Raw genomic sequence first — 71,210 nt, 5'->3', positions numbered from 1 at the left:
AGGTTAAATTTATTATATTCTTTTATAGTTGAACTCTATGGTTTTGACTTGAGGTGACAGCTGAAATGCACCAGAAACCTTTGGAATTTCAGTACTATATATTACTATGAGGAAGAAAATAAAGTTCTGCCATTAGAAGGTAGGTCCTTGCCTTAAAATGTTTGAGGGAAAAAAAATGTTATTTTTTTTTCTTTCTTGGAGTTTTTAATGTATGAAGTGCATTACTGGGCAGAACAGCCAGCTAAACAAAACATAAACAAGGCTGTGAAGCCTCTATCCTGCTCTGTTAGAAATTTTCAAATTGCCACAGTGTAATAGGGAAGGACCATTGTTCATATTTTTAAGTGAAAATGCATAATTTGCTTAATGTGTAGCTTTATCCTTCAGAAGACTATTTTCTGGGCATGATTTTGAGCCAGGTATATTTGTGCTGAGCTCTACTGACCATTGGTAAAGTCCACCAGGACTGAGCATGAATCTTTTTATGCAAGGCTGCCAAGGGCTGTCCCAAGTTCAATTCCAAATGCAATGTAACAGGGACAACTTTTTCCAGAAAAATTCCTCCATGTTGAGAGCCATCGGTTCATACAGTTCCTTTTTTAGTTTTCCTATTAAACTCACCTCTGACTTTAGAAAATAGATTAAATATGGAATCCATTCTGGAAATAGTGTCTGTGCCCAGCAGCAGATGTCTTGCTCTGTGTCAGGTGTTCGTAACCCTCCTTACCTTCCAGCAATCACAATAAAGAGTGCCCCTTAAAGCCCTGCCCAGGCCCTTTGCAAATGCCCAAATTACTTTTGAGTGGGCCTGGGCTGAGAAGTGCTCTCTGCTGTATTGTCACTGTTGTCATGTCCTGGAAATATGCCTTGTGGCTGCTGTCACTCTGCAGGTCAGAGGTACTATTCTCTGTGCCATTTCAGGAGTTTTGCCTTCCAAAGAGTCTGTCAGCTTCTGGCCAAACTGCCTGTGTGGTTTGAGGGTAAAGCAGTTTATTTGCACACCAATAGAGACATGGCAACACAAGCTGAAACAAACAAATGAACAAAATACAACCAACAAAAACTAAATGCAAGGCTTAATAAACGAAAGCCACATGTCCATGTGCTCCCTAGTTCGTATTTAATGGAAATCTGGCAGAAGTTTTCAAAATCCAGAGGCAGGGTCTTGAAGGGCAGATGTCTAGAGCTGCAATATGTACATACGTAAATGCAAAATATTAATTTCCTATTCCTGGGAAAGGCATGATAACAGGTGCTGTGTTTTTTTTTTTCCTACTCTCAGAGTACATTTGGCACAAAGTGCTGAAGAAAAGGAGACAGTCTCAAATTCTACCCTAACCATGGAGCCACAGAACCTTCCAGCTGTACGCACAGCCCATGGGCTGTCCTCCACCAGGACAGTTCAGGAATCTGCTCTTTAGATTGCATGGTGCATTTTTCAAATCATGCAAATGCTTCGAAAAGAAGCAAAACACCTTTGCTGTTTTATTATTGTGCTATGTTTGCCTCCTCCCTTCATCTGCATTCCAGGAGCTAAAGAACTGGGGTTGTCGGCTCCAGATGAGGTTGTGTATTTCACTGTGACCAGAAAATACACCCTGATGATATCGGTGAGGGATAAATCCTCCCGTGGTTGTGCTGCTGTTTTATTTCTATTTTGTACTTGACTCCAGCCTCTCGTGCAATAGTGCCAGGGCAACCGAGAGTCACTGGGGTTTGATTTTCCTTGCGTTTGTCATCCTGGGGTTGGAACTCCAGCTCAGCTCACTCCTTTAACCAGACCCTTTAGGGCTGCAGCAGGGCTGGAGAGTCTTTCCTTGGAGGGGAGTCTGCAGATCTACAGCACACGCCACTCTTGGACACTCAGTTGGATTTTGCAGAATCCCTTCTTTAGATTGGTCAGATTTTGCCTTTATTTTATATGCTAAATTTGCAACAGAAAAAAAAAAGACATCATTTAAATGACTACATTTCTGACAAGACATAAGACCCAAAGAGGGACACAGTTTTCCTATTTTAGGTCTTCAAAAGAGTTTAAAAAAAGGCGGGGGGGAAATAACATGGATAATATATGTCCTGAAGCTTTTTTTCTCATGTCACCTAAATCACTCACATTTATTAGGTGTGAATCCTGTAGTGGTGCTTCCAAGCATAGCACCCAGAAATGAGTGAGTGGTGGTGGGGTTACAGGTAAGTATTGTCCAGTGTCCAGGATGGGAGGTCAGGGCTGACTGCCATGCAAGCTGGATTATGCTGATGTGTTGTGGGTGACATCCCCAGTTAACCAGCCACTTGAGCAACCTGTCCAGGTCCAGGAACCACTGCCAGCTCTGCCAATGCTATGGTGACAGGTGGTGGCCTTTTTAATGTTATTCACAGTGCATCCTCTATTTCTTTTAAAACAGCACCGACAGCTGTGGTCAGTGATTACATGTCTTTGTTCCAAAGGTTTTCTAAAGAGCACATCAACAGGGTGAGCATGAATTTGCTGAGTGTTTTTCTTCCAGTCTACACAGGTAAGTCACACAACCGGAGAAGCCCTCTTGGTCTGCAAGCACTTCTCCTTCCCCAGGATGTTCAAAACCTGTACTTGTGAAGAGGAAAGAGCAGGGCACGGGGGCAGCTGGACTCTGAGCAGCATTTGAATACCTTAAGTAGAGAGGGGCTGTGAGCAAAATGAAAACATGTCATGTGCCCAGGTGACATTTTGTAGCAAACAAGGAAATCGCAATCCAGGAAGTGGTGTATTTTATGCCAACAACAACCTGACAGTTTTCTCTGTAAAGAAAACATGACACTTTTCCAAATATCAGAGGAGGCGTCCACTGCTCCTGGGATCCCTGTCCTGTCACTGAACTGGAAGGTCGCAGTCTGGCTTCATGATTTCTGTGGCTGCACAGTGCAGTGGAGGAGGGTTTGCACGCTAAATGCTGTAGGCTAAGGGAAATCTTTCCCTTCATCTCTGAAAAAAGTGACAGGAGGAAAAAGGTCCTGTGTTGACAGCAGTAACCTCTAGGTTTAAAGGCTCTGCCCTAAGCACCAGCAAGGAAAATCGTCCATGTTAATGCATTGCCGGGTTGTCTCCAATATGCAAGGGACGGGGGTGCCAAGCATGCCCACCCAACCCTGGGGTTCCACTGTGAACCAGGACAGGAGGGAGTCTTATTATGATTGAAAAAACATGCTTCATAACAGCCTGGGTCCCTGTGTATCTCCACCTGCACTTGGTGCTGGGGTGGTAATGCTCTCTCTATGCTGTGTCGTCCCCGTGGGGGGAATAAGCCTAAAAGGGGCATATGCTGACATTCAAGGGAACTTGATTTCAGGAAACCTTCTCTGTAGAATGGCTTTGAGGTGTCCTGAAGCGCTCGTGGTCATTTTGTCGTTTCCAAAATATGCACACCAGGACACAAACTCCTAGGCACACGCGAGTGGCACACGCCTCCGGACGGGGCAGGTGTGCTTGTCGCCTCGAGAACCTCACGCGTCCTAGGAGGACGTGGAGAACAAGGGAGGCAGCATTAATAAGGATATGAGCAGACGACGAGGACGCAGTGTGCTTCCCGTTCACAGTGAGGAGATGTGACTTTGAACCCTGATAAATGTTGATGCCTGTTTTTATCTGGTCTCAGCTGTGCTGCTGCAATAAAAAATTCTTTCAACCAATTTCTTTTAAGAGTGGGGTTCCATTTTAATTAGTAGAAAGGCAAAAATGTCACTTGCCATGTCAATACATAATTCTTTGAGCTAAAGTAAAACAGTCTGCTTCCTACAACAAGGAAAAAATAATAAAATCCCAGCTTGAAAGCAGAAAGCAGGATTGAAACGGATTTGCTCCCCACACCCCCCGACACACCCCTTCCCGGGGTCCCAGGTCCTCCACAGCCTTCCCACACCTTGGACTGCAGCTTATATACTTCCTGTTGCCCCTTTTATAAGCAATAAGAATTTAATAACTGAGGGCAACTCTATAGCAATATTTATATGGGTCAAGTGGCTTAAAAGTATGCAATAAATGTAAAGTTATGAACCACATTGCCCCTTTTTAAATAATGCAATGAGCATGGAGATATTATGTTTCATATTCTGGAAAAAGGTGTTTCGGGCTAAGCGTTTGTGTGCAGCAGACATGAAAAGTTATACCGAGCCTGTAACCAAGTCACTGCTTGCTCAATACGGTGTATTATGTTGAGCTCCTTGTCCTAATCTCAGCCCACAGCAAGAGGGTCCCAGATGGTATCAACAGAACCTTAGCGTTCTCATTAGCAATCAGCAAATTCTCCTGGTGTCTGCTAGTTTCAAATCAAGGCAAGTGCCTCCACTCCTAGTGTGAAGCCCAGTAGGATAATAGAAATAATGTTGCCTAATCAGTGGCGAACACTTGAGATCCCACATCCACTCGGGCTGGAGTAAATTTGGTGAATTTGCAGCTTTAACAAGTACCAGGGGCCCTCGGAACCCCGGGGGCAGGATGGTGGCAAGAGGTAAAAGCTGAGGCCACACGTCCGTGACACAGGAGGCCCTCTAGGGCAATCAGGGGAGGTGGTTTCTTCAGTGTGGGGAAACTGTGGGAAGCTGGTTTCCTGAGCAAGTCTGAGCATAGCCGGGTGCCTGGTGGGGCGTCCTTGTGGGCTCAAGTGGCGGCAGTGGTGGCTTTGTGTTGGCTCTGTGTGGAGTTGGAGATGTGCCCGAGGTCACCAGCTGGATGGTACTGCCCATGCTCTGGGAGGGAGCCGCTGGCGTCCAGGGCGGTCAGCCCTGGAAGCAGCCTGCTCTCCCATTTCAAGGGCAGCTCCAGCACGGGCTCCCGTCTTCCTCCTCACTCTGCCTGTCCTGCGGCCTGCAGAGCCCTATCCCCACTCTCTCACCCACGAGTGGACGCTGTCTGACGTGGGCCACACACCTACGCACAGGCCCTGCAGGAGGGATGCCCAGGACTCCCACATTGAGGTGCACTCACTACCAAGAAGTGGGTGTCGTCCCTTGGTTCTCAGCCACTTCTGTCAGTCGCTGCAGGTCACCTGACCCACCCCTGCACTGTACCCCAAACGTACTCCACGTACCTGGGTCTTTTCTCAAGTTGACACCTCGGGAACCAAGATCTCAGGAGCCTCGCACCCCAGCTCAATGAGGGCAGTGTCTGCAATGAAGGAAAGTGTTCCTTTCCCTGAAGGAGAAAAGACGTGTGACAGGCAGCTTTACAAGGACTGGCTCACAACAGGCAGCTCCAGTGTGCACAGGCCTTTCCAGAACTGGCCGATAGGCCACCCCAACCAGCAGGCTCCAGGCCCAAGAGGCCTTTCCCAGCACCGCACACCAGCCAGGGAGCAAGTCTGAGAAGAGGCCCAGGAGGGAGGTGAGTTCTCTGAGGGCCATTCCTGCCCCCAGGGGTAAGCAGGTGGCCAACAAGGAGCATGTGCCTGGCGCCACCTCAATGGGGCCTCAGTGTCCTTGCTGCAAAAGGACAACCCAGGTTGCAGGCTTGGGTTTTGAAATGGATGTTGACCCCCAGCCTGAGGCCATACTGTGCGTCATCTCCGTGGCAACAAAGGGGACTGTCTATGAGCAGACCAGACACTTGGTAAATGATAAGTGAAGACACTGTTAACTCCCCATCCGACCCCTTCTAATAGTCAGCCCTCGGGCAGCCACCCGACCTCTGTGCCAGAGGAAAAAGCACTGATTTGAGAAGCAGTCTGAGCCTGGCTGAGTCACGGGCTGAGTGTCCAGGTTACCCTCCTTGTTGCTGGGTCACCTGAGGCCAGTACTTCTCCCAGGCAAAGAGGGGTCTCCACTCTGCACAGCATATGCTCTGTCTTATTGCCGACTTCTTAACCTGGGCAGAGGGCAGGAGGGCAGGAGGGCAGGAGGGCAGGAGGGCAGGAGGGAGGGCTGAACAAAAAGAGGGAAGAGGGAATTTAGCTCTTTATCAAAGTTTTTTTTTTTTTTCCAAGTAGTTTGGATTTGTTTGTTCTGAAGCCACAGCCCTGTCTCAGACTATTATTTTTTATGAGAGTTTTCAATACAGTCTGATGGTTAATTTTTAAAAGTTTCATATTTTCTTTTAGTAGGAAAGGCAGGAAATGCTTTATTTGAACTCAACCTACTTCTTCAGGCAGAAACGCCCTGCGAGCTGCTTGTCCATCTGCCGGCAGAGCTGAGAGGGTTGTAATTAGATGATGGGCCCCGGGTACCTCCCCTCGCCTCCCTCATGGCCCTTGCTAGTGAGGGTCCCTGAGTGTGGGGGACTTCTGCAGTGTTCCAGACTGCACTTCTGAAACACCACCCTTCCAGGAGCACGGCCAGCCGGGCCTGCTCTGGCCCTCCACCCTTGCCATGTGAGAGGCTTTCAGGGACAGCGCCCCCACCCCCACTTCTGTTAACTGCAATAAATTCCTCCCCCACTTTGCTGGGAGCTCCTTCAAGGCAGGGGTCACAGCACCTCGCCAGCCAATCTGTGTTCAGCAAACGGTGTGCGAGTCAGCAGAGGCCCACAATGTACTGCCAACCACAGCGTGGATTTTCTGGGTGTCAGGAGTGACGCTTTCTGTCTTGCTGTTGTCTCCTGGAGCCTCCAGTGTGATTCCTCCATGGAGTATGGGACTGCGAGGTCCAGCCATCATACTTGACTCTGGAGGGTGATTGGTGGAGGCCAGCTGGAGGAGCGTGGGTGCTTCCCGCTGCAGGTGCGGCTAAGCTGGGGGGCCCTGCAGGAGTAGGGCTCCTGACCTCAGCATTGCCCTCCAGCTACAACGACAGGGCTGGGGAAGCACTCCACCTGGGCCCCTCTCCTGCTCTGCTGCCCACTCTCCAGTGGAACCTGGGCAAGTCATGCCTTTTCTCAGAACCTCAGTATCCCGTGTAGGGTGTGGACCAGGACCCTGAAGGGTTACTAGAAAGATGGACTGAGCCAAGATGTGCAGAGGACTCACCCGGATCGTGGCTGGTGGCCGTGTGAATGCTGCTTCTGGTTTGTCACTCCTTGCCAGTGTCAGCAGTCTCTCCTTAGAGGGCTGACGGTGAGTGTTTTCATCTTTGCGCTCCATTTGTCTCTGCTGCAACCACTCACCTCTGCCACTGTAGCCACAGACAATAAGCAAATGAAGGTTTATAGCTGTGTTTCAATAAAACTTTATTTACAAAAGCAGGCGGTGGGCTGGAGTTGGCCAGTGGGCTGCTGTTTGCTGAGCCCTGGTTCAGTAAGCTCTCGCTGCTATTGTCCCCACCCCTCGACAGAAATCTGCAAGCTCTTTTGCCAGTGATCCTCTCCTGGTTCTGGCCAGCATAAATCCTGCTGCCGGGGGATTTTAATTGTCCCCAGAGACCAGGGTCCCATTGATCTTAAACATTTTCACTTTTTATCTTCCTCAATCCACTCTCATAAGCACCATTGTGAAAGCAGAGAGTCTTGTTACTTCTGATGATATTACTAGTGATACAATAATGTCACTGCCATTCAAGGAGCTAAGCCAAGCTCTTTGCAGGATCTCATTTAAGTCCTTTTTGACCCTGCTTGTCATGCATACAATGAAGGAAAAAGCCATGTTTAAAGAAGGAATTGATACAGCTGATAATTTTCAGGTCATTCTCAGAGTATAATCTGCCTAACAGCTATCACGTATTTTGTTTGTTCTTTTAAGATGTCCTTAATAGAGCAAGCCCTGTGCCTTCAGGGTGGACGGGCAGGCACCAAGGGAAGCTTGCTGCGTCCTGACGTGTGTCGTTGCACACATCTCCAACCCAGAGGTTTCAGTGAACTGGTTGTGGTTGCTTTATTTTTAAGCAAACACAACGCAAGAAGGTCAATGTTCAGGGAAGCCTACACTGAGGGTAACAGATGACAACATGCTGTCCTGTCCTCAGGGGAGAGCCTGCCATGAGACAGGGCTGCCACAGGGGGCAGCCCAGAGTCCCAGAGAGGGCTCAGAAGCAGCAGTTTGATTTGAGAGAAGCTGGGGACTCTGGGTGGACAGTATGGTGGACAAGTACGACTTCCAGGGACCACACCTGGTTTGGGCAGTGGCTGTGGTGTGGGGTGTGCTGAAGGTTACCGGGACAAGAGGGGCACCCCATCCTGTCTAACACTTTTAACATCTGTACACAGCCACAGTCTGGGTAAGGAGCTGGATAAGCATGTGAGCCCTTCTAGGAGGAAGAAGGAGGTAAGGAGGTCGGGGTTGAAGGAATGGCTTATGCAAAGCCAGGGGAATTCGGTTCTTTGGTGTGTTCGTAAACTCACCCCTGTGGAGAATGCAAAGCGAGGGGCCTCAGAGGAAGAGAAACGCTGAGATGGGGAGACCACCAAAGGGACTGGCTTCACACTAGAGGCAGTGGTCCTCCAGATGGGGAGTGGGGGACTGCGGGGCAGGAAAACTGGCCACAACTCAGGGCTGGCCCAAGAGGGCGGCTTAGGCAACAGCACTAGCATGAAGGTGGCCAGAACCTGTACATTTCCCTCTCAGCCCCAGGCTGCCTGCACGAGTCCATTCTTGCAATAGTTGCCGCTGCGTCAGTGTCATGCACTGAGTGGGTGCTAGTCCTCGAGGACATGGAGTTGGACCATGCCCGGCCACGAGGGGTTCAGAGCCTAGAGAGGAGGGGAGATGCATGGCTGCTTGTTCATTCAACAGCACATCTTCACTGCACACCCACCACCAGGTGCCTGTAGGTACAGGGAAGCCAGCTGCAGAAGCCCAGGTCCGATATCTGCACACCCTGCTTCTTACCTGGCACACTGGGTCAATCTTCAATGTGATCAGTGGGTTTCACAGCTCTCCCTGAACCTCCAGCCATCACTGTGCCGGGGGCCTGGGCTCCTGTCCCTGTGGCTTTGGCAGACTGCTGCCCCTGCTCGCCCACCACATGGGCTCCAGGGCTTCTACGCCTGCTGGCCGGGATTGCTCCCCATTGCTCTAGAACCCTGGAGGGTCCTTCGGCAAACCCAGCATGGCTTACTCCTCCACATCCCTTCAGCCTCTCCCCCACCACAGCCCAGCTCCCTAAGGCCCTGGCCTGGTTTCTCCCAGTTCTCTTGGTGGAGGAACCACAGTCAGAAGGGTTGAAATTACCCCAAACTGAGGGCATGAAGCCCTGGATCCAGTTTTTCAGATGACTCTGGAGTCTGCCGCCCACTCCGCCAAGCCTCTGCATCTTGGAGCAACCCTCGCCAGCAAATGAGGGCTGAGCACTGCCACGCCCCAGGCAGCACCCACTGCCTCTCTTCTTCCTGTGGAGACCGAGAGTCGGCCACTTGGCCCAAGATGGGAGGCGTGTCCTCAGGGCTGGCTCCTTGCTCTGAACAGCACAGGAGATCCACTCGCACCCAGAAACGGGCATATAGCGGGCATCTGGAGACCTGTCTCTGCTGGGTCGCACTAGATATGGGTGACTGTGCTCTGTTCACGTGGTCATCCAGGACTGACCTCATGCAGCAGACGCTGGAGGAAACCCAGAGTCAGAAGTAGACACGGAGGCAAAGTCACATTTCCTGCCTCAGGTCACATGTGGCTGAGCTCAGGCTCAAAACTAGTGTTGTGACTTCAGAGCTCACCCAAAACTACCTCAACACGTGCTTTGCTGAGTCATCACAGAACACTGCCATCCTGTCCGCAGTACCACCTCTGGTTCTGGGAAGACCTGACTTCTCCCAGATCTTTTGCACGTCTTCGAGCTGTGGCCAGACTTCCCCCCTCAGCTGGGAAGAGGCATCCACTCTGACTGTCCACCCAGGACAGAACTGCTGAGGTGGGTGGACGGGGCTCTTCATGCAGGTGACAGGGTGTGCAGGCAATAAGGACAAGTGACTGGTAAGGATCCTGGTGACGCTGTGAGGGACGGTTTGGAGTGCTGTCCTCACGATGGCCCTCCCCTTCTTAACCACCAGGGATTTGCTCGTGGGTAGGCTGTTGGAGCTCAGCAGAGCCCTGGGCAGCAGCACTCCTCCTTCGCCCAAGGAGCATGCAGAGCAGAGCCTGGTTGGTGAATGAGCCTTACCCTGAAGGCCAGGCTCATGCACTTTGAAATGGTTTCCATTCTGGTCCTAGAAAACACCTAATGCTGCCTTTTACTATCTGTGACTTTTCCACCCGTCTGTTATTATGATTTTTTGTCCTAATGATGGACAATGAAATTGGCTCATCTTCTTCAAATAATAAAAATGGCGTTTCCTCCAGGCCGTCCTTGAAGCTGTGCTGCCTTTTGCCCCAAGGTGCAAAGGGCCAAGGGCACGAAGCTGGCCCTTCCCCCTGGCTTACTTCATGCCATCATCAGCTGACCAATGTGGGCCTGGCGCCTCCTGAGCAACAGAGGAATGGACTGACCACACCTCACCTCCCTGAGCCTCCGTCATGTCTCCCCAAACACAGAAAATGCCATCTGTCTAGAGGTAGCTAGGGGATTGTCCCCAAAGGTTTGGGGACACTTTTCTAGCTGTGATTCTACATGTGCAGTACCTGGCAGACCCTCCCTTAATCAAATCTAGTGAACTCATTCAACTTTCTCCTCTTAAAATCACGGTTATGGTTCCCATGGAAGAAAAGCTGTGTATTCGGTCTCTCTCTTAAAGGGTCGCACGGATGCCAGGGTAAGTTGAGAGCAAATCTTGAGGAGGAGCATCTGGACTGTTGAGGATTTGTGCCCTGGAGAGAAGGGGAGCAGTCACTGGTCGTGACAGGGCAGGTGTGGTCGCGAGCGTGGCAGGTGGCACGGGCTCCTGTGCCCTGCAGGACCCTGGAGGGCCTGGACTGCCTGGCCAGAGGTTCCTTCAGAACCATGTCAACCAGAGGAGACCATCAGGAAGAGTGGGCCCAAGACCAAGGTGACCTCAGCCGTGGTTTCCTTTCCTCTTTGAGGAAAGAAAGATGGGTGGGAAGAGGTCAGCAAGACGGAGAGCTACCCCAGCCACAGGGGTGCCTTTGCTCTCCGGGTCCGTGGGAATACAAGTGGGTGAAGATGGAGCCCAAACCCACTGAGGGTTCACATCCACCAACTGCACCACTCCTGAGCTGGTACGGACAATTTGACAAAATAGTAATGCAGCTCAAGGTTAAGATGTTGAAGTTACGCTCCTGCTGCCTCCGATCCCTACTCCAAAAAGGCCCTTCAGCTGCAACTTGACCTTTAACTTCCCCTCCGAGCCTGAGATCTGGTGCTCCATAGTGCACTGAGGTGCCCTGAACTTGCTCTCCCTCGCAGGACTCCTTCCCAACTCCTCAGGAAAAAACTGCCCCAAAGTTTGTTCTTTACTTGATTTCTTAAGATCTCACTTTTGTCCAAGTGAGAATGGGAGAGCGAAGCCAATCCAGCTTCCATGCTTGCCTTTCTGGCTGGTTCAGGCACCCCTAAGAGCATCACTAGAGTGGGGGCTCCTGGTGGAGAGGGGCTGAGCCCGGACCAGGCATCACCTGGGGCAGCTGCCCAAGCCAGGAGCAGTTACTCTGGTGCCCTATGGGCAACTCTCCCCGTCCTCCTCCTCCAGAGTGCTGTCCTGTCAGCTGGATGGGGGTGACTCCTAGACATCAAGCACAGGCATCAGGCTGCAGGGGATCAGGGTGGGACATGCTCATGCCTCCCAGGAATGGGGGACAGGGACACACCAGCGGAGACCTTTGAAGCCAGTGGAGGCTCACCTTTCAGTCCCTCAAGAGCTCTGAGCAAGTGGAACCATCTCCTGCAGCAGTGGGATGCAGGAGAGGCCTGTCCTTCATTTTGTGCAGTTAGGTGGCCAGAGCTCCGAGGTCTGTACACCCCTCCATTTCTGACCATCACAGATCTCGCAGCAGAAGGACACAGCACCAGGACTGGGCAGCTATGCCAGCTTCCTCCTGCAGTGCTGAGACTCATCAGCGCAGTCTGGGTGACGTGCTCCTGAAGGAAACACACAGTCCTAGGTGCCATGACACGGCAACAAAGTCCCCAAATAAAATTGCAAAGGCGCCTCATTACGTGGGCCTGAAGTGCCAGCTGTCATTCTCTGCCCGGCCTGAGTCTTAAAACCAACCTTCCTGTCACTTCTACCTGTCCCCCTCACTCGTCCTATTATGCAGAACCAAGCTGAGTCATAGTTTCAAGCAGGGGTGACATGTTAATAGCTTAATAATAATATAATCTCACAAATAATAATATGCTGTCACCCCGTCTGAAGCCCAGTGTTTACAGGAGACGTGGTAATGTATGATGACAGTAATTTGAATAAAAATGAATTTACTGCTCTTGTCTCATTTGCAGTAAATTTTCACATCTCTCATGCACAACTGGTGCTCTCTGACCTCCCTCATCCCAGTGCGCGGCGGCTTCAAAGCGAGAGGCAGGCGAATCCAGAGGCCTGAAGCTCACAGTCCATCTCCAGAAAGGAGTTCTCCGGCAGCTTCTGGAAGAATCTCTCCTCACTTGTTTACCAAAATGAGGCAGCACGGGCTGGGCTGCCCAATTACCAGGTGCAGGGGTGTCTGTGGGGATGGCCAGGACTCGGGATGTGGACTGGCCACTACAGAGTCAGGGTCCCTGGAACCTGTGGGGAGTTGCCTGGAGTCGGAGCCACCCTGCTGAGGTGCTGGGTGGGCTGGTGTCAGGCGCCCTCCCCGGAGACCCCCAGGTTAGATCTCTCCGAGCATGCTGGCTCCCAGGGCCTCTCGGCCTCCCTGGAGGCCACGGCTTCCCACAGGCACACTGTGGGTGCTCCCTCCACCCCCAAAACCCAGGGAAGGCCAACCGAGAGTGGTGCCAGGGGTTGTGCCGCAGCTCTGCTCACTGTGGGTTTGCGCTCCAGGACACCTTTGCAAAGACTTCCATGGGAGGCTTCGGGGCTGCTGGGGACCGCTACGTTCTTCGTGGTGAAAAATTAATACGTGAGTAATTGGTCTCCATGAAGCTGTGAGAAAATTAGGTTAAGCGCACGGACGAGGAAGCTTCGACCCAGCCGGCAGACTGGGGCTCCACAGCAGTTGATGGAATGAGGACAACAAATTGGAATTTGCTGGCCCTTTAGCAGTGACAGAAAAGTGTTTCCAAAAACATTCCAAGCTTTAGACACGCACGGGTGGGGAGGTTGGGGGTGGCAAGGACGGGAAGCTGCTGGGCTGGGTGGGCCTGGGGGCCACACCTGGGTGTCCTGGGCTCGCCTAAGGATCACAACTGCCCAGCTCCCAGCAGTGGGAGACCCCGAGGTGCCCCGCAGAGGGCCCTCCCTGAGCCAGTTACCTAAGGAAGGCAGAGAATCCACGCACGTTCCAAAGGGCCGTCGAGGGCCGTGCTCCGTGAGGGTCTGGGCAGAGTGAGTGCACAGAAGGACCCATGTCACATAAAACCTTCAGGGTGTGTGAGCAGCACATCTAAGAGCTGTTTGCAAATCTGAAAAGGTGCAAATTTCTTGCAGTTAAAGCTGAAGAGCAGAGAGACAACTTACTAACAATTTCACCTGACAGGAGCCTGGGAGCTTCTCAGAAGCTACCCGGACGTGCAGCAGTGCTGTGTCCTGTCCCTGGCATCTCCCCACGCCTGGTGACCCCGTCAGAACAGGACTGGCTGCAGGCTTCTCAGACTCTCACTGTGCCCCCACAGTCCCTCCCCTGGTCCTGCTATTCCTCTAAGAACAATGCCCTTGATCAGCAGGGGTGGGGGCGTGGTTTCCAGCGTAAACAGACCCCCTGCTCTGGCGCCCTCCTCTAGGTAAGAGTGGACCCCCTGCTCTGGCGCCCTCCTCTAGAGAAAGTGGGGGCTGCTTACAAGGAAGCATCCAGTGCCGTGAGCTTGCGGATCGTGGGACATTCAGGGCACATTTAGCAGCAGTGGCCTCGACTCTGGGATTGCAGTAGTTTCCAGTTACCTCTTTCCACTGGAAATTTGGTGGACTCAACTGGGACCCTCTTTTTGAAGTAAGAGAAAGATCAACGGAGGAAGCTGTACCCGGCCCCTCGTTGCAGTGGGCGAGGTGCAGGTTCCATCATACAATTTGCAAACCTGGTGCTACAAAGACCATGCACCCCGACCCCTGAAAGACCAAGAACCTCAGAAAACTGCGGGGTCCGCGGCCCCTCGGACTCCCTCCGCTTGACGCTGCTGCGACGTTGGAGAGCGCCCTGTCCTCACTTGTGGGCACTGTCCTCCCTCCTCCTCTCTGGGAGTCTTGCTCTCCTTCCTGTTGGCTCCTCTTGGTGCCAAGGGCACCCGTTCCTGCGGCTGTCTCCTGCGGCCCTGAGCCCCTCCAGCTCTGCCTCCTCGGGCGTCCCTCTCTGTCTACACCCAGGCCTGCACCCTGTCCTGTCACACCTGCTTCTCCTGCCACCTGTGCTAAGGGTGACCTTTGGGTGCAGGCTCTCTAGATCTGCATCCCTGCTTTACTTGCCAGGCAGGGGGCCTCTGCAGGGTTTGAGGAAGGAAGGGTCGAGCTGTTGGAGATCTGGGCACAGGGCAGCGTTCCTCCCTCTTCTCCCTGTCTGACCTCTCATCTTTGCTGCATGGGCATGGCCCTCCATCTAATGTCCCCACTGTCCCTTGAAGGGCACTGTCCTTCCGTCTGTCTCTCATGTGCTCCCCTCACCCATGAACCTCCTCAGGCTTGACCCCGAATGTCAGAAGCTCCCCCTGTACCGAGTGAGTCCGAGTCTTTCCCAGTGCGCCCCGGCCCCACAGATCTGCTCCCACGGAGCTGTCCAGCCGCCGTTCCGCGGGAGCTCCCGGAGGCCCTGGCACAGTGCGGCTGCTCATGCAGGGGGCAGAGGCCTTGCCACCTCTGAGGCTGCCTCCCTGTGCCCTTTTGCTTTTTGTGCTTCCTGACATTATATCCCACAGCTTAATTCCTTTATGAAAAGGGATTTTGTCTTACTTTCTCATTGCAGGGGTAAAATATGTTTTCAGGAAATATAGCAAAATCACTACGATTTTGACTGACAGATGAGAGCATGTTTTCCTTATTCTTTAAAGGCTAAATTAAAGAAATCCAGATAAAATTTTATAGACAGTATGAATTTAGTAAGTTTTAAAATCTGAGGTTGTAATTTTCTTTTTAAGCAAGCATTAGAATTTTCTCACATCATCAACTGTTTGTAAACCTTGGTCTTTGGTGGCTTCCTATCATTTCACTGAGTGGATAACACTGAATTTATGAGTTCATTTCCCATATTCGACCAGTTAGGCTGATTCCGAACTTTCGCTTTTATTAATAACTCTGCTAGGAATATATTTGGACACAATCCTTTTTCTGGATTTCAGATTATTTCCATAGGACAGTTTCCCAGAAATGGAATTATAGGGTCAAAAGGGGGAAAAAAACTATTCTAAGTCTCAAGATGTATCCTGCCAAAGGGCTTCTGAGAAAGGGTGCCGTCACAGCCCCAGTCCCACGGGGCCGCCGGAAGAAAGCCTCTGCCTGGTGTCTCCTGCCTGAGCCGTGCCCGGGCCCTCTGGGTCTGGAAGGGGGTGTGTTTTGCCTGTTTTTGAGGGGTTAGCTAACAATTTACTTTCGTCACCTAGATGCCAAACATTTCACAATTTTTTTTTTTTTGGTTTTTATTTTAAAACAACTTCTAATGTAGAAAACATGCAAGAAGAGCTCTCAGAACTCCGCTGCCTTCCCCCAGACACCCCAGTCCAGCCGCTCCTTCAGTGGGCCCTTCGGGACGCCAGGACCTGGGGCCAGCCCTCTGGGGGCCCCATCAGCCTTGAGCAGGTTCTTGGTCTTCGGTGTCACCGGCAGTCCCGGTGGCAGGGACTCCATGGGGTGTCCTTCAGCGTTTGCTTAGGGACCCGTGTCCTGCATTTCTGAACACCCGGAGGTGGTGCAGTGTCCCTGGGGCACAATGTGAGTGGACCATCTCTGGTGGGTCCCCTGGGGCCGGGGCCGGTCTCTCTTACTGCCAGGTCTCTTCCTTATCCTGGATAAGCAAAGTGGCAGGCCATACTCTGGGGCTGTGTGAGACACCTGTCCTGTGCCACTTCCTACCCACTGGTTCCAGCACTCACTGACTTTCTGGCAGGTGTAATTATTAGCATCAAGTTTGCCAAGTGGCGAATGCCCACACCCATTGTCTCTGGTGATTAAAGGACAGTTTTCTTTGCTCCCTACTAGTTCATGTCAGTGTGTCCCTATTTCATCCCTTGACTCCTAATCCTGTGTCCCTGTGTTCTTTCATAGATTATAATCCATGACTTTTGTTGTTCCTTTTGCTGCTCAGATTGTCCCTGAGCTGGCCTGTGACCTCTGGACAGTCCTCCTCACTCCCGAGTCCTCCCTTGCTCTCCAGCACTAACAGACAGCTCTCCAAGGAGGCCGGCTCCGCTCAGGAGCGAACCGTGTTGGAAACCAAGCTCCTGCTGTGGGTGTGCAGTACTCCTGGGTGCTGCTGCAGCTGGGTCTCCACACACTGGGTGGGCAGCCAGAGGGGGACCCGCAGGACACCAGACTGTGGGGGTGTCTGTGAACCATCTGTGAGGTCGGTGCCCCCCCTACCCCATTGCAACCTGCCTCCAGGTCACTCCAGCTTCCACCTGTCCCTCATCCCTCCCCGTTTACACGGGAAGCCCCGCTCCCGTCCTGTGGCGTGTCCTCTCTCTATGGCAGCAAGGCTCTGGCCTGGCTGTGCTGCTGCACCACGGGACTCCCTCCTGGACAGGGCCAGCTGACCTGCCACTTCACCCCAGGAGGAAAAGACAGCTGGAAGGGAGGGAGGAAGAAAGGAGGAGAGCAGAGGAAGGGGGTTAGGGAGAAGGTGGACTGCAGGAATGTGTCCACAGGTGCCGTGTTATTGCTGTGGGCTCAGGTTCTAGGTCACGGTGCTCTGGGCCTGCTTTTGTGTCTTCATGGGTTCACTTGCAAATACATCATTAGCAGCATCTTAGACACTGGATACCAAGATGAATAAGTCTTTAAGTGCATGTGGCTAAAATTATCCTAATTCCTTACCTTTAGTGATAGGGAAGAGTGTCAAGGAATGAAGAGCTTGCCTTGGACCCCAGTCCTCTAGCTACAAAGCCCTGCTGCTTACAGCTGTGTGACTCTGAGCAAGTCACTTCACTTCTCTGTGCCACCATTTCATTTGTGAAATGGGAACAATGATACTACTGTCCTCAGTCAGTGGTTGACTCACTAAATCAATCAATGTAATCAAAGCACTTAGAACAATGCCCAGCACAGAGCACACTCAATAAATATTTCTTGTCCATGGTGAGCTTTGCTGACAGTATAAGGGTTGTGCCATCTCACTCTTGGTCAAAGGCAGAACAGGGCTGAGTCTGCACAAGGGCTTTGGAGCTCCCCTTGAAGAGCAGTTCAGATGGGCTTCCCGGTGCCTGTGCCCTCTCTCCAGCAGCACTAAATCCCTGTGTGACCACATCTCCAGTCACATAGGGCAAGTGTCACCTGGGGCTCGGTCCTGAAGACACCTGAGCTCACCAGCTTCCTCCAGATTAGAGCCGCTGTTTTTGACAGAGAAGCCTTGTGAGCACGTGGGGTCCTTCTGGGCATCTGTAAAGGACAGGCAACAGAACACAGGGTGGGTGTCCCCAGGTCCTGGCTGTGGGCTCTCAGGAGGTGACTGTATTTGGAGAGGCCTCGGAGAGCTCACTGTGGTTCCAGGAGGTCATTAGGTGGTCCTGGCCTATGTGACTGGTGTCCTGATAGGAAAAGGAGAGGAGGACAGTGACACACCCCCAGGGAGACAGTGTGAGGACCCAGGACGTGGCCAGCTGCATGCACACAGGGCGGCCTCAGGGGAACTGAGCCAAGTCCACAGCCTGACCTTGGGAACCAAGCCTCCAGAACCCCAGGAAGGACACAGGTCGCTCAAGTGGCCTCCTGAGGTACTTGGCCATGGCCGCCTGAGATAGCTGACACACCTTCCCACCATGGTGTGAACCTGACCCCCCACTCCACACCTCCGAGCCCAGAAGCTTTGTCTGTACAGCAAGGCACCCAGGTCCTTCTGACTGTCACACCTCAGGTCTCTGCAGCGCCATCCCACACAGCACGTGACATCCTTTCCTACCCAGGGTGTGCACACGCTACAGCAGTGCTCTACCCAGAGCACACCCAGGCCTGAAGTCCCTTTCTAATAATGATCCCAGGGAAATAAGAGAGTGGCTGACCTCAGGCCAAAGGCACCCAGAGCCCGTGGCTGTGCCGCATGCATCCCTAAGCTGAGTTGCAGGGTGACTCCCAGCAGTGGAAGACTGCAGCAAGGTGGCACAGCCGTGAGCTCTCATCAACACACGTCCGTCCACATCCAGTTCTAAAACCCTGGCGCTCCCACTCCAGGTATCACTGCCCATTCTTTCATTTCCAGCTGGTGATGGCCTAGGCAGTCTACACAGCATGGACACTTTGGGCACAGGACCATGATGGGGTGCTGTTGGAGTCGTGGGGTGACTGGGTACTCGGGGCTAGTTAGTGCTCACTCTGATCTCCTTGTTCTCTAAAGGAAGTAGACAGTGAGCAAGAACCATCTGGTAATGCATTCTGTACCTCTTAATTACAATGTTTTGAGTGGCACCTAAATAAATTTCATTTACAAGCACATGACTGCTTGTCAAAACTCTGTTGATAATTTTATTATTGTAATATACTTTCTTCCTTAATTATTTAGTTCCAGTAAAGTCAGGAATATTAATTTTTATGGAAATTACCTGCACCAACAGACCTAAGCCACAAGTCTGCTGTTTATTAGGTATGTATGTATTTTGAAATGAATTTTAATAAACCTACCTAGGAACACTCAGAGTGACCACACAGGCCATTCAAAACTTCTGCACATCTCGATTTTGATTTTTTTTTTCTTTTTGTTGTTGGTGGTGGGGATTGAACCCAGGGCCTTGTGCACCATCTTGATTTTTTAAGCATAAAGCAGAATGGACTTGAGTGCTTCTAAATAATTCCAGAGTTTGCCAGAGCAGACCTGTCTCACTGGCCTCCGTGGACTTGAGGTCTTCACAGGAACCTCTTTGGCAGGTGGGGTGGCCATGTAGCATGGAGTCGCACCCACGTGCATTCTGGTTGTGCTGAGGACAGTGGCATTGAGCGTGGACTCACGGATGGATGGAGCTCTTGGGTCGAGCAGCCAGTGGTTTAGATCTCTGTGCCAGCATCACCTCTGACGGCTCCTGCTTATTCAGTCTATTTGATCATAAACAAATGTGAGTGCTGTGGTTGCAGCCTGGCCTTGGGGGATATTTATCCAGGCTATCAAATGCCACAAAATTAATACTGCTGCTCTCCTGAAGAGGCATCCAGTCCGAGATGCTCTGGGCAGCCTGGAGCAGCCCTGGTCTCCCCCACACCGGTGGCACCTGGCTCTGGGGGGAGATGTCGTCCACTCTGGTGGTAGCTGCATGTTACCGAAGCCTGATGGAGTGGGGCTCGTCTGCAAGCAAAGTAGAGCCTGTCTTCTGGCCCCGCAGAAGCCAGGCTGGGAGCAAGTGCGGCAGCAGGCTCCTCCTGGGAGTGCCTTGGAGCCCGAGTGTGCCCTTACCTCACCTCCTGTCATTCTTGTGGTTCTGGGACCCTCCTGCATGCTGAGGCTGGATAGACAGAAGGACAATGAGGGACGACACCTGAGCTATGCAGCAAAGGGGAAGAAAATCACCTGAGCTGCCCAGGGCATGGAGAGACTGTGCCTATCACCTGGCCACCTGGTGGGGCATCAGCCCCTGCCACCTCCTCAATCCCTCTCCCTACCTTCCAGGACCGTATAGGCTGCTTCCAGGATGGGGCCACGGAAAAATGGAGAGAGCTGGCTGGAAGCCTGGCCCAGAGGGATCTTGTGTGGAATTGCACAGTGAAGCTGGGCAGCTGCTGGAGGCCCTGGGGACCCCAGTCCATCAGAGCGATCCCTTGGGGCTCTGTGCTGGGGTGTCCGGGCACTGCTGGCCAGAAATGCCAGAGCAGTGAGAACTGCCGCGCGCCCTTGCAGGCGAGACTTGCCCAGGGCCCGGCTTTGCCTTCAAGATTAAAGGCAAATTCCTACTTTAAAAATAAAGCCAAGCTGTGTTTTGCACCTTTTGACACTTATTAACTCAGGTCATTAAAAAGGAGGCTAATTAAAAATGAAGTAAAACAAAAGAGCCATTTGTCTAGTGTGAAGCTGGCTCTTCCCGGCTTGCTCCCCGCCCTGGGGATGGAGCAGCCCTCCCCTGCCCGCTCCTGAGGCGTGGGCTGCCTCATTATGCACCTCGTAAAGGAGAGAAATCATCGTCCTCAAAATTAGCCCAAGCTGGAATTTACATTCCCTGGAAATTTTGGTTTCCTCCTTGTCCTTGGAGACTTTTACCGGCTGCAGTTAAAGTAAGTGAAGTTCGATAAATGCTTAGTACTTCATTAAGTCGTTTCTCAGCAAACCCGGACCCTCTGAGTGATATTTTGCAGTCACTGCTGCAGGTCACCCAGGCCTGCTTTGCAACAGCCCCACCCTGAGAAAGGCCAGAGGGGCAGAATGGCCTGTAGGAGGACAGCACCCACCCTGAGCCGAGGATGGGTCCGTGTGGATGCCCCTCCTCCTCTCAGGCTCCGGCAGCTGGGCCATGTTCTGAGACAGGGAGAGATGGTATTTCTGGGCCTCTCGGAAATTCTGAGAGCCTGTCCACTTGCTGTCCCAAGAAGCCACCAGTCCTGTGATGACTGTGTTGCGGGTGGCCCACATGCTCCCCAGGCTCTGGAGGGGTAGCCCTTGCCCCCACGTCGTGCCATGCCCTCTGAAGGCTTCAGTCTGGCCTCTCTCTGGCCCTACTGGCATCTTTCTAGCAAGTGCTGCCAGGTTGGGAGGGTTCCAGGCCTGGCTGGTGTCCCCCACTCCCACATTTGGAGGTGTGTCCGATGCAATTTGTAGGTCTGGGGAGGCGCCTCCTGACTACACTTGGCACTTTTCTAACTGTGCTCCTGGCTAACAGGGGAGAGAGGCTGATTTTGATAAAGACTCCCTGGGAAGTAAAATATTAGATGTATTACGAAATCCACTTGAAGCATGTGTTGCTACATTAAAAATAAACCGTAGTGACCCAACAGTGCCAGGGAGCAACACGGTAGGTGAGAAGGGGAGCCCAGGCCTGGCCAGAGAAGGAGCCACGGCCTTCAGCCAGGAGCTGGGCATCGTGTGCCCCGGTGCCCACAAGCTCAGGGCTTGCGGATGGCTTGAGAGGGGCAGATGGAGCAGCCAGGCTGTCCCCCAGCTTGCCGCCTCTACCCCGAGAGCACTGTGTGTGTGGAGGGAAGAGTTAATGCTGGCTGCCCACGGTGCCGCTGTGGTTGGAGTCTTTCATTTTGTGCTGGAATCTGGCAGCTACCAGTGTCCTGCAGGAATCGACCACGTCCAACAGCACATCATTTCTGGGTTCAGGAATATAATGAACACATCAGGTCAGGCTCTGTCCTGCCGGGGGCATGTTTATGACATCGTCACTTCCCAGGCTGCGGTGGCCCATGCAGGAGATCGGTGTCAAGGACGTCCTTGCCAAAGCAGCTCTTTTAGACCGTGGCACTTTATACCTGTTTGCGAAGACTCCTGTCCGTGGCGGATAATAACGGTATTATTGTCGTTGGACTCTTCGGGGACAGGGGCTGCCAGCCAGCGACGACTTACAAAGGACCCGCTGTGCCCCTTCCTCCAGGACTGTGCTCTGGAAGAGCTCCGCAGATGTCGAGGCCACGTTTTGTTTTCTCCGCATGTGTGTTTTCTCTGAAGCCATAAATGCGCGACAATGAAACCTTCCTTGCAGAGATCCCCATTATGCGTCGGTCCCCTGAAGCTGTGAGATGACGCCACCTCTTACAGGTGGCACAGAGAACGCAGCAAAGCCCCGAAGTCTCAAGTCACAGCAATCATCTTCAACTCCCAAATTGTCCTGGAAGGAGAATGGCATCGGATTTGTCTTAGGCTGTTTGGCCAAACTGGGGCACAGATGGGATAATGACTTTTACAAACAGCATTTTGATGAGAGGAGAGGAGAAGGAATCATATGTAAAATGCACAAAGGCTGCATAAACACACTGATGCCTGCAGCTGGAACAAACTAAAAAGATGTTTAATAATTTAGAACCAAGCAGGCAGCGCCTGTGCAGCTGTTGTGTGCAGGGGACCATGAAAGTCTTCCATTTGACAGCTGGCCCCATCTTTCCCCAGTTGCTACGTGAAGAAGAGAATGCAGATCTGGGATTAGCCAATCCCTGTTACCCTTGCCCATCTGCCACCAAGACCCCCAGCTCTGCCTCCCTCGCAGAGAGGCGCACACATAAAGAAGGCCAGCCTTCCCAAGCATATGCGTGCGTCGCTATTAGCCGTCAGGGCCGCCGCTCCCAGGATCTGTTGACATGCCGCCAGTACATGGCTGCTGTCGTTTTTGCTGGAGGGCACATTTTGCATTTCACACATTTGCAGAAATACAAAATGCTGTTGGATGCAAACAATTCAGGGCCTAATTGGCTGAATTACCTCAATGCTACCTTGTGTCCCCCACCTGATTACCATAGCTCAGCTGGGAGGGCTGGGGAAGGAGGAGGAGAGAGGGATTTGGAGGGCAGGTGAAGCTGTGTTTGCCCAGGAAAGCGAGATCCTTAGTGAAGTCCCAGCTGAGCATGGCCCGTGCCAAGCAGATAGCTGAGTGCGGGCGGGGTGCGTGGCTGCATTCTTGCACAGGAAGCCTGGGGAGGGCACTTGCTCCAGGAACAAAGATACTTCAGGGCACAGAGGAGGCAGACTGTTGGGGAGGAGCTGGGGGCAGTGTCCCTTTTGTGAGATGTCCAGGGTTGTGCCACTTCACTGTCCCCCAGGTAGGCACAGCACAAGGAAGCCAGCCGGGCCTGCTGGCGCCGGTGCCAGGCGAGTGTTGCAGGCACAAAGCCGCGGCTGACAAAGCCGCCCGCCTGGCTTCGCCGCCCACCTTTTCTCCTTCCCGTCTCCCCTGCAGTCTGAATACCTTGCTTCGATTGAAAAGAAATTTTCCTCATACTTATTTGGCTTATTTAAAAATTGAAAACCCTGCTAATCCCAATCCCACATTCATATCAGTGGGACAAAACACACAGAAGAGTTAATGAACATTATTAGAGAATATTCTGCAATTGCAACTAACTGATTATTATTAATGAGGCAGATTAACATTTTTTTCTTTTGTATTTAAGAGAATTTGGGGAGTTTGGGAAAGATGTAAAAATAATGAAGCCGAAATAGATCTTTTTTTTGCCAAAGATAAACATTCTAAACGGAATAATTGTGTTTGCATTCTTTTCAATAAATTATCTTATATCTTGGAATTTTCCCAGCCACGTAATTGTGGGGAAGTACTGCTGTTGATCAAACTGCCCATTAAGCATGCTCTTTTTGAGGAGAGTGGCTTTGAGGAAATGGAGTGAAGCTATTTTCCATCTATTTTTAAGTCCCCTTTCTATTGAACGTAAGCATCTGAGCCACATTTTACCCACATCCTAACCTGATGCTCCCTGGGAACCACCCAGTTTTTCTGGAAAGAACCCTGTTGTTGCTGCCTTGGCCACTTTCCCTGGACTCAGGGGGCCTGGCCAGAGCTGCACATGCCTGCCTGCCCCTGCCAGGAGCTCTCAGGCAGCCGATGGTGTTCCTTGCTGCCAGTCTGTGCGCTGTTAGCCGCAAGTCTAGACAATCCCCAAGAATTTTACACTTGTGAAGGAGCCCGAAGGATCCACGCTCTCAATGCCTCCTTCGGTCTTCCTGGAGGAATTCCTTCCTTGCAGCTCGGAGCGTGTCCACGTGGAGGTGAATGGTCCACGGCAGGACTGAGCTGCCACCTCAAAGCCAATGACATGGGAGGACAGGTAGGCACCCTGTCAAGGGAAGTCAGCTTGCCTGTGGCAGTTGTACCCCTCCAGCCAAGGCCACCGTTTCAGAAGGCGGGTGGGGGACGCCCAGTGCACCCTGCTGAGCAAAGCCTGTGGGAAGCCGTGCACTGTGTAGATGGGAGACGGGGCACCTGAGGATGTGAGGAGACAAGCCCTCCTCCATTGCAGGGTCCTTCAGAGCAGGAACACATGCCAACCTTATCAAAGAAGGGAAGGAATGGCAGGTCGACACTTCAGAAGCGCTGGTTGTGTGCTCACAAAGGAAGGTCTCAGAACTAGGACGTGCTACTCGCTAGAATGAGTGGCAAAGAATGATCTAGAAGGCTAGCACCAGGCTCGGTCCATTCCTGGGCATGCAGTGATGTGGCTGCGTCTGTTCTATGTGGTTTTGTCATTGGTTGACACTCCTCTCTGTCTCTACTTACCTCCCAGCGACACTTGTGTAGGACTAAGTTAGCTCATCTGTTGGCATGAAAGTCATGTTCTTCATGTAATCCGACGTCAGGGACCTTGGGCACCCCTTCTTCTCTGGGTCAGGTGGTTCGGGATTTCTCTGGGTGTTTCTTTTGCTTGTTCATGGGAAGCATCGTGTTTAGTAGCACACAGGAATATTTGCACCCTCTGGGAGGATCTAAAGGATGGAAATATCCTGCTGCAGCTAGGTAACTGCTCTGGACTGGCCTTGGACTTGTGCTGCGTGGCCCTCGTGGGTTGACAGGTCAAGCTGGAAAGGTCAGTCTGAGGGATGGGTCCCGCCAGCCCCTCTGGAACAGGCGCCTGCCCCCATCCCTGCCTCCTGCCTGCTGGTTGGGTTCTAAGGTTGGTTCCTGCTCTCAGCTGAACCTCCCTGGATTTACAGTAAACTTCCAGAAGCAGCACTCCCTGCGGAGACCAAAGAGGGGGATCTCCAGTGAAGGCCAGGTTCCGCCCATCGCCTGCCAGCTGGAGGCTGTAAACCAAAGAAGGGGCATTACTCCTCGTGCAGGGGTCCCATGACGAAGTGTAGGCTGCTCCCAGCCACCAGGGAGGGTGCCTCCTCCCCGCTGAGGCTCCTCCCTACCTCCAAACCCACAGAGCATCCCTCTGGGAAGAACCCAGCCTGCACTGCTTTCCCTCTGTGAAAACATCACGGGCTTATAATAAAACATCTAGGCAGGTTCCAAGGAGAAGTTTGAGGGAAGAGAAGAAGGAAAGGGAGCAAAGGAGAGTTTGCAGGTGTCATGGGTGTAGAAAATTAACGCAAAGTAGGGAAACTCATCTAATCCAGTCTGGCAGTGTTACAGGGATGTGTACATTCATTCACTCAAGAAATGCCTTATATTTATAATATGTGTGTGTACCCATACACACACACAACACGCATATGCATATGTAAATACATACATATATAATCTCTCTCTCTCCCCCTGTCTCTCTCTTACTGCATGTTCAGGATTCTCAGTTTGTAAATGCCATGGTGATGTGCAGACATGGCTTATTTCCCCCATCTATCATTATTGGGCACCCACAGAAGAGTGCCTGTTTGGCATCATTGCCAATAAATCTCAACTTTCTTTTAAGAAGTCCCAAATATCTCACGTGTGATAACCACTGTTCACTGGGCCCTTTTGATGGCTTCAAGTCTGGGGAAGCGGTTTCCTTGTGTGTCTCTCTCTTCCTGCAGGAGGCTCTCGAGAAGGCCAGGGACAGAGCTGCAGACATACCCACCCTTCAGGACTTAGTGCCACCTCAGAGCCACCTTGGAGGCTGGACTGCTCCATGGGGTAGGTGAGGTCCTGCCCGTGGCCCCATGAGTGGTCAGAGCTGCCAAGGGCAGGTGTCCTTCTGCTCTCAGGATGGGGTGGGGCAGCCCCACCATGTAATGGGAGGTGGCATGTGGGGCGGAGGCCAGCAGCATCAATGCAGGTGTGACAGCACGGGAGGGAACCAGCTCCTCTCCTCCTTTGCAGTGGGGTTGATCCCACTGCTTGACCCCTTCCCAGGCCTAGGTGAGTATCCACCTCTAGGTGATGCGCCACCTCTTTCCTGTGTCCATTTCTGTGCTGTTCAACAACAAAGGGGGTGGTGTAGACACTTGCAAATGAAGTGGTTTTCCAGAGAGCTGGCCACTGGTCGAGGCAGACAACGGCCTTTCAGGGTGAGGGTGAGAGCCCAGGTGCTGGCTTACTCCAGCCTGTGGACCCCTGCCCCCCCTCACCTGGGCTTCTGGTCAGGCTTGCTTCTCCTAACTGTGGTCTGAGCATGCAGACAGACAGCCCGGCTGGCACTGGGAAGGGCTCTGTCACAAGAGCTTCCTCTGAGGACATCCCTTGGATTGCCATCTGTCTCTGCAATGGGGCAAGGTCAGGGGTTTGGGGGGCTGCCCCACAGCTGAGCCCAGAGCCCAGGCAGCGCCTGGGCCTGAGTTGTGGCCTGGGCCAGTACTTCGTGGGGGCCTCCTTGTCCCCACCTGAGCTGACAGCAGGGCTGGTGGCTGTACTGGGTCCCCTGGCTTCCCCATCTCAAGAAGACTTGGAGCCTGGGACCCTGCTGGTTACCAGGCCTGTTTCCTTGTAATGGAAACAGGTTTTTTAAGCCATGGTGCAAGAAAGAGGGAGGAAAACAGCAGCATTTTCTAAGGAAATATGAAATGAGAAGGGGAATTAATGAGGTGGAGACACAGGAAGGCGGTTCCAGATGGCTGGAGAGGCGTCTGTGCCTCAGAGGTGAGGGGCAGTGGAGCTGGGCAGCAGCAGGGACAGCGGCCTGGCAGGGCTCTGCTGTGGCCGGAGAAGTCGCTTCCTCCCCGAAGGGCCACAGCTCAGGAAGCAGGGGCTGTGGCTGGCTTGCTGCGTGGGACTCGCTCACTGCATTCCAACACAGGAAAGCCCTCCAGCCAGCAGGCCAACGCACAGACTGGCTGGGCACCATGCCGAGCACCTTGGGGCTTGGGCACAAAGATTCAGGGAACGGCTGCAAGTCCAGGAAAACCCGACACAGATCCAGGCTTTCTCCAGCACTCTGTCTCTAGCTGGGCAAGGAGAATCACTGCTGTGTCTATTACAGCGGCATTCAGAGATACCCGTGGAATCTGTGACAAAGGGGAGAGTGTCATTATCTGGCTGGGCCAATTTTCTCTCCATCTGGGTTTGCATGAGAAATATTGAAATGCAAACAGTAACTGAGGATTCCTGAATGCTGAGTGTCTGAGACTTCCGATGGCAGTTGAGTTGTGTCCCCCTGCAGCCAGGGGACCTCCTGAACCCCTCTGAACCTCAGAACACACATGGCCTTCCCTTGTCTGCTGTCGGAGTCCAGCTGGAGCTCCATCTAAGTCAGCGTGCCTCTCTTTTGGGAGCGTGGTCTCTACAATATTTGGAAGTGGACATTCACAGCAGAGCTCAGGGCTCATGTTCTGGGCAGAGTGCTTATTTCAGAGTGCTTATTTCCCGATCAGAGACGGTGAGGGACTTGCCAGGAGCCTGAGACAGGAGCTTGGGCTTCTGGCAGACTCACCTCCTCACCACTCCCTTGCTTATCGCTGCTAATCATCTTCCCAACAACAGAGGCTCCCCTGGGCTTCATGCATCTACATAAAATGCATGGAGAGAAGCCGGGGAGAGCCAGGGGCTCCTGTTTTAGTTATCCAAGTGAGTTGAATGATGAATTCTTTTCTTGTGCTATGGAAGATTAAAAAGAGAAGAAAAAAGGGAAGAGTCAGTCTTTTAAATTTTCAAAACGAGTTTCTTCCCCCTGTGCAATTATGTTTACTTATAAATAAAATAACACGATTATGAGTATGTGTACTCATATACTGTATGTAAATATATTTTACATGCATGTGCATAAATATATATAAAGAACAAGGAAATGAGCAAGTGCTAGGGGTGTATTAAAAAAAATCCCAAATGCTTCCTGCATGTCATGTATAACAGTTACATTTTTTCCCAGGGTTTGGAGGGGGGAAAAAAGTGAGAGAAAATGAAATCCAGATTTGTAATTCCTAACAGGAGAAACGTGATCCTTTTCAATGTTTAAGTAATATTTCCTGTAAAACATACGAGGCCATCTGCAAAGCCGTTTCCAGACACATTCTGAAGTGGCGGGGGCAACTGCAGGAGACAGAGCCCAGCCCACCTCGGGGCGCGGGTAGCAAAGGCTGTGGAAAGCCAGTGCTGCAATTCGGCAAAATGTCTCAGCTTCTGCGTGGTTCATAATTTGTTTAATTTACCTCTGCTTCACATACAAGGAGGGGGTCTGAAAAATTTAGCGCAAAAACTAAGAAGTGTGTGCAAAGGGTATGAGCGTGGGCACTCCCATAACCAGAATGCGACACCCTATGTGGAAAGTGAGACTGAGCTGCATCCTCAGGAGAAGGCCAGGGACAGGCAGGCAGCTCCTGGAAACTGTACAACCAGAGGTACTCTGCTCAGCTCCACCGGCATGCATGAGGAAGCTTTTTGGCTATTTAAAACTGTTATAAAATTTTGATTTTTTGTTGTTGTTGATCTCCAGGGACACCTTATGAATTCGTGGTGGTAGAATGATCTGGTCCTTGTATAATAATCACTTTGTGAAGGGGTCCTGTTTTTACAAATTCTCATCTTGTCTGAAATCACCAGGAAATACATCTATCCTCTAGGAATTTCCATTCAGTTTTTATATAACCAATAATCAGTCCCAATTTTAATACTAGCATTGATTAATTTTTTTCCTAGAAAGTTAAAATTTCATGTTGGTGCAATATGACTTTAAGTAAATATTATATATTCTACAGAATCATACCCATGCATAAGCAAGTCCGCCCTGCCCCAAGGTCTCATGTAAAGTTTTGCCAGATCTGATGTGGGTACCAATCAGCAGCTGGCTGTGGTTTATTTTTTAATGAACCACAGGGTATTATTTGGATTGCACATTTAAAATTTTAAAATAGAACCTTAGCCATTGTGCTTGAAAATATTCTCCCAAGTGGACACAGCCACGAAAAAACATCTGTATACTTCCTCATTTGAAAATGGCGTTTGTTTTACAAGTGACATGACTCGTCAGGTCAGTAGCTGTTCTTGAGGCCAGCATGGAGCTCTTTTCCTGGGGCACCCACTTCCCTCTTTTATTGCTCTCCTTCCTTTTGGCCTTTTTTCTAGGTCTCCTCTGCTCACTAGAAAAAAGATGAGTCACCGCTAAGTCTAAGTGAAACTTGGGAATAATTTACTCCAGAATCGGGGAGGTGCCCTCCTTCCCAACGCGCTCCTTTGCCCACCCACCGATGCATGCAGGCCATTGGGGCACCCAGGGTTGCATTCCTATGTCTGTATCATAGTTCAGCTTCTGCCACACAGCACAACTTTAACAGCAGAGAAGTGTGAAAACCAGAAGGCTCAGAGCCGATAGTAACCAAGTGCAAATTTCCTGAAAGGCCCACGCTGGCTAGTCAAGCTGTTTGACACTTTCTGGCAAAATAAATATGTGACACTTCACTGCTCAGAGGAGCGCCCTCTGCCATTTTCCCAAGGGGGCTCCCCATTCCGACATCCAGGAGGACAGCCTGCTCTCTCAGGGTCCGGCTCAGCATGTGGTCTGAGAGGGTGGTCGGCAGTATCTGGCCCCAGCTTGCTTTAGAGATGCACAGAGCACAGGAGCTGAGGCGCCCAGGAAGGGAGGGACTGGCAGCCTTTCACCGCCTTGCATTTTCAGGTTGGGTAGAAAATCTCTGGCACCCTCCCACCTCAAAAAAAAAAAAAAAAAAAGAAAAAAGAAAAGGGGCCCTTTCTTGCCCGGAGCAGCTGCTGCTGTTGCACTTTTGCATGGGGGTGGAGGGATGGATCAGCCTTTTTTCAGATGGGAAAACATCCCTGCAGCTCAGGGAGGCTAGAAGCAGGATGCCATCTATTCACAGGGCTATGGTCAGTGTGGCTGGAGATGGTCGATTTCAAAGAGAGGCCTGCTCTAATTGTGAAAGGCAAACCCAGCCAGGGGCCGCTTCTCCCTGAGAGGGTGCAGACTGCGATCTGGATCTGCCTGGAACGACTAATGGAACAGGTACTTTCAGACTGGGCACAGAGAAATCCAAGGTGGTTTGGTTTTGTCATTAAAAGAATGTTTCTTTCAAGACAAGAGGGAGGTTTTACTGCTGCGGATGGGTGGACTTGGCCTCCCTTGTCAGGGAGATGTTCCCTGGCCGTCCAGTGACCTGGTCTTAGGAGACTGGGGCAGGTTTCTGACAGGGTGGAGTGGTGGGTGGACCCTGCGCTCTTGCACAAGGGTGCCTTCCTCTGGACAAAGCTCTCTTGGGGTAGTCTTCGGAGAAACCACCCAGGAGAATTAAAATTCATGGGTTAATTTCTTTAAACAAATTGTGGAGAAGCCTAGAATGCTTGTTCTCATTTGATTTTCTCAATCTTTTTGCTTTGGGTTGCTCTTAGAAAAATAAAGCAGCACTCTGGCTGCGGTTTCCTGGACTTGTTCCCTCGGTCCTTGGGAAAGAAGTCAAAGGTGACATTTGCTCTGACATGCACTAGGAGGACCCTCTCTTCCCTCCCAATCAGACTGCAGGGGGGCCTTGGAGAGTGGGATGGGGCAATCAGCTGGCGTCCTGAGCCTCACTGTGTGAGCCAAGGCCATCACCACATGTGCCAGACAGGGTCAAGCAACAGTTTTAAGTCAGGTGGAGAATAAACAAATGTAAATGTTAAATATGGTGATTTACGGCTGACTTTCATTAAGTTCTTCCTTAGGAGGAGAGCATTTTACGGGGCACCAGGGACCCTTAGAATGGCTCAGATGGAGTTCTAAAACAAGACAGAGTCGTTTTCTCACACATCCAGCTTCACGATACAGAGCCCAATAGAAAAGTCTACTTTGCTGGGAAATTGTCACCTAATTACATAGGCAGCACTTCCCGGGCAGGAGGGGTCAGGTGCTTATAAGACTAAGCAAGGGCATGCAGGTGCTGGGCTGGACGTGGACCCTGGTGGCCTTTGGCACTTGCCTGCTAGACTGTAAATGTGAACTTGATGGAAATTAATTAATTTATTCCGTCTTCCCTGGGAAACTTTCTTCATTTGCTTTCAGAGCCCGTGGTTGGCTGAGCAGAGTTCATTGCATCTCCTTGACAGATTGTAGGACAGAGCCCATTGAACAAGTGCCAAAGGGCCAGGAGCTCTGGAGCCTAGCGTCTTCCAGACCCCAGTGGGTGCAGCCCCTTACCCTAGATCCACACCAGACTTTGCCACCACCACCAGCAATCCTGGAGGTTCCTACTCATGGACTTAGCAAGAGGGAAATGTCTTGGCATTGCCTCTTCTCCACCCCTTTAGAACTCAGTCACCTTCCTCCCCAGCTTGGCTTTTGCAACTGGAAAACTTCAACTGTCTTTCTGCCCCATGCCAGCCCTGGATAGCCCCTTGCTCCAGGGCCCTGTCACCTCCTGCATACTGGCACCCATTTTCTCACCTCAGAGTGGAAGGGCAATCACTCTACTCCCTTCCCTCCATCTCCTCGACAGTCACACTACAGAAGAGGGAAGGGGGTATCAAGACTGTGCTTGGAGGTATCAGATACAGAACTGGGCCTTGGAGGGTGCCCAGGACTGGGGGCAGGGACTACAGAGCTATTCCTCAGTGGGGTCATTTCCTGCTTGAAACAATGGGGAGGTTTTGGAAATAGATAGGTGATGGTTGAACAACATGTGAGTTTAATTAATGACAACTAACCATATGCTTAAAATGTATGCAAATATATATTAACATAATTAATAATTAATAAATATATATATTATACACACATATATATGGTATATATTTTAATAATGAATAAAATAAAAAAAATAGGTTCAGAATGAATTCCAAGGTCCTGGCCATTCAGTCCCTGACTTTGTGGAAGTGCCCCAACCTGAGATTCCCACTCATCCTGGGAAGCTCCTGCTAGGGTCACAAACTCCCCTCCCCCATCCAGATCTCAGAGCAAGCCAGGTCTCCTCCCAGTCCCCCAGTCTATCCATCCAGGGACTTGTCAGGCCTTAGGCCCATCAGCAGGGTGGGTCCAGCTGGTGCCTGCGAGGCCATCAGTGGGCACACATTATTGAACAGCTTTGAAGACAACCCATAGGGCGGGCAAGCCCTGGGCTGCCAGGGGTCTTATCCATGCAGGTGCAGGTGGATGCTGCCTCAAGAGTAAGATGAGATAAGTCCTGGCCCCAAATCAGTGTGCTGGGAATACCTTGGTGTCATCACTGTTTCCTTCAAGTTCGATCTCATTGTCCTGAAGGGTAAGATGGGGAGAATGGCACAGCCCTGGAAGGGCTTGGCTGGATGGCTTCCTCTGGAGCCTCAGGGATTGTGCCTTTGCAGACATGAGCTCTGCAGTGAGTGGGAGCAGCCTCCAAACCGCCAGGGCTCTGGTCACTCATGCTTTGTTCCCTCCATTCTTCTGGCCTGGTGTTTTGCTTCCAGTGTACCCCGCTGCACATTTATTAAAGGCTGCGTTGGTGGGACTGAGGCTGAATCTGTCCCAGGTAGGCTTATGAGTAGCAGATTGCAAAATCCTAAGAAATGCAAATTTTCACTTCTATTTCCCAACAGTGGAGCAAAGTAGGAGGGGGGAAAAAAGGTTACAGAATATTTGAATAAAAAAATCTGACTTAACCAGTAACCAGGCAGACTCAGAAAATGTGGCATGAGATTAGGTCTCCTTAATTAGAATGACTAACAGGTACCAAAATGACTTAAATTTAGCAATAGCTTAAAAAAAATTTTTAATACTTTGCCTTCCAGATTCCTGGTATAGAAGCTTGTTTTAGGAATTGTTTTGGGTCCCACAAGTCAGCTAACCTCTCAAATGAGATTAAAATCTTTGGGTTTGGTAAAGTTTGCATGAATATTTTACATGGATCCATCTTTAATTAGGTTATAACATTAGAAAGTGCCGTGCCGCACTCTCTTTCCACAAATTAGACCCGAGCCCCACAAACAAATTAATTTGCGTCTCAGGGTTTCGACTGGGCCCCTTGGCTCCCCCAGCCTTCTCACAAGTACAACTGACCCTCTGGATTTCAAATGCCTGAGGGTAAAAAGCAATTATAAAAACATGACTCTCCCAGATCAGCTTTCGCCTCTGCCTTGTCTCTGTTTTATTGATGGGAGATTGAAGGAAGATTCAAATCAGCCATCCTTCAATTCTTCACCAGCAGCAAAATGCAGAAATCATTAGCTTTTCCTGTGTAAAAGACTTTGTCCTGCCTTATTATTCAAAACTGCTTGCTTGTATGAGTCAAAAAGGGCATGTTGAATATTTATTTCTAATTTTCAGCACTGGTAAATATTATATCGCTTTGTTCCCAATGTTCTTTTTATTTTGCAAATTTTATAGCAATTAATTAATGCAGCACCGTTATTAGCAATGTCTCCCCAGTTTCCACTGCCTGCATTTAAGATGATGCCGCTCGTAAGGGCTTCTTTGGAGAGATTTCACAGCCAGGCTGTGCTGGAATTATGAGATCAGTTCTAGGTGAATAGGAACTTGTTCTCGGTGGGGAAGCCTTTTACTGCAACGAGATGGCTGTATTGCAAACCTCGCCTTGTGCATCACACAGCTAATTTTATTTAATTACAGTCCCCTCCCAACAAAAAAAGAAGAAGAAGCTTGGTATACAAAGAGCTCGTTGTCTAGGTTGGAATAAAGTGAGAAATGAGGGTCAGCAATGCAGCAAGTTAAAGAGAAGGCTGGGGTCACTCACAGTGACCAGAGTCCACCCCCAAGGAGAGCAGAAGAGTACAGCCTGCTTTCAATATCTGGCAACACATTCCTATTTATTCACAAGGCTAATTTTAAATGCTGCTATTCCAATTTTATTGGTGATATAATTTTCTATCTCGTAGAGTCCTGAATTCTGTTGATCGATAAAAAATAATGAATATGTTGTTGTGAGTGGGAAAATATAATGTTCCTTTGGCCAATGCATCTGATCCATATCTGTAGCTAAACTCCATACTTGAGGCAAAAAAAATATGTCTTGTTTTAAGAAAGGGACTTAAACTCATCTTAATTCTCCTATATCCAACCAGCAGAAAAGGGATTCCTCTGTAAAGCAATTGTGGATGGCTTCTCAGGGCAGAATGCAGGTGACTTCAGGGCATCTGGAGGCAGCGGGTTGTAGGAGGCAGAGGCAACAGAGCACCTCCATGGGGTTTGGGGGTGAAGGAAAGAGAGGAGGCAAGATGGTAGCCTAAGGTTTACCTGGGCCAAAGGCAAGAGTTTGAGACTGGAGGAGACCCTGAAGTCCTCATAGGAGGAGAGGAAGGAGAGAGGAGTGACAGTTGACAGAGCAGGAAAGTCACACCTCTCTGCAGAGGTGACTTCAGGATGTTGGGCAAGGAGGAGGTGCCCAGAGCACTCCGGGAAGGATATGCCTACCTCCTGTCTGTACACGGCCTTCCTCTTTCAGGGCCTAAAGCAGTTTATAATAGTTGGATTACATCTGTGACTCCCTTGCCCCAGGGCTAGCACCTTGATAGGGTTCTCACTGCCACAGCTCCATGCAGTGCAGACTTCTCCAAAGTCTCCCCTGTGCTGAGGGTTGTGAGGCTCAGAGAGAGATAGCAGCCAAATTTCCCCCCAGTCCCCTGGCCAGCAGAGCTGGACCCTGCATTCAACCCCTCCTCTGCAATATACAGGAGCCCAGTCCTGAGGCAGGGGTGCTAAAGGGCCAAAATGCAAGAGGCAGTGAGGCTCTAGTAGGTGGTACACCACCACCATAGGGTCTTAACAGACTTTGATAAAGGTCATTTCAGCTCCTGAGAGCAGCGCGTAGTCCCGGGGATGGCTTGTCCCAGAGAGAGGAAGGGTAGGGACTAGCCCTGCACACGCTGTTCCTGCTGCCCCCAGGGTTTGATCTGGAGCAATTTTGTCAGGATGCAATTTTAAATAGCCAGTGCTTTATTTTTGGAATCCCAGAATGTGAGCCGGGTTTAATGAACCTAAAGCTATAATGTTTTACTTCTCCTTTGATAAAAATTTGTATTTCATATTTTAAAAATTGCACTCATTCTGCCAGTTGGTGTTACCAGCCAAGCGTGACCCATCCAAGCAACATCCACAAACTGTACTTTTTCTTGGTCACAGCGTCTTTGTAATAGTCTAGCCATATGCTACAAAATCGGAGTGAAGTTGGAACCATGTCCAGGAGGCACTCTAGTGAATTAGAGGCAGAGGTCACTTTGAATTCCCGAGCACACCCAGAATCTTTCCTGCTCATTGCGAATTCGCCCACATATTCAGAATGTTGAACCCCAAAGCAGGCAATATTCACCAAAGTCAAAAATTCTTGAACTTGCTTTCTGAGTGATACAGAAAATAAAACGAGTGATGCTCTCTAGGCCTCAAAGCTATTTTCTTTAACACGTTGTCGAGGCTTAGATACTTGTGACCAATCTAGGGAGAAAATATTTGGTGCTCACTGAAACAAAATAAACACATTGCGTTTTTCTAAGATATACTTTCAGATTTTGCAAAGAGGAGATACATTTTGTAGCTTCCATATGACATTTTTCTGATGATAAGTTGGGACTCTGTAAGTAAGTAAGCCCATGTCTTTGCTCATCTAGGTGTCCTCTTGACCACAGTGTTTTTATTGCTAAGTGTATCCTTCTGAGGAATGTCCCAATTTAGCTAAATCCATGTGTGTTTATGCTTTTTTGCTAGGGGTACATTGTCACAATTAGAACAGCATTTGATCTTTCTTACCAAAATGTCTTCCTAAAAGGCTGTATTGGCTTTTGTGCAGGGGACACGTATAAGCATGTTCTTTCCCTGAATCCTCATGCTTACCATCAACCATCTACCTGTTTCTCTATGTGTCTATCATCCCTCCCTCCATCCATCGTGAACAGATAGATGCCAGTCTCTGAGATGACATGGGGGTTTTACTGCCTTTAAATGTGCATTCTTCTTTTAAACAATTTGTGTTTGTCTTGGTGAATGCTCTTTACCTGTGTCTCCAAGGAGGTTTTTATTTCCTGTCAATTTGTGAAAACTCTGCTTTTATATTTTAACATCTGATTTTCTCAATTGGTCATTTGTGTTTTGTTCGATCTCCATTATTTTTTGACCACCAGCAGTGTAACATCTTTTTATGGTACATTTACCAGTCTTTTCCATTATAGCCTTTGCTCTGCACATCACCCTCAGATAAGATCTCCTGTTATCAGATTGTACAGTTATTTTTATTATGCATTTTCTCTTTTTTATGGTTTTATAATAAATTTAAGTCCCTCTGGGATGGATCTGACTTAGATTTAATTTCCAAAATGGGTGGTAATCTCCCCCAATGCAACTCATTCGACATCGACATGAATGGCGTGAATGCCAGGAGGTGCCCTTGGCTCTGGTTGAAGGTGTTGTATTCCTCTGTATGCGTGCGTCTCTCTCCATGCCATCCTTCCTACCTCTGAATCAGTGCTCTTAAATATGTCCTGATATCTACTTAGACAGGTCCTCCCCTTTCCTATTATTTATCCTACTAAAATTATTTTTCAAATGAACTCTAGGATTATTTTATCATTCAAAAGAATTTCTTATGGGAATTTCATTGGAATTATGCTGAATTTGTAGATTAATTAGAAAGGACTGACTACTTTAAAATTCTGGGTCTTTCATTTAAAGACATAGTTTGCACAGGTTTTATGGATTCCTTATTGATTCTTAGTTATTTTATATCTTGGGTAACAGTACCTGTTGACACTTCTCTTCAACCCATAGGATGAAAAATATTTATATCACTTTAGGGTTTTTTTTTCCATTTTTCTACCAATTTAGTTTCAGATTTGTGTATTCCAAGAATTATTCATATTATTGTTATTACATTATTTCACATTATTTAACTAAGATATTTTGAACTTTGTAATGTTTCTTTCTTTTTTGTACTGTGGATTGAACCTGGGGCACTTTACCTCTGAGCTACATATCCAGCCTTTATTATTATTATTATTTATTTTGTTTAGAGACAAGGTCTTGCTAAATTTCCTAGGGCCTCGCTAAGTGGCTGAGGCTGGCTTTGAACTCATGATCCTCCTGCCTCTCAGCCTCCTGAGTTGCTGTGTACAATCATGCCCTGCTGATTATCATGTTAAGCCCACTTAAACTATTAAATTTTTGTAGTTTCTTACTATCCATTTTTTCACACTATGAATTCCCACTTTCTGAAATGTACATTCTGGTTTATTTTTCAGCCTGCTCAAGTTGAATGTTGGTTAGTTTCTTTGATATTGGAAGTGCAGGGTGACAATTCCTAAATCACAAAAGCAGTAGCTTGGTTGCCAGTATAATTTCCCTCAAAACTTTGTTGTTTTTATGTTTTTGATGATGTTCTGTGTTTGTTCTAGAATTCATATATTTGAGAACTAGTTTGAATAGTCTTTCTTCTCCCAGCCTGGATGACAGGACTGAGAATGTGCCCGGCAGAATGTTTCTGTGGATCATGTTGTTGTAGGTGTTAGTATGTGGGGAGTTCATTTTCTGTAAAAACTTACTTTAAAGGGGAAGAGAAATTACTCAGTTAAGAAAAGTTCTTTCACCAATGCTTGCCCCCTGCATGCCCATGGGTTCCTACTGTGTACATGGTGAGTTTCCTGGAACTTCTTCCACCTCTGCCAACTTCTTTCATCACATATGCATCTCTACTCTTTAGCTTTAAAACCTGGGCAAATAAAAACAATGAAAAAGTCAGAGACTGTTTTCTGCATTTTCCAATATGATTTTTGCTGGTGCTTTATTAAAAAATAGCACTCACACCCCCACACACCTGCCGCAGTCTGGCTGGGCACAATTCAGGAGCCACGTGTCAAAAGAAACTAACTTTATTTTAAGAACTACAAACGCCAAACAAAACAGCTCCTCAGGAAAAAACCCTCAGAGCCCAACTGCCACCACTGGCTTCCCACACGCCTCTCACCCCCACACCAGCCTCTTCACCTCCCACAATCCTCCTGCTCTTGAAGCCGATTGGCTGGGTTGTGTGGGCGGAGCCAAAGAAGTCCCCCAATGAGCAGCTCCGTGGAGGAGCCAATCAGCTAGATGTTGCTGGGGCCGCTGTGAGCCAATCATCAGCTGGCAGTCTGAAGGGCAGGGAAACAGCCCAATGAACATCACCGCAGAGGAGCCAATCAGCTAGATGTTGCTGGGGCCGCTGTGAGCCAATCATCAGCTGGCAGTCTGAAGGGCAGGGAAACAGCCCAATGAACATCACCGCAGAGGAGCCAATCAGCTAGATGTTGCTGGGGCCGCTGTGAGCCAATCATCAGCCGGCAGCTGGAAGTTTGCTGGCAGCTGGAAGTTTGCTGGGGCCCCTTTGGCTGTGGCTCTCAACACACACCCCCACACCCCCCCACACACTCACACCCACACACATTCACACCTACTCACACCCATGCATACTCACCCACCACACCCACTCATACCCCACACTCACACTCACTCACACCCACACCCACTCACACCCACTCACATCCATACACATTCACACCCACTCATACCCATACCCACTCATACCCACTCACGCCCACACACATTCACACCCACTCACACCCCACACACTCATACCCACTCACACCCATGCACACTCACCCAGCACACCCACTCACACCCACTCACCCCCCCACACCATCCACTCACACCCACACACGCCATTCTTCTTACTTCCTTTTCCCAGATGGTGCCCTCTGTAGTGCTGAGAGCTGAGAATCTGGCCTGTGGGAAGTGTGGGCCACCTGTGGGCAGCTTTGGGCCATCAGCTAGCAAGAAACTGAAGCACTCAGTTCAGCCACAAGGAAATTGTTTTTGTCAACAACATGAGACTCAGAAACAGATCCTCAGCCCATTGAGCCTACGGAGGGGAACTGTGCCGGACAGCCTCCTGAGCCCCTCAGCAGAGGGCACCTTAAAACTGTGCTCAGACCCTGACCCACAGAAACAGTGGGTTGCAAAGTGTAGGCCACTTTAGGCCACCTAATTGGGGGCAGTTTGTAACACAGCAATAGAAAACGAAGAGGATCCTCAAAGTCCCTGCTGCCTCCTGAGTTTCCTGGGTGAACATTTGTTCTAACTTCTTTTGAAACGTGTGATCTTTCCAAATACCTGGCGTCTGTTCACTGCATGTTATTTCACGGCATGTTCTAGGTACTGGGCCCTGTGAAATAGTCTCGTCCCTGATAAACCATAATGTGCACTTCTTGAGTTCAGTGCAGTTCAACTCTGAAGATCTGAGATCCAGAGGGAGCCTTCGGCCCAGAATCCCCCCCCCCCGTTCCCACGGACCTCCTTTTCCATGTTTCCTGGGCTGCCAAAGTCACAGTGAAAGAACAGTGCCACCCGCTAACAGACAGCATCAGGAGCACCACAGCAGAGCCCAGCATTGACAGAGCCAGGCTCCTGGCTTGGGGGCCTTTCCAGTCTGACCCCAGGGCTCTGTAGTACCAGCAGGCAACAGCAGGGCCACTTGGGACACAGAGGCTCGCCTCCTGCCTGCCCTCGCCTCTGACGGAGCCTGTGTCTCCCTGGCAGGGTCCTTGTCTACGACATCTCCCTGCAGTCCTAGGAAAACCAGTTTAGGATGGGGCCTCTCTTGCCTTGCATTTAAACGAGAATGCTGTCCCCTTCTGTTTCTGTTCATTTTTGGTTTTCTCTTCCAGCAATTTAGCCTTCCAAATTAAAGCCAGGATGAGGGTCACCTGCTCATGGTCCTGAGCACAGAAAAGTGTCTAGCTGCTGCCTTGGCAGAAGTGCAGCCGGCCTCCAGAACAGCGTCTGGGACTGGGGGCAACCTGCAAACACCTGGTTCCGTCCACACAGAGGGGACAGCAGAGCGGAGGGCTGGGTTTGGAAACCTTCGTAACATCTGACTGGTAATTTTTTCTTTTGAATTTAATAAGAAAGCTGGTTCTATACATCTTATTCTCAAATATTTCTAGTAATTCTTTGTTTTTGCATTGTACAAGAACTCCTTCCCCACAAGGAGCAGGAAACAAAAGCTGTCTGCCCACGCTGTGGGGCTGGGGCCTGGCCAATTGCAATCAGGTTTGCTGAGTCTAACACATCAAAATTAACCCAAGCTTGAAACACCACTAAAACATATTCTATCAGCCAGTCGGCCAGGGCTTGAGTTGAAAAGGAGGAGTGGTAGGTGACAATGCCACCTCCCCATAGGGACCATTTCCACCCCCTGGGCAGAGTGGTGGGAGCCGCAGAGCCCTGCTCACCCAGGCCACGGACACTCTGCACCCCCCTGATGGTTTTCCTCAAATTCCTCCTCACCCAAGCAGTGCCACTTACATTCCCACCACGTGTGTCTCTGAATCTTTGAATGATAAGGAACAAAATCAACAAGTACATAACTTGAAAATGCTAATAGGTCTTAGCCAAATCAGATTTTTTTTATAGCTTTAATCTCTAAAACTCTAAGACCACCCTCTCACAGATTATAAGCTTTAAAATTTGTTTTCTTAAGTTATTAATCAAGAAAAAAATCTATAAAAATTGCAGTCTCCTGGTGACTGTTTAGATTCCTGGTATTACTGGCCATTTTCAAGGGAACCCCTTGAGCTGTTTTTCTTCACACATATTTATATTTTTAAATTTGTGCTTTTGGTATTTCAGCTTGGGGCAGGAGAATAATTAGGACAATTAGGAGTATATTGAAAAATTTAAAAGTAACACAAACGTGAAAACCAGTGGACGAAAACAGCAGTGGCTGTAAATGGTAGATTAAAGATACACAAGTGTCAGGCGAGTTTTAAATGTTTTCAGTTTTGCCAATTAACAGTTGATGACTTGACGTTACTGATGCTCTACTATTTTTTTTTTTAAAAAGAAAATCTAGTTGCTACTTTCTTCTTCTCACATTTGCCCCCCATTTCATCATTCACCTGGGTCCATTCCAAAAGGAGGTCATGACCTGAAGGCCTGGGTGGACTCTGCCAGCTGAGAGGAGGTGTGTTGGAGCTTCCTACTGAAGAGTGGTCTTGCTTCACCTTGGCCTTGACCTCGCGGGGTTTCTAGCACGCTGCGCTCATCTCCCTGCACAGGGACGGCGTAACAAGTGATTCCTTTCTAGAGAGTGGGGCGCATCTCCAAGTCCACCCTAGAATCCCAGTCCAGGGGCTCTGCTGGGGTTGGCCCCCTTCACGCTGTAGATAGGAAGAAGACAGCAGGCTGTCTGGGCAGAGCGTGCTCATGACCCCTTGGAGAAAATAAGGAGAACAAGCCAACGCCCTGCTTCAGTTCAGCGTTTGAAATCAGCTCAAATCCAGGGCTTCACTGTCGCGCTTTGCCTGGGAGGAACAAAACTGAGCTTCTCATCACCAAACAGGGTGGGTGATTCTCAAGGGATTTTCCAAACTCCCAGGATCATCAGGAGCCCATGGGTATCTGCCTCTCTCCTGTTCATTAGGAACACTTTTCTGCATCATTCTTATAGCGCTATTGTTGAGCTCCACAGAGAAAAATTCAGCAGGTGTGTTGGTTGCTCAGCTGGTAGCTAGAAGAGGGAGAGGCCTTGGTGGGCCCATGCTGCCAGTCCCTCTCAGCTCACTGACAATGAGGAATGTGGAGACGTAGGCAGGATGGCTTTCATCCAGGAAGTCTCCAGTTAACCCACCAGGTCCACACACCTTGCATCTCCTACAGACACTCATGGGAAGATGTTTTGTGTTGATTGACTTCAGGCTGTGGGCCCAACACCAGACAAACTCTACTCATGGTTAAGTGTGATATCAAATAGTGTGCGATAACAGAAAGAGCTTCCATACCCAGGTATTCATCAGGATAAAGGACTTCACTTTTAGCCGGAGAAGATGACGTTTTCATAGCCTGGACATTCTGGCACATTTACAGAGTCCAGTGATTTCAGATCCACTGAAATTTGCTTTTCCTTTCATGTCTGCTTGGGCAGGAGAGATACCAGTAGAAAGAAATTTTATCAGACTGCAAGTTAGTTACTTTCAGTTCCAATAATTGTGGATTTCAGAGTATCAATTTCTGGTGCTCTAAAGCATGTCCACCTTTTTGCTTCTACAAATTGATTAAGCTTTTTATTTGATATCACAGGAGCCTCCGGAGGGTTCTAACCTATATTTCAACCTTTGAAGAAATTCATGCCCAAGATATTGCTGCCGGACAATCTTCAAGGTCATTAATATAATGCTTAGAAATTTTCAGCTGAAAGTGGATTTAATAAGAGCCTTTTTCTATGTGTCTCCTCATAGCATGATTCAAAAATGTTTCTCCTTTCAAGTGCCTTAGGAAGTCAGCTTTTATTATATTTGCTTTGCACCTTTAAATGCAGGCAGCCAAGGGGATTTTATGACAAAGTCTGATAAAATTGATGCAATAAAATAATAACATAAACTAACCAAAAAGAGTATAAATGCTGATGGGAAAATACTGAAGAATTATTCTTGAAGTTCTTTAGATGTCTCTATTTACAAATATAACACAGAACTTTTTTTTTTAGCCCAGAACTTTTGGTGGGAATTTTAAAAATAGATATAAGGTGATGTACATGCAGCCAGAGTGGGAAGATGGTGTGAGGAGAGAGGACGGCCCCTCATGCTGGGAAGTTAGCCATGAGACTGGTGATGACATCAGGGTCACTGGTATTGTTCAGGCCCTTTAAACAGCTCAGGCTTAGGTAATAAATAAGGTTGCCCACATTCCTGGGTCTGCTCCTTAGTTACAAGTGACATGAGAAACAGAGAAAAATAAGAACTGAAATGAGTTTGGCAAGATGGAGACCATATTTTACCTTTAATGCTTCACATTTTGGAGAACAGAGCCTTGTGCAAGACACTGGCCACCAACTGTGGGGGGTGGCTGGGGACCGTGGGTCTGAGAAGAGTGGCTACTTGGAGCTGCTTATGAATGCTCTCTGGTTCCGCTCAGGGAATCACCCGAGGTGCTGCAGGTACCACCACATGTCTCCCTGATACTTCTTTGGACACCCAGATGGAAACCAGCAAAACCGAGAGGAAAACTGATCAGAAACCACATTACGGATAGGCAAGTTTAGATTTTAACCTCCGAGAATCTGCCAAAACCACAGCTCCTTCAAGTGACATGGCAAAGGCAAGGTCTTATCTTTTGTGTCTTACCAAGAAACCTGTGGTCTGAGCCCAGGAATCAGCTCCTCTTCACTCCTGGTGGCACAGTCACATCTGAAGACGATTCCTGAGAAAACAGTTTATCAGAATGAAGTAAAGGAAACCTGGGTTTAGAGAATGTAAGAAAAGTGGTCCCTTCAAAATAAAAAGTAGGTAAAGGAAATTGGTGAGTCCAATGCTTGCTTTTCTCTGAATAGCAGGAATTCAGTGGCATGTGGTCTCTGATTTGTCTATTTCCCCCTTTGCTTCTGCCGGTTCTACTTATGAATTTTGATTTGTCTTACCTCTTACTAGGCGCCACATAGTTAAGGTGTTTTTGGTTGGTTTGTTGGCTTGTCGTCTTCTAGATGGAGAAAGGAGCATGCTTTTATGCAATGTCCCCCTTTATCTCTTCTAGTGTTCTTTGCCTTGAAATGGACTTAGATTCTAATATAGTCACATCAGTTTCCTTGTGCTTATTATTAACATGATCTATAGTCTTCCTTTTTCTTTTAACTGACTCATCTTTATGTTTAAAATAGATTTCTCATAAAGAATACATGATTGGGTCAGTCTTTTTAAATCCAGTCTGAAAATCTCTTTCTTATAATTACAGGTGTTTAGTTCATTTACTTTTAGTGTAATTATTGATGAAGTTGGATTTGTTGACCATCTTTCCTCATTTTCTATTTATTATTCTCTGGCTCCTTTTTTACCATCTTGTTTTTACAACTCTTATTTCCTTTATTGGTTTCTTAGCTATACTTTTTTGAATATTTTTAGTGTTGCTAAAATAGTGTGCATGCTTACTATTGACTATTATAGAGTCAATGCACTTTCCTTCTTTATGTCACATTTTATCCTTAACATCTGATAGTTTCACATTTTTTACTTTCCACTTTTTTCTTTCCATTAGACATAAGACACTTCTAACTTCACTCTCATACTTTATAGTGCAAAAATGTAATAGCCACACAATAGCACGATTCTATTCCACTCTATATTACATGAAATCTTTGTCTTATCTTTTACTTATACCTATATTATAAGCCCTAACTTAGGTTTTATTCTAGTTACAAACATTCAGATTTCTTTTAAGCAAATTATAATAAATTTTAAAAAGTATAATTTAAAATTACTTACCAGCCTATTTGAATCTTTGGGTCCTCTTAGAGCTAAATTTCCTTCTGGATCCTTTTAGACAAAATAATTTTCTTTAGCATTTATTGTAGATTGCTAATAATGAATTTTCTCAGTTTTTCAGTTTTTATCTGAAAATTTCTTTATTTTCTTCTCATTTTTGAAGGACATTCAATAGATATAGACAGAAGATTGTGGTTTTTTTCTATCAGTGTTTTAAACCACGCTATCCCATTGTCTTTTGATCTTTATCATTTCTTGTAAGAAATCAGTGATATTTCTTATTCTTGCTCTTCTGTGAATAATCTCTTTCCATCTCAGGTCACTTTCATTGTTTTCTTTATCATTAATTGTGAGCAGTGTGACTCTAATTGTCTTGTTATAGTTTTTTCTTTATGGAGGCTGCATCAGATTAACTGAATTTCTTAAAATTATGAATCAATTTTTTTCCACCAAATTTCTGATATGTCCAGTAATTATTTCTTTAAATAAAATGTCCTTCCTGTCTTTATTCTTTTTCTGATATTCTGAGACCATCTGATATTACCTCACAAAACTCCAAAGTTTTGACTGTTTTTCTGTAGTATGCTTTCTTTTTTTCTATTATTAAGGTTAGATAATTTCTACTAATTTGATCAAACATACTTAGATTCTTTTCTCTGCTATGTCCAATATTATTCTTAGGCATAGCCAGTGCCTAAGTGTTTCAATTATGTAATTTTCATGTCTATAATTTCTATATATTCATCTATATTTCTCATTATTTGTGTGTATTTGTTATCTGTTCATTCATGAAGACTGTATTCTTTAATTAGTAGATCTTATTTTTTGATTATTTGAATATATTTATACTGTTTTATAGACTTTGTCCTATAAAATTAGAATCTAGACCATCTCAAGTTTAGTTTCTATTGGTTGGTTCAAATTTTCCTGTTTCTTTTCACACGTAAATGCTGGACATTTAAATTACTTGTTATAGCAACTTTAGGTTCTGTTATCTATCTCTGAAGACATTTGACTCTTGTTCTGGTAGTAAGCTCAGTTATTGGCTTGCTATATTGCCTTGAGCAGCCTTAGGATATGCTTTGTTTGCACAGATATGTGGAAAACATAAGTTCCTCCCAAGTCCATCTAACTCATCGGGATTTAATACCCAAACACCGTCTCCCTGAAGGTGATGCTGGAGCTCGGTCTGCAGATTTGCCAGGGTGATCTGGAATACTTTTTATTCCCGAATGAAGTCTGTGTTCAGAAGCTGAGGTCTTCCTGGTGTCCTAGCTGAGGGTCCACACGTCACAGCTGTGTTTACCTGGTGTCTTCACCCAGGCCCGACCCCCTGTGCCCTCAGGATTGCTCTGCTCCCTCACTGACCTCTGACTCCTCTCTGCTACCTGTAATCCTCTTTCACTGGTCTATGTAAGCCTCAAATGTCTTTATTATGTGGATGCCCAGCCCCAGCCCTGCCCTCAGGCTTGCCGGGCCCCACCTGGATTTTCCATCTTCTTGCACATCTCCTGACACACAGACCTGAGCAAACTGAGCTGCCAGGGACTCTGACCGGCACCCCCTAAACTTGCTGGACTTGCTCTGGGTTGTGGTGGGTGACTGTCCCTTGGCAGGAAGCCAGGGTAATTATGGGGGTGGACTTGTGAGTCTCTGCCTTGAAGGGGTCCTCATCTGATGCTCCCCTCATTCATGTCTGTCAGCCATCGCCTCCGCTCTTCTTCTCAGCATTACTGTGGTTCATGGCTGCAGGGCTACTTCAGTACCGGTCACTCCAAAAGGGAGGGCATTAGCTTCATTATCTTTTAACAAGTTCCTTAAATTATTATAAATGCACACTGAAATTTAAAAAAAATACAACTGTAGATAAATCATGAAAGACAAATATAGTTACAGAAGTTATGATATTGAAAATATTGACAACTTGTACAAAACAATTTAATAAGATTCAAGAGGTTGAGATAAACAGAAATGGGAAAAAATGTAGTTTATTGTAATATCCTGATTTTCCTGGCAATAAAACTCAATAGGTATTATCAAAAGTTAAATATTCAGAGTTCAGATTGTATTGTTGTAGTTATAAATGTGTCTTTTAGAAGAACTAGTGATGGGTAGCAAGAAGGGGCAGGTGGAGGTAAGGAGAGTAAACTCTGTCCTGATTTTACATAAGCCAGCAGATACTACATAATGGGAAAATCTAGAAATAAGAGTATAACTACATTATTTGGAGTGAAAGTGGCCACTTCCAGAAGAACATAAATCATTGAAACTATTCAATGGGATGCTTCTGGGGAATGAGAGTAGGTTTAGACAAGAAAGATTTTTATCTTCATTCTGATCTTTTTCTATGCATTGAAATTTCACCTACGTCCTTACTATTTACCTCGTATTTATTAATATGCAGTGCTGTGTATTTACCCCTTTCCTTATGTACTTTACTATAGAGCATACAGCTTTATAGGTTCATGTTGTATACATTTTACTTTAAAACACAATCAGAACAATCAAATGCAGGCTGGGCCAGCCCTCAGCACATGTGAGAGGCATTCCAGTAATTCAAACATGCTCTCCCAGCCCCTGTCTGCACATCTCCCAGGCTATATCCTTGTGTTTCCGATTACTGTCATGTCAACCCGACTTCACATATCTGAAGGAAACCGACAAGCCAGAGAGGCACCCAGACACATTTACTAGAGGATGTCAAACATTTAGATTCCAGAAAATATAAAAAATATTAACTGAATCCATCACTTTTCAACTGCAAGACACGGACAGGGCGTGCATACCTAATTGCATCTTAGCGCCTTCTCTTTCTTCTTTCCTGTACATCTCCTGATTTCTTGCTCTTCCTGGAGTTTCTGAAATAATAATACCAGAGGAATGAAGAATCAATTAAGAACGCCTTTGACTGTCTGTCCTTGGCAGGGTGACACGCCACTCTGTGCTGAACCGAGGCCTTAGAGAGGCCCTGCTGGTTTCCAGGCTGAATTAAACGTTCTGAGCAGTTTATTCTCTGGCAGCGTGTCCAGCGACTTTGCCTTTAAGATGGCATCAACCTTTATGGTTGGGAACTGGGCTGGAAGTATAGGTTGTCATTGAAATAAAATAGGAGCTTCCTCGGATTTATTAGGGAGTTTTAGGGTTTGCCATTCGTTTCACCTTGACATTTATGCTAAAATTTAGAGTGCTTGATCTTTCCTACTCTAGTTCCCTTTTCACTAAATGGGGAAAACCGTAAAACCCTGTGAGCACTGTGAAAGAAAAAGGCAGCTCAGAGCTGCTTCCCAACAGCCCCTCGCAGGGGGACTGCGGTTTTAGGCAACAGTGAAACCCTTTTGGCATGCAGAGGAATAACACTGGAGTACGCAACTCCCACAATTTTGATAATGAAATTGAAATTTGTTCTCCACACATTTTAAACCAAACCCACGTCCAAATTTTCTTTATTCTAATAAAGCATAGGTACAAAAACTGTATCTTTCTCTGGGAGAAAATAGTTGCATTTGTAGGTGTTTCAGGCCCAACACCATCTGGTTTTCCAGAGAGTGAGCTTAACTAGTGCTCTTCCTGAACCTGGTCCTATCTGGGGCTGCCGGACTAGAGAGCCCTGCGTCACTAGAAGGTTTGTTGCTGCAGGCAGAAGCCTGCAGGAAAAGCAGGGCAAACTGCTGCAGAGGTAGCTGCGGGTTTGCTTTCAGAAGGACCAAACTGAGGATAGACTTTCGGGGTGTTCTCTTTCAGGGACTTTATAACAAATAGAAATCTCTATGGGGTGGCCAGACATGAGTGACAACCTCTAAGTTCACTTTGAAGAAGATAAGAATATAGAATTCAAAACAAACAAACAAAAATCGTAAACCATTAACGCAGAGCCCCAGGCGTGATGAGATCCATCTAGCTTGTTTCTAGATATTCTAATTGCAGAGCCCTTGGGTTCACCCCCTGAAGAGATCTCTTGGTCTCTCTCCTTCTCTCTGTCTGTGTACCCCAGAATATATTTGTCTGAATGTTGGGTGAGACAGCAGCATCTACAGGTTAATGTTAACAAAGTGGAGGCAGAAATGGTAAGGTGAGATCAGATGTTTCCCAGAAACAGTCGGTTTCTGGAGACACTGATAAGCATCCAGAGACAGCGAGAGGATATTCTGCAGGTGAGTGTCCTGGTGCAGCCTCCGAGCCTTGCTGTCGGCCTCTGTGGACCGGCCCGTATCACCAGAGGATCAGGAAATGGAATATAATCTATTGCAGGGTGCTCAGAAGGAAGCATGCAGAATGTCCACTTCAAGCTTCAGAGAGATAAAGAAAGACATTTGAGAAAAGAATCAGAGCTGAACAGGAAATGCTAAAAGGTCAGGGGAAAAAGTGTGCTTTTAATTAGAGAAATGGCGTCCCCAAGATGATTGTTGGGGCTTTAATAAATCCATCTCTTTAAAATTCTAAGGCTTCTAGTTTGAGAAATGCTTCATGACTAACGTATACTGTAACAGTAATACATGAACTTGGCTAAACAGACAACCTGAAGCAAAAATATTAAATAAAGACTCCCGTCTTGATAGCTCTAGGCCCACTCTGCAGATTTCATGGCTGTTTACCCATAGTTCTATTTTTTAGGTAAATTCCCAGGAAATTTATTTTCTCACTCCCCCCACCACCACCTTTCTCCCTCCCTCCCCATCCCCCACTCTCTGTCTTTGGTCCTTTTTGGAGAAATAAAATCGTCTGATGAACCACAGTCTCATTTGAAACCTGCTCCTTTCACCTGACGTCAGGACGCACGGCCTCATGGCACACTGTGTCCGCATCTGCCACGTGCCCCCAGAGCCTGGCTTTTTCTAGTCTTTGGCCTTTCTAAACAATGCTACTGTGAACATCCACGTGTCTGTCTTCTTGGACTTTAGCTGTAGAATAAACTCCTCCGAGAGGAACTGATGAGTTAATTGCATTTGGTAACCACAACCCTATTTTTATGAATCATTTAATCCTGTCAACCTTGACCACTGGAGAGAGCCTAGTTCTCAATCCTCTGGCCTTGATGAGTAACAATTACTTTCCAAATATTGTTTCAATTTGCATTTCTTTAATTATACATTAAGTTGAAAGTCTTGTATTTCATTTACAGTGTGTGTTTACTTTTCTATTTATAGAAAATGCTAATTTTTCTAATGGATTGTTGTCTTTTTTCTAATAATTCTGAAACCACTTCACCACACCCACATTAAGAAGCTTTTCTCAATCATTGTTTCCTCAAATTGTACTTTTTAAATTTTAACTCTGATACAATATTTCAAATTCTACATCATAAAATACAGATGAAGTTGATCAAACTTGTCCTTTGTGCTTCTAGCTTTTGTGTTTTGCCACGAAGGCCTTATCAGCTTCAAGATAATACTAAAAATAAAAATTCTATAATTTTTCTGTTACTTTTGTACTTTTATTTTTACAGTTAAATGTTTGATTTATCTGGAAGTAATTTAGGTGGAAAAAAAAAAGAGCTGTGGGATTTCCAAATGCCTGCTCTTGAACTTTTCCTCCTGGGTTTGAAATGCCACCTTTACCATGGTTAATATTCCCACAGGAATCCTGTGTTGTTCTGGGCCTTGGGAAACCTCTCCTCCTATCTCTCTATCTATTCCACGTCCACACTTAACAGCTGGCTTTTTGTAATCTTCAAATGCATTTTAACTTCTCTTATGCTAGTGGGTGCTAGTTTATTTTACCAGTTTATCTCTTGAGAATTTCCCTTTCTTCTACTTTGATTTTTTCTATAAATTTTGGAATAGCTCATCCTCTTTCCTCGAAAACCTTACTGGTGTCTTGATAGAGATTGTGAGGCATATCTCAAAGTTGGAGAAAACTGGTGTATTTATGAAGTTTTTTTAGTCAATTACAAAGCGTGTGTTTAAATACATCCAGGATGGTCTTTTGGGTCTCTCAGTAGAAGTTTGTTTTCTTTTGTTATTGTTAACTTCTTGATAATATTTGAGGGTCTTATTTTCCCTATTGATTTATTTCCTAAGGGGACTCAGGCATGCAGGACTGTGGCAGGACAGTGGCAGGTGCTCAGTACAAACAAGTAGTGGCACTGTGGTTGCTCCCATGGACAGTGGTGGCATTGATTTGCGCATTGTGCACTGAGTGCTTGCCACCTCTGTGCCAGAACGGGCCATGCATGTGGGCACACTAGCTCGTTGTTGCCCTGCTTGCCACTAAGAACAACCTAATGGCTCATGTTCTGTTGTTCTGGAAATACCAACCCAGCGGATGGCGAGCTAAAGACAAAAATCAAAACAGAAGGGGCAAAGTTTCTGCTAACTGCTGCTGCTGATATATACCCCAAATTGCCAAGAGCAGCAACCTTCAAAACCAACTGAAACAAAAGTTAGTGCAATTAGTAAGAAAACTTAGTAGAATGGCCAAGAAAATATTGATACGTAAAATCAACAATTTCCTATACATGAAAAAGGAACAGGAAGTAAAATAATAGAGGAAACAAAATTCTTAAATTTATTATCAAGAAAAATGACCAGCAACAAAGAAAACAGATTTCTCCTGGGAGATTTAGAGTAGACAAAAAATTCACAAAGACAAGTCATGAGAAGACTGAGGAATGAGTGGCACAGCCGTAATCAAGGAGCACCAGGGTCAGCAGAGGCTGGTGGAGGTGGGATCCTCTACAGACACCTGGGTTTGGAGCACCTGGTCTCCAGAACCGTGAGTTTCCTGTTGTTTCCACCCATGTGGTCTTGGTTAAAGTGGCCCCAGAAAACCAACATAACAATATAGATAATTCCCAAAGAATCAATGTCCAGAATATATTATGAAACTCTACAGATCAATAAAACAATGCAAACTACCCAACTTAAAAATGGAAAAGGTATATAAGTTGCAAACTAAGCAATGCATACAGCTGTCTAGTACTAGGTGACTACTATTTTATCATCAATTCATTTCAATCACTGCAATCCACAAGACAGGGAAAGGAGAAGTGGCGTAATGTTAATGATGATGATTTGTATTTTAATAATAGTTTAATTATATTAATGCATTAATAATAACCTGAAAATTTGTGTTAATAGGATTGTTTGAGTCCCAACCTGTATTTTGTCCTGCTGAGGTCCATGTGGCTTGGTGGGAGATGATGAAGTGGTCTTTATGGCCTCTGTGTGCTTCCCCGCAGGTGCCTGGTCAAGTTGGGAGCTGGCTGAGGACCACACAGGAGCTCCCCTGCAGGTAGAGTGGGAGTGGAATTCTCCACCACTGGGCTCAGGGGGTCCTGGCCCCTCCAGGCTGGGCTGCCTGCCTCACATGGCCATGTCACTGCTCCGTGTTTAGTCCAGAGAATGGAGCCCAAGTCCTGATTCCCCATCGTCAGAATCCAGGTGTCACCATGAGGTACCCAGATCTACAATGGACATACATTTTCTTGAGCCCTGCTCCCTGCCTTCTACTGAGCCAGCTCCATCCTACCTCAGAGCTTATGCTTGGGGTGTCACGGACACATCTGTAAAGGGGCACAGGCCTGGAGGGCTGTCCTGGCAAACGTGGACTGCAGCCCTGCAGGAGACTGGTGGGACAGAAGCCAGTGTCCTCCTGCTTCTCTCATCCCTCTGATTTCCACGTTCTTGGTGCCTTTCTTCCACAGAGCGACCAAAGGGAAGAGGGCCCTTTGCCTTGAGACCAGCTTCAGGGAGTGGCCACGGGTCAACCATCAGCTTCATGTGAGTTCGCTGTGAGCGGTGGGGCAAGGCCACCTCCAGGTAGCTCCCTGGTTGCCCCCGCAGGCAGTCACGGGCTCCCACCAACAGCTGGAATAGAAGAGCCACAGAAAAAGCTGCTGCGGCGGTGGCTGCTGCTTGGAGAGGCGCGGATACCCGGAGGACCCGGCGGGAGGCTGGAGGCTGCATCTGGCTCCTGTGTTCACAAAACACTCACTCTTCTCATCTGTATGAGACGGGCTCGGCCTCTGCTAAGTGCACAATTTCGTGATTAAGTGTGCAAAGTCTAGCGGGGCAAGGATGCAGCCTGCGCCTCGCCAGTCTTGGTCTTAGGTAATTTCCCACTTTTTCTGTGCATTTCAAAGTCTCTTTGAAGCTTCTAATGGGCCAATGTTCAAAGGGTATTTTCGATAATTTATGTCTAGCTTTCAGGGGGAAGCGACAAGCCCGGAATCGAGATGCTGGCTCACAGTTCATTGAGACATTTTTCCCTGGCAAAGGTGGTCCTTGACGTGGATTCAACAGTGCAAGATGCTCTCCGACAGGGAGACCTGCCCTCGCTTCCTGCCTGTCACGGAGGAGCCCTCTACCACAGAAGAGAGGGGGAAACGCAAGGGGAGACTTTTCCACTTATTTCTTTCCCTTTAGCTCTTAGTGGTATTTTTATTTTTTGCTCAAAAAGCAAACTTTCCTCAAAAATTTGAGTCCTAGTGCTATTAAGTTCTATGTAATAATCTACCATTTTATTTTTATCAATTAAACTTATCCCTCAAATGTAGATTCTCACCTCAGGCGGCCCTTTTGATTCTTCCAGAAGATTGCTAGTTCAGCCAAGTGCCGCGTGCGTATCCGTTCCTCTAATTACCTGGCTGATGTGCTGCTTCCAGCCCCTTCCGGACCTGGTTGGCGAGACGTCTGTTCTCCTGGGTTTCAAGAAGTGAGGATAAAACTTCATTCAGTGTGAAGCTGTTGGTTAGGACCACGTCCTCAGGGCTGTGGGGTTTGTTAAGTGTCTTCCGGATTCTTCTTTGTGTTTGGTGAGGCTCAGGTGCATGCCCCTGCTAAGAGCCACAGCCAAGTAATATGATGCATGGCATTTTTGGTTGAAAGGTGACGCCAGCTAGCCTTTGAGATGATATGATTATGTTAAGATTTGCATTCATTTGGATATTGGACTCCTGCTGTTCACCTCGGCCTGCTACAGGACTCCTGGAGAGTTCCCATTGGTTGGGGAAGTACAGTAGGAGGGAATTCCGGGGGAGGAACCTCCTCTGGGGTTCCAGGAGAACAACACGTGGGTCAATCGGGATTCTTCCCTGGGGCGTACGGGGCATTGGAGGCAGCTTCAAAAAATAAAGTTTGTTCCTGCTTGAGTGGCTCGTGATTTTGTGCCCAGCCAGACTGCGGCATGTCCCCACCACGGAGCCTGTCTTGTTTGGAGGTTCCATTGGAGTCAGATGTGGGCCTTGGGGAGTGTGTATCCTGGGATTCTGGTCCATTCTGGGCTACTTCAGTAGGCAGTCCTGGTTCTGAGGGGACAGGCCATGGTACTACTGCTCCTCCCCTGACTGAGCCCTGGGCTGAGGTTATACCTGACCCAAATCTACTACCAGGAGGACGGATGACCAGCTCAGCCCCTGTGTGACCACACATCTGAGGTTGTAGATTGGGGATGGGAAATGAGATACCTTTAAGGGCAGAAAATGTTCCTAGATGGAGAGAGGGTTCTGAGCAGGGTCCGTCAGGGGAGAGGCCACTGTGGGACCAGAGGTGGGCTGGGCATTCTTCCGGTTCCACTCATGGACTCTTGCTCCCATGCAGGTTCCCCATCCTCCCAAGTCTGTGGTGAAAGCACGAGGGGTCTGTTTTCATCCTCCTTCCCCTCCCCACCCCTAGCATTGCCCATGTGCTCTGCCAGCAAGGCTTGGCCTCCCGCCTGCCCTTTCTGCACAGGGGGATGCAGCCCTCGTGTTTCCCAAGCTTCTATTTCTGATTCTCATTTCTGAAGGGGCCTTGCCAGGTGCCAAGTCTGTCATGGGCTCAGGAAGGGCACACAGGTCTGGGTCCTCATCCCCTCTGAATGTGACCCAAAGGCTCCGTACCTGGCTTGGGCTGGAGTAAAGGTCCCTGTGGCTGGGCAGCTCCTGCCAGCCAGGCTTTGCATGCAGTGCTTCTCACGCATCACCCCACCAGTGAGGTTTCCTGTCTGTCTCACAAACAGGGAAACTGAGGCCGAAGGACAGTGACTCTCCGGAAGCACCCACAGCACTCAGCCCCTGGGCGGGAACCCAGTGTGGCCTGGCTCCGTGCTCCAGGGGCACCTTGGCTGAGCTCAGCTGTGATGACCGAGCCCCAGGAGAAAGTGGAGGCCTAAGGGGTTGGAGTCAGGTCCTGGTTGCCTCGGGGCCTCTCCCTTGCTAGGGGCTCTGTTTGGAGGCCCATGTGCTTCAGGCCCTGCTGGGAGTTGGTGGAGACTTCAGGAGGTGGGAAGGAAGGCAGGCAATTGGGGCCCCCATCCCACCTTTCCTCTCTCTCTCCTTCCCACGAGTGACAGCTTCCTCGGCATGCTCTTGCCACAGTATACCGTCTCACCATCTATGGACGGAAACCTCCAAAACTGTGAGCCAAGAAGAAGCTTTCCTCTGTATAAGTTGAGTATCTTAGGCATTTCGCTGCAGTAACAGAAGGGTGACTAAGTACTTAGGCCTTCTATGTTCCTTTCATATGGGGACTTGTAAGGCCACTGTCCCTAGCCTGACTCCCACCAGGGGTCCTCAAGGACCTTGCTTCATTTGTTGACTCTGACTGTGTGTCACAGGGAGGGCAGAGGCTTGGAGAATGCCAGGTTCACATGAATCCCAGCCGGGCCAGGCATCAGGCAGGGGGACAGGGTCCAGGACCAGCCACTCTCTTCCTTTCCTCAAAGGAAGCTCACCAGTGGTCACCTGTTGTCCTGCCTTCCTTCCTTCTTCCTCCCTCCCTCCCCTTTTTCCTTGGTCCTGGACATGGAGCCTGGGCCTCCACACAGGCTAGGCAATGAGTCACACCATGGTCCAATCACGTTCTTAGGAGCCCCATAGCTCTGGACATCACTGACCAGGCTGATAACATTCAGAGGACGGGCCGCCGAGGAGGTGTGTGGTCTGTGTGGGCACAGCTGAAGTCCCCAGAGGAGAGTGGGGAGGCGGTGTGGGGTGACGAGCCTGTGCCTGGCACACGTGCACACACACACCCCGGAGCTCAAGCACACGTCGCACCCCTGCACACTCGCTCATTGGTGTCTCCCCGTCTGCACACAGGAACACACATCTAGGCACACCTGCGTGCCAAAGGACAGCTCCTCATCCACAAACCTGAAGGCGCATTTAGAGAGAAGCAGGGATCCTATTTAGAACCACTAAAGGTGGCAGACAAGAGTAGGAGTGGGCAGCGAGCACACGTCTGGACTCGGAGCTCCTCTGAGAGCATTAAAGGAGCTGGCGGTCAGGGCCCTTCCTCCTTGCAGATCCTTCTCCTTCCGCCGTGACCCTGATCTGGACCCTCCCTTTATAAATGCACAGTCTGAGGCCTAGACAGGGAAAAGGAGGATAACTTGGAAATCAGTGCTGAGGAAGGGCCAGGCGAGCCAGCGCCTGCCCCAGTGCACTGTGCGGCCAGCCTGGGCACCGTGGTGCCCACCAGTGGCCCCGTTCCCCCTTCCTTCCTCCCCTGCGTGTGCTTGGGGCACCTCCTCCTGCTGCTCGTGCTGGATCAATTTGTCCTCCAGTTAGGGAAAATCAGCCTATGCTGTTTTAACATACAAACAGTGGCTCCAAACGAGATTTCCCAGTTGCTGCTGAAAATGTAATAAAATAATTCTTCGTGCTGACAGCTCCCGTGTAGACCATTTGGAAAACATCAAAGGATGAATGTTAAGTGTTCATTCCTGATGCCCAGTGTGCAGAGTGTGCCCCGGGATACTGGGCTTTGCCTCTTGCAAAACTTACTTTCAGCATTGCCAGCGCTCGTGGAAGGAACGGACAATGGTGTTGGAGGAGCTTCCACAGGGTGCTTGTGATGTCCAGAGCCAGTCTGTTCCTCTGTTCCTCTAGATGGACCACCACAGGCTCCAACCTGAGCTCCTGTCCCCCGGGAGGAGTCCAGGATCAGTGGAGGTACAGCCCGCCTGCCTCGGTGGCTGGGGAAATCCAGCCCGGGGAGCCTGCCGGTCATTCCCCCATTCCCCTTTGCCAGGCACTTTGGGTGGGGCCATCCTTTCCCTTCTCACTGTGAGAATTAGCACCCTCAGTTGGCCTAACTGACATTCCGATATGAACCCAGGCAGATTTTAAAAGGCAGAGTTCCCTTCCCAGCCACTGGCACTCAGCTGGAGCTCCCTTGCAGCTTCTATTCACTGGCCCCATCCTTCCTTTTTGATTGGGTGTCAGCCTGAAGACGTGGGCTTCCCCCCCCCCCCCTGCAGCAGGGTCTGGAGCCTGAGTTGGAAGCCACCCCGCCCTTGTCCTCCAACAGGTCTCAGCTCTGCAGGCAAATCTAGGCCGGTGGCTGAACTTCTGACTGCACCTCGAGATTCCTGGCAATTAGACCTGTATTTCTTGGGAAAGCTGTGATTAAAGGAGAGTTACTTAGTGAACAGCAGGAGGCAGTTTGGGGGCACAAAGGAATGTGGCAAAAATGGGTCCTGGAGGGGCTCTAGCTCCAAGTGGGAAGACAGATCTTCAAAGCCAGTTTCCCTGGGCTAATGTCAAGTGTCGACAGGGCTGTGTCCTTCCAGAGGCTCAGGACTGGTGGGGTGAATCCTTTCCTTTTCTTTTGGCCAGCTTCCTGGAGCACCTGCACTCCTGGGCACAGGTCCCCATCACTCTGCGTCTGAGCCTCCTTTCTCCCTCTTAGCATGACCCTTGTGAGGGTATGGCACCTCTGCATCATCCGGAATAATCCCCCATCTCAAAATCCTCTGCTCAGTCTCCTCTGCAAAGTACTTTCTGCCACATAAAAGAACAGATTCGAGGGTTAGGACGTGCACAACTTTGGGGGCCATTGCTGTCTACCAAAGACAGAAAATAGTAAGGCAAAGCGGAAGAGGAGAGGGACGTGTTGCCAAGGGGCAGAGAGATCCCCTTTCTGGGCATCCGGGGGTCAGCAGGGCTGGGCAGGGCGCCAGCCTCTGGCACGGTGCTGTTGCCCTGGCCTTCCCCACCTGCCTCTTCCTCTGCTTTGTTAATTCCCTTTGTTTTTCATCCCAAAGTTTGAATCCTCCGACACACATGCACACTCACACACGTACGCACAGATCCACACGCAGAGGGACACTGAGGAGCAGGCTATTTCTTTCTTCTTCTTTTTCTTTCTTTTTAATTTGGCATTTATTGAAGCTGATGGAGTGAACTGGATAAGAACACCCCAGAGTAACTGATGTGCCACTTAAAATATTGAACAGCCATTTAGAAAAAAAATGTACTGAACATTCGGTGCCACCACGGCCCACGTGGCCCTGCCCCTGCACTCTGGGGTCTCAGTCAGAGAGCAAATTCCCCCAACCCCAGCCTTGGAGCGTGGGGCCCGTCTCTGCACTGGAGAAATGGTGAGTCCCAGAGAACAAGGTCATTAAGCAAAGTTAGTGACAACCAGAGCAAAGGGGAAGTGACAGCAACCTCGGGTCCCAGGGAGAGGCGGCCTCTTAGAGAGCAGCACGTGGGCCCTTCTGGGCTCCCCGATGCCCACAGCAAGCCCCGTGTGAGCTGCGGCTCTGCCGCCTCCAGGACTCCAAGGCCTGCGACTGCGGTTGTCTGCTCTTCCATTAGCATCGGCGGGATTTGAAGCGTGCTGTGTAACGCTGAGACCCAGAGAAGGTTGCACAAGTATTTGATTTTTTATCGCAGGGAAGCGGCAGCCTTTCAGGGAAAGCTGAAGCAGGCCCTCCCGGTCACAGACGCAGTTCCGACTCTTCTAAGACTGTTTTACACCTTTATTTTTGATACTTAAAATAAAGCCAGGACCTGCCACTTTCTGAAATGCCTGGCAAATGCACCGATAGGGGAAAGGGTGGCCTCAGGATTTGGGGATTGACCTGGGGTTTTCTAACTGCTGCTGACTCGGATGCTGACGGGGAATGCATCTAAATCCTTGGAAGTCGGGCTTAGGACTTGAATTTCATAGTGCATAAAAACGGGTTTCTGGCGCAGAATCTGATATTTCCTTCGCTGGCCCGGCTGGAAGCATTTCAAAGGCAGGCTTCCAGGCGCTGGTGTGTTGCTCACTTTTCCAGCTATAACCGAGAAACGCAGACCTTCCACAATGAATCGGGCCAGCAGAACAGGAAGATGGGGTCGGGCCTGGGAAGGACAGCCTGGAGCAGGAGCCCTGTGTGGAGAAACCCGCCAGGGCTCTCGTCTCATCAGCACAGGTTTTCCTGTGGCCGCAGCAGATGCAGGTCCATGATGAAGACTCAGGAGTTGCTTCTCTCTAACGTTCGTTTGGTTGTGTTGGGCTGGAACCTGGCAGGCTGGAAGCCAAGGGGCTGCTGGTGCTGGCCGGGACACCTCTCCTCTGCCAGGAGAGCCGGGCAGAGGCCCTTGGGACTTCTGACCCACTGGTCTTGGTCGGAGTTGAGCTCTGAGTGCAGGGTCCAGGGTGTCTGGAGAGGCTGTGAGACCATCAGGTGACTAGGGTCTTCACACTTGAATATTCCGTTGGACTCATGATTTTCATCATTTGTTACCTGCACATGCTGATGCCCACTGGAGTCATGTCATCTTAGCAGATTTAAATCATCATTAATAAAATATTCATGTACTGACTTATTTGGAAAGTCCATCGATGGCATCCTTCATCATAGAGGAAGCCTATAATGAGTTCTGCCATTAACCTCTTGAGGGAGTAGTCCGTGACCCCTGCAAAGCCACATGAGATGGGAGCGTGTCCTGTTGAGCCTGTGGGAACTCTGCCCGCGCCATGGAGAAGGCTCCCCTGGGGTCATGGTCTTCATATCTGGTCTCAGGGCTGCCTGCCACCGCACCCGTGGGTCTGCCGTGTCCGCGCTCCCACTCTGCTTCCCACCGTGTGTGCCTCTGGTGGCTTGCACCTTGTGGGTTGTTTAATCTGGCACTTGGGGGTGGCAGGCTGACAGCATTTCATCCTCGCAGTTCTGCCTCTCTGTCTTTGAAGTTCTGTTTCCCTGACCTGCGTCACTTGTCCCTCTCACCGTCTGCGTCCTCAAGCTCGGCCACAGAGCATCACCATCAGTGCTGGGCCCTCTGAGACGGGCTTTGTCAGCAATCTGTCCTGGGCTTGGGCCAGGCACTGGATAAGCTCCCTGTGATTCTGAGATGATGTCATGTGAAGGAAGCCTCTGCTCTTGATCTCTCTGTGGTTTTACCTTTGTTAAGACTGTATCAAGTCAACACAAAGTCGGAGATGCATAGAAAAGTGGACTAAGTTGGCTAACGTGTGATAAAGAAGACAAGTGTCGCAGTCATGCTTGTCTGTCATGGGGCATGACCCAGGCTGCTGTCCCATCAACCTGGGCGTACCAGGGGGCTAAGAGATCATCCATGGAGCATGTCCAATTAAGCCTGGAGAAAACTCACCAAAACCCCTAAGAGTTTTGTTCAGACTTTCTTTTTAAGGCAGAGCTATAAGCCCTTCATATCATACGGGGCTTGGGACCATTTCCCAGTCATCAGAAAGGGTCCGTTTGCAAACAGTACCAGAAGGGGTTGAGGGCTCCATGGTCCTGTCCACACAGGTGGCTTTCTGTGTGGATGGCCGTCATCGCCCTTGCACTCCGCAGTCAGGAGAGGGCTCAAGCTGAACTCCTCACCAACCAGCAGGGAATCGCAGAAACCCAGGAGGGCAGTGGCCGGAATGAAGCTGCACAGCAACGTCATGGGCTTCTGTCTCCTGGTCACCACAGAGGTGCAGCCATGGTCAGAGCTGAAGCCTGGCCAGCATTCCTGTCCACTCACCTGCCAGGGGTCTCAGCCAATGGCTTCACCCTCCGAGCGGGGCTCCCTCAGCTCTAATGTGGAGCTGATGCAGTGGTCCTTCAGGTTGGTTGTAGGCTAAAGTGTAACCACGTGTGAAAATCACCCTGCACGATGCTCTTCAGCCATCCGTGTGGGAGGCCCCCTGCCCTCCCTTTTCCCTGGTCAACACTGGTGACCTGAATTTGTTCCACTGCTGTTGGCACTTGGCAAAACAGGCCCAGCCCGTGCCAGTCCACATGGAGAGAAGAACTGCCAGCTCTGCTGTCCCCACCTCTCCCTTCTGCTGCTCACTGTGCTGAGAGAGTGGTCCAGGTCTGCCCCGCATGATGGCGACATCTCACAGGTGGGAACTCCATGGCTCCTGGGGCTCAGTCTCTGCTGGGGCTTGCCTCCCAGTGGGACCCAAGAGCCAAACACCCAAGGTCCACAGCTTCTCAAGGTCTAGGGCGTTCAACGTGTTACATAACCACTTACCAGACCTGGCGACTTAAAAATGAGGGATTGATTCCCTCCAGATTCTGGAGGCCAGAACTCCAAAATCCAGGTGTGAGCATGGGTGGTTCTTTTGGAGGCTCTGAAGGGAAACTGCTCCATGCCACTCTCCCAGCTCCTGGTGGCTCTGAAATGTCCCTTGGCTGGTGGCTGTCTGACTCCTGTCTCTATATTGTCACGATAGCCTTCCCTCTGTGTCTTTGTGGCCCCAATTTGTCTCTTTTCTCCTGTGAGAGTGCTTGTTACTGGTTCTGGGGCCACCCTACATCCGTATGATCTCCTCTTAAGATTCTGAACTTGATCACAGCAGTAAAGATCCTGCTTTCAAATAATTGCCGGCAAGAGTACGGGGGGATTGGCTTCCCTGTCTCTCCTGGTGTCTTCTGTAACAGAATTGGTAGGAGCCAAGGCACCCTCAAAGATGAGCCTCTTAGAGCAGGCAACAGGACGTGGCAGATGGCGCCTCACCTGGGGCCACTCCTCTGTGGAGCCACCGGGCAGGGGAATGGAGGCAGGCTGTACCTGCCCCTCCCCGATCAGGCCCCGGCTCTCTGACCACAGCACAGCCATTGCTTCTACCTGAGCTGGTCATCTGACTGTCCCAGTGAGCCTGTGGCGTCTATCTGCCGTCCACGCTGGGATCTTCACCAAAGGAGCCATTTAGGATGAGCCATTTAGGGGGAGAGGGGCCCTTCTTTTTGTAGCAAGCACAATGATCTCATTGAAGAAGGCAGCCTTTTCCCTTCTTTGATTTTATTATAAGTACAAATTAGGGAATGCTGTACATGAAATAGGACATGCTTCATTTTTATAATAGGAGTGATATCTCACTACTGCACCATCTCCCAGGGTGCAAAAAAAAAGGGGGGGTGGGTGGGAATGTGTGCTTCAGTCATTTTTTTTCCTTAAGGTTTTTCACTGGCCAGGTAGATTTCAAAGCCCAGTTTCTGTTTTAAAAGTGATTTTAAAGTGCACCTGTCTTTGATGGGCAGTTCTTCACAGCTGTTCATACCTGCTCACCATGGAGTGAATAGGTGTTCTTTTTCTTGCATTCTCCTCTGGAAATGAGATTGAATTTGGGTTTTGAGTCTTTGTGAATTCTTAGCCAGTCTCTGAAAGGTGAAATTAAAAAGAACTTTTTAGGAAGAGATGGCTCCTATTCTATTTTACCAAAAAATCTATGGTGGTGTTAACAATTCTACTTGAGGGTAAATTTTAAGAGCATTGTTTACTTAGATAATCAGCTTAAAATCCTTAAAAAACAATGAATATGAAAAGGGGGCAATTTCCCACTCAGTCAGCCAATGAATAAATAAATACAGAAGGGGAGGCTGCCTGAGCTCATGGCCAGTAACATAATAAAAGTTTCAAGGAAACAGAACCACATTGTTGGGGGGCCTGGACTCTTACCATGAGTATGTGCAGCCCAAAGACCAACTGAGCCGGAGAGCCCTGCGTGCTTGCCGAAGAAACGAAAGTTAAGTTTTACTGCCAGAGCTTGGAACCCATGAAGGACCAGTGGTAAAAACGTGCATGCACAATTATAGAGTTTAAAAACAGGAGGGCCAGCAGGGCATGCCCCCCATGCCACACCTGAAGGTCACCTCTCAGAGTCCCCAGGGCCCTTTATCACTCACTGCCCCACAGCCCAAGTCGGGGCCCTAGGACTCTGCACCCGTCCCCTGCTGCAGCACCTTCCAACTCTTTTGTCCTCTGCTCCCATCCAACCACAACTGTGTCTGCCTCTGAGACAGAAGGAACCAGTCTGCACGGGATGACTCAATAGCAAGTAGTCACAAAGTCAACAGACACAATGAGAGCAAACGGTGTGGAGACTCAGAGGAGAGGTAGACAAGAACAGACTGTTGCTATATGACAGCTCATGGCCAAACCTCAGAAATGCTGTGCTGAGGGAAGGCAGCCAGGCACAAGAACGTACACGAGGAACAATTCCATTAGACAGAGCAGAGCCCGCCGACAGTGCTGGAGTCAGAGTAGTGGTTCCCGGGGGACCGTGTCCATGGGGAAGGCAAGGACCTTGCTGGGGCGCTGGAAGGCTGCACTCTGACCCGGGCTGTGGTTACGCAGGTGTGTGCACAGATGAAAGTCCACTGCTCCAGCACCTGCCCTTGGCTCACTCTCTTTGTAAGTTAAACCCTGGTCACATTAAAAAATGACTATGCAATGCCACGAGTCCAATCATAGCAGAGTGAGGTCACATAGCCTGTCTGTCATTTTTCACACTTCAACAAAATACCACCATGACTCATGGTGACACCCGCAGGTCCACTACAAGGGAGTTAGAAAGACAGTATGCTTTAAAGAAAACACAGAGTGACAAGATTGTGAGCAGTTAGTTTTGAGCTGAACATTCTAAGAAGGCTAGAGCTGTATTTCCTTAATAGAGCTAGTGGAGCTTCCTGTAGAATGGAATTCACTGTCAATAAATCATTCTTCAATTCCTTCAATGAAATTAATTTCACATTGCTATTATCACCTGCAATTCGATAACTGCTAATGCTAGTCCAGCAAATATCGTTTTGCTAATGGATACGATCATTAGTGTTGTTTTCATTTTACAGTAAGCCATCGTTATTAGGGTATTTCATCTGAATGCATATAAAATTGCAATAACTTGGTTTGTCTCCCTGTGGAATCCAACCCTCAGGATTGGCTTCTGACATTCAGCTTGCCCAGTCCACATGTGGTCAGCCCCAGAGAGAAACGGCTGGGACAGTTCTCAGTGAGGGTCTTTCTGTCCTTCCCATGCTGGCCAACATCCCACCAGGAGTTCTCTGCTTCCTTGTGTGTGATTTCAGAAGTGACTCACCTGACCCAAACAAGTTAGGAGGAAAACAAGTCCACGTTTTCATCCCATTAAAACAAGTTACAACTGGCCAGCCATCTGACCTGGGTTTGGGGGTCACAGGGCTGAGCTGTTCCCGCACCCTCACTACTCACCGGGAGGCCCCAAGGCAGCACCTGCAGCCAAGGGCTGACTCCACTATGGGGGCTGCACCTCAGAAATGCAAGTCCAGCCCCGGGGCAGAGCCTGCTCTGAAGGATCCAGATGACCGTGGAGTGATGCAACAGGCAGGAACAAGAGGAACGTGGCCCGGAGCCCTTGGGAAAGGTCTCTGGCACCCACGACCCACCAGATCCTGTGACTCTGGTGCTCAAGCCAGAGTCACGTGAGAAGAAAACACGTAAACCAGGCAAAGTCAGGATTTGCTTTTTGTCTTTAATTGGTGGACTAACTAATTCGGACTCCTGGACAGAAACAGCGCTGCTGCTGGTATAGCGCCTGCACCACGCAGGGATCTCGGGCATGAGGCAGGAGATGGGCTGCCCGAGAGATGACCAGCAGGGGTAAAGTGGGGGCCAAAATGTGTCGCTGGATTGACAGTTGTGACCAGGAGGCAGCGATGTGCCACGGCACCCAGAATGATGAGATTCAGCAGTGCCAGGTTTCAGATGCAGGCCCAAAACCCGTGGCAGGACCAGTGGGTCACAGAGGCTTCCTGACTACCAGGCGGTGGGGCCACCATGCATGGGCCTCCCTGGTGGAGACACCTCTCAAGGGCCCACTTAGCATGGAACAACCTTCTGGCCTTGGAGAGGGTGAAAGAGAGGAGTGTGGCAGGGGGTCACCTGTCAGCAGGGGTGATGCCCATCAGCCTTAATCCCACCGAAGATCACAGGACATTTTGAGTCCCCAGGAGGAAGCTGCCACCACACCATGGCACCAAAGGCACCGCTCATGGGAGAGGCCAAGGCTGGCAGGGAGGCTTGCAGGCCGGGGCCACACAGATCCTCCAGGAAGCACCCCTGCACTCCAGTGGACCCAGGCCTGCCCAGATGGCCAGAGCCACAGCCTGCTGTGTGCAGGTGTCTGGCCTTGTCCATGAGCGTCCACCTTCATCCCACCAGGCTGGCAAAATCTGCAGAATCCAGTATGGTCGCCATTTCTTTTCCAGACCTGTAACTCCCAGGACAACAGCAAGAACAAGGAAAAGAAAAAGGAAAAAAAAATTAAAAGAAGAAAAAACGAGGCTACCTATGGATATTTAGCAGATGAAGACTATTTTTGGTTTTAGCTTTCTGAGTTCCGAGAATCAAAGGAACCGGCTGGCGCGCTCCGTGTGAAGCGCCGCTGCTGGCAGCAACGCGGCCGCGGCCGGGCGGGAGGCAGGCTGCAGAGCGTTCCCAGACCTCCTGGGCTTTTGTTTTGTTGAAAGGGACAAGTAACTTTGTCTAGTTTAACCCCCTCTGGCTTAGAACTTCACAAATGCCAAGTCCTTTATGGAAGACACTACATTTCCACGGATACACAGCCATGGACCTCGGCAATATTTTAGAGAAATGAGAAATCCTCACTCAAAGGAGCCAGAGCTGCTATTTGTTGTTGAAAAATGACATTCTAGGGACCCAGCACAATAAAAATATCATTATTATCAAAGTAAATCCATGGCAAAGTCTCCTATTAGATAGAGTACTGCCAGGCAAATTAGGGAACTTCATTTATTAAAAAGAAAATCAACTACATTAGGAATAATTAAATTGTTCCATAGTCCAGAGATGCAGACATCATTTAAAGAACAAATGGCAAAAGAAGCGACTGTCAGATGGAGATGGCTGTCCTCAGGTGTCCAAGGGAGGCCTCCTCGTGTGTGCACGTGCGGGTTTTGACACACACGGTTCCTGATCCTGTAAACATGGAAGGTTGCTCTCTTATTTTTTTCTTAACATTTACATTTTCAAACATATTGCTCATGCTGAGAAGTGTGATGCTTCTTTGAGCTTCTTCCGTGACAATCCTGCTCGGCTCATGCTCATCCTTCCCTGAGGACCAAGCTTCCGTCAGAGACGCGAGGCTCAGTGCTCCTGCCCGGGCTCTGGCAGGGCTATGCACAGGCCTCGTGGCTCTGAACCTCCCGGACGGCCCCTCAGTCTAGGTTTAGACATAGGCATGCGGAAGCCTGCTGACCCTGCCCATCAGGACCCAGAAGCCTCAGCTCTCCCCGCCGCCTGCTTTTGCCCAGATGTTTTTGGGCACCCGGGAGCCCTCTCTTTCCCTTCCCTCAGCACCTCCTTTCTCTGGCTGGTGCTTGGTGCAGAGTTCAGGAGCTTCCCGAGGCTGGATCGTGGCTCCTTACAGACTCTGCCTGGACGACCACCCAGGAATGGAGGCATCTCTGCTGTAGGTGGGACTCCATAGATGGTGTCTGGCATGATCCCTCTCACTCCACCCAGGCCACACAAAAATACCATCTTTAAAGAACATTTTCATAATCTGTAAATCCGTTGCTCTCAGGCTCCTTGCCTATTTCAGTAGGGGTACGAGGACTCCAAGGGAAGGGCAGGTGGGGACCAGCTAGGAGAACAAAGCCATTTCCAGTTTTAACTCGCAAATAGGATTTGTGAGTCCCCAGCAAGGAAAGGCTTGAGGGTCATGCTTGGCGGGGAGCAAGAAGGATTTGTGGACTTCCTTTAGTGGCCGGGAGAAGGGCTGGATTAGATCCCACAGTGCCTCAGAAGCCCAGGGCAGAGTCTCTTCAGGCTGTTCCAGGGACACTTTGCCACCAGGAGCAAAAGGCAGGCCCCTCTTTGGGGCTAGGGCAAGGGAGAGGAAAGCAGATCCAGGGAGCAGGTGTCTGGCGTCAGGGTCCAGCTCCTTTTCTTCCTAGGACCTAGCATGCATGCGCTGTGGCATGCTGGGACATGGGGTGGGGTGATATTGTAGAATTTGCTGTGTGGGCCACGGAGCTAGCCCTCACAGTGGATGGCTTTAGGCCACTGGGACTGGACAACATGGTGCATGTAGGCTACCTGGTGGGGTGGAGAAGGCTTTAGAAGGGAGCCATTTAGAGCACACTGGGGACTCCAAAGCTCCCAAAGTCCTCATAAGGAACATCCTGGAGAAAAAGGGAGAGTCGGTCAGTCAATGGGCAACCGGAGTTGAAGGTGGACAAAGGGGCTGGGCACGGACTTTGGCAAAGCAAAGATTCCTCCATGCCCACAGCCATCAGTGGAGGGACAGGTCTCTGCAGCAGATAGTGGGGAGAGTCACAGGCTGACTCCCGCTTTCCACCCTCACCACACATAAGTGGGAGTGGAGAAGCAGGAATCTTAAAATTCCAAGTCTCTTCTAAAAGCTCCTGGACCACCGCATGGAGAAGGAGCTCTGGGAGTGTCGGCCTTCGCTCTGTGTCTGCCCAGCAGAGAGGAGCTCTCCAGGCCAAGAGAAAGGTGTCAATCAGGTTTTCTTTCTTTCTCTGCCTGATTCAGCTGCCCTGACCGCCAACCAGCTGGAAGGGGCCTCTGTCTCCCTCGGCTTCAAGACTTAAAGTCGCTCAGTGCACCGCTCACTTCCTTCCTGCTAGGGGCCTGATGGCTCATGACTGTGCAAGAGTTCCTGGAGTCTCTTCCCATCTTGAGAGAAAGGGAGAGCCCCTGTTGGGGGGCTCCTGATGCTGACCCCTCCCTGCAGACAGAGCTGCAGCTGGAATTTTGCAGACAGCTCCATATTCCTCCAGTGGAACTCGGGGGATGAGAACGGAGAGGCGTTCCCTGCCCTTCAGGGTTGCAGTCCCCTTTTATGTGGCAGTTTCTGCACCTCTGTGAGGGCTGACGGCCACACAAGACTTGGAGGCCTCTTTCTTGTGACTCTGGCTCATTTAGGATCAAGGGCCTACAACTGGGGCTTTGATTTCACTTATGCAGCCGATGAAAGATCTAGAAATGAGAATACTTCTTTTCTTATGCAAAGTCTGAGCCTCCCAGGCAATGATCCATGGTAACCCACACAGGCCAGGCAAGGGGGCGTGGAGGACAGGTGGGAAGGAGAAGGGAGCCAGGTTTCTACAGACGTGCTGTTGGGACACCCACTTCTCTTCCCATGGAGACGGCAGGTGACTGCCTGCATTGGTCTGCTGGGATTTCAATGCGGGAGTGGAGCTTCGGCAGCCCCTTGTCTATCTTGTCAGTGTGGCGTCTCTGAGCAAAGGCAGGGAGAGAAGGCCCTGGAACTCACAGGCCAGGGGATGACTGAAAAGCTAGGCCTGAGGACAGCGTTGGCACAGACAAGGTACTCACACCCAGTGAGGAGCCGGGAGGTCACCTGTTTCAGAAAGCACATGGGACCTTGCCCTGGCTTCTGAAGACACACCTGGCGGAGAAGGAGGTGGAGAGCTAGCGGGAGGAGAGGGCTCCGGTCTCCTCTCTCCCATTAAGTCTCAGATGAGCACAGGAGTTTCTCTGTGCCACAGACTTGGGACACGTGGGGACATTTGTCCATGTTACTACGCTTCAAAAATTAAAGGCAGAATTTGTTGTTTCAGGGAAAAATATACAAGGAATAATTTGATATGCTTACTTAGGAAATAATTTTTAAAATTAGTCATAAATGTCACATTGGTTGGCAAGACCATTGTGTTCTTTAACTTGGGGGGGTGTTGGAAGTGAAATTAATGACCTACTCTTCCTAGGACTGCTGGGACAAAGGTCCACAAACCAGGGTTTTAATACAAAAAGTGTTTTCCTTGCAGCTGGGGAGGCGGTAGTCTGGCAACAGGTGTGGCAAGACGGGTCCTCCTGGAGGCTCAGAGGAGCAGGAAGTTCCACGCCTCCCTCTTGGCCTCTGGGGGTGCTGGCAATCCTTGGTGGCCCTGGGCTGGTGGACACATCATTCCAATTTCTGCTTCTCAGGTGGCCTGAGACCCTCTTTGATGACACTCATGGACAGGGGCTTGGGCTCTGCCTGGAACTCTGAGAACGGTGTGCTCCAGATTGAGTGAGTACAGGGGGCCGTCTGATTGCACACCTTCTACCTGTCTGCTCCTGCAATGCCGGGCTTTAGACAGCCTTCCTCTTGCCTCCACAGAAGTGCAGCAATCCTGGCACGTACTGGTGTCTTGCTCTCTGCCTCTGGCTCCTGCTGACGCTGGGCTGGGACCCAAGAAGATCTGGAAGGGCGAGTGGATCCCTTGTGGAGTTTTGGGTTTCAGTCCGTGTCGAGGCCTATCCAAAATTCAGCCTGCCACGACCCTGCTGTCGAGGGCTGACCCTCGGGGGAACTGACCCATTTTCATAAACTTCAGCAACTGCTGATTAGCACGGCTTGGGTGTCAATAGCCACAACAAAACTCTTGGAAGCCAGTGCTCAGAAAGAAGTCTGCTCAGCAAGAAGAACGTTTCCCGGCCCGTGAGAGGAAGCACAGAGCGGAGAGGTTCCCGTCCAGCCTCCCCTCCCCACCGTTCTTTTCTTTTTTCCGTTTTTGCTTTGGGCAGCTGGTGTCTCAGCACAGCACCCCCCTTGATGTAGATTTTCCATTGCAGGGCATGGCTTCTGCCAAAGTTGGCCCCTGTCTTTTTTGCTATGTGACAAAGTAATATTGTTACAGTTCCTATCTTCTGGGCAGGATGAGGCTGCAAGGTCTCTCCTCCCTAGACCCAGATTTTCTTGCACTTGAGGCCCTCAAGTGCAACTCCACACTAGGGCTCCCAAACCTACAAAGGTTTTTCCTCTTGCACATACACAAAGCAGAAGGAATTGCCTTGGGGAATCTTAATTCGGAGTACTCTCCTCACTTGGTGTCCATTTTTCAAGCAGCTGGGCCTTGCTGCCCAAGGCTGGCCAATTTGTCTGAGCGTGGTGGCCATGAGAGCCTAGGGCGTCAGAGCTCATGCTAGGACAGCCCAGGGAGGAGCAATCCCCTGGCTGCTGTGAGCTGTGGCAGAGGCCAAAGGACACCAAGTCAACCAGTGGCAGATCAGTACAGCATCAGGCCAGTTACTGGACACTCCTGAGCGTCCCCAAAGACCTGCCAAAACTTAAACCCCGCCGCCCTTCCCCTGTGATGGAGGAAGGCCAGCTGTCCCACGAAACAAGATCTCTCCAGCCAAAGGGGCGCGCTTACTGCCCTAATTTAGAGTTCAACAGCTTGGGCAAGGTGAGAGGGTGAATATCTGCACTGACTCTAATTATGGTTTTGGTACTACCTGCCCAGGCAGCCATTTGGAAAGAGAGGAGGTCATCAATGGTCAAAAGCCCCCTACAAATACAAAGAATTAATATTCGTACTTTTAGAAGCAGCATGCCCCTCAGGAGGGAGCTGTTGTCCACTGTAGGTGTCATCAAAAGGTCAGTTATTTTACTGGTCATGGAATCGGCTGGGCACATACGGCCACCAAACAGCCTGGACAGTGGAGCCAGGGGAAGCACTGGCTGCTGTGATGGAGCAGCTTCTGAAGCCCAAGCCCAGTGCTCTGACCACAGGCAGAGAGGCTCAGACTGAAGCGAGCCTCCAGGTCCTCTCAGGCCGGTGGGGAGACCAAGGAGAATGAGCCTCCCCCCGAGCTGGCAGGGAGAGTTACCCAAGGCTCCCCGGGATAACTCCCTTTGGGCAGGACTCCCCACAGGGTCACTCTGCTGTGTGGGGAGGGGCTCAGGGAGACATGCAGGGGACCACAGCCTGTGAACTCAGGAGTGATCTGCCTCCCCACCCACTCTTCCTGCCTCCCTTCCCCGTCTGGGGAAGACTGGCAGGTGGGCTCTATTCAGAAGCCCCCAGATTGGTTGTAGGAACCTCTAAGTGTCCAGAGGCACTGCTCTGGACAGGATGGGTTCGATCTTTGTCCAACATAGAGTGAGCAACAGAATTCCGTTAAGTGGTTGTTGACGTGACTCTCAGGTTTGGACTTCCTCCATCTCTCCAGAGTGACAATGGAGCCTCTTTGGAGCCAAGGTCACTCTGAAGTTGGCGACTGGCCTTGGCACTAATTGCTCACTGCATGCCTCCTGGCACCTGCCATCTTCAGGGAAAGGTAAAGGTACCAACCATGAACCACAGCAGAGGAACTCCAGCCAATGGCTGACTCAGAGTGAGGTTCAGATGCTTCCCTCCAGCCTCCTCCACCCAGAACAGGATGGCAGTCAAGCCCCTTCCAGATGGTTCATGGGGGTCTCTTCTTACTCCCCACCTCTCATTGGATGAAGACCCTAACCAGGCCATTGCTGGTCTAAGTCAAGTCCAAAAGACCAAAGGCTTATGCTGTTCCTGGGGAGCATGTCTGCGCCTCTTCCCTTACACCCAGGAGACCAGGAGAGGACCAGCTACCCCAAACAAGGAAGTACTGCCTTGCTGAGTGATCATGGCAACTCCCCTGCAGCAGACCTCAGGAATGCCTCTGCACTTGCTCTTCTCCAGGTCCACGGGTCTCACCAGAACTCCACTCCTACACTGTGAGCTGCTCATGGGCCTTACCCACTTGTTAGGGTGGACAAACTCACAGCCAGGTAAGTAATGTCCCAGAGTTTATTGGAAGTACAGCTGAAGATTATTTTGATGCTAAGGATTCAACCCAGGATGCTCTAGCACTGAGCTACACCCCCAGTCTTTTTTGTTATTTATTTATTTTTTGAGATAAGGTCTCACTAAGTTGCCGAGGCTGGCCTCCAACTTGCTAGCCTCCTGAGTTGCTGGGATTACAGGCATGTACCACTGTGCCCCCCTCCCATGTTTATTCTGAAAGCTATGATTCTTACTGCACCTTGCTACTGGGAAGCAACCTGTCTGTTCTTGTAGACTATAAAGTTCCCTCACTGTCATGCACCATGTTCTCATACTCCTGCTTGTCCTTCCTATAAACATAAGTTGTGGGAAGATGATGTTCTCGTCAGTGTAACTAGAACTACTGCAGGAGGAAGGGACAATAGTAACTGCTGAATCTGTTTAATCTACCCAAAAATAGGGTCTAGGTTTGGGCAATGTCTGAGGCAAATGCCGCAGTCTGGTTGGGCACGAAAAACCGAGCTGCCACAAAGCCTTGTAGGTTCAAACAGCAACTACTTTATTTCAACTCTTACCGGCACTGCACGCGTGCTTTTCCGCCAACGCCACCCACACAGCCTTCTCCCAGGACACAACACACCCCAACCGGAAATCCCTCCTCCGGAAATCCCTCCTCCGGCACTTCC

At 49.3% G+C, this 71,210-nt stretch overlaps 1 long non-coding RNA gene across 2 annotated transcripts; it reads left to right on the top strand.

Moving 5' to 3' along the window:
• Positions 1-23,475: 23,475 nt before the first annotated feature.
• LOC110597721 (uncharacterized) lies at positions 23,476-53,125 on the top strand. 2 transcript variants are annotated; one of them, XR_013426998.1, is made up of 6 exons: positions 23,476-23,767; positions 25,455-25,554; positions 39,451-39,663; positions 51,215-51,267; positions 51,680-52,085; positions 52,178-53,125. It is a non-coding gene; the product is annotated as an uncharacterized LOC110597721 (long non-coding RNA). The 2 variants fall into 2 exon arrangements; XR_002483477.3 differs by lacking the exons at positions 23,476-23,767; positions 25,455-25,554 and adding an exon at positions 29,541-29,809.
• The last annotated feature ends 18,085 nt before the right edge of the window (positions 53,126-71,210 follow it).

The sequence above is a fragment of the Ictidomys tridecemlineatus genome, chromosome 1 (genome assembly GCF_052094955.1).
Source record: "Ictidomys tridecemlineatus isolate mIctTri1 chromosome 1, mIctTri1.hap1, whole genome shotgun sequence".
NCBI classification, from domain to species: Eukaryota; Metazoa; Chordata; class Mammalia; order Rodentia; family Sciuridae; genus Ictidomys; species Ictidomys tridecemlineatus.
The sequence above is the reverse complement of the archived record's forward strand: the minus strand, read 5'-3'. Positions and strand labels throughout refer to the sequence as shown.